The following is a 72089-nucleotide window of genomic DNA, read 5'->3' as shown; positions in this document are numbered from 1 at the left end:
AAGAAAGATCAGTCTTCAAAAAGGGGAAGGTGGGCTGGGATCTTCAGTTCAACCATCCATTACTAGTTATTTATCTTCTGTAATTGGGGCCATTGAATCTGAATTGGAGCAAGTGGAAGAAAGGATTGGGGTTGTTCAAAAATCTGCTCAGCAGCCTCCTTTGGAGCCCCCTATTCATAGAATTACTAATTCAAAGGTTGGGTCATCTTTGTTGGCTCCGACTACCAGTATTACTCACACTGTCCACTGTGATACGCCTTCTCATGACCTAACCAAAACTTCTGTTTTAAGTGTTAATTCATCCTTGAAATACGCCCAGGCAGATTCTCCCCCACCGAAGAAGAGAAGAGCGTGTAAAAGGTCTAAGGATATTAAAAAGATTTCGGGTCCTAAAAAGAGAACCCACTTTCCGTCAGCATCAAGTATCAGCGAACCAGTTAATTTGGTCTCAACCAATGATTCCCTCACGAATAAGGATGTTGCTAGCGATATCACCCGTACTACAGACACTATGCTTAATTCTTTCTGTGAAACTTTAGAGGAGAAGCTTATGACTATGATAACCAAAAGACTTAACAGTTTTTGTAATAATGTAATTACCACTCTTTCTCAAACACTTAACTTAGGACTATTGTTAACGCGTCCCTTTATGTTAATTTATTACACATTAGGACTCGTTTTAGGCCAACGAATCTTTTGACCCAGTTGAGAGACACCGTAGGACGAGATAGCTGCTCAATATATCAATCAATATATCAATAATGTCATGAATATTTATCACAACAATACATTTCACTTTAGTCAAAGTCATTAATCAATTCAACGACGCTACCATGACCTTTCAGCCATGAATACCCACACCAGTTTAATAGAATTTTATGAATTTTATTCCCTATTGGTTACAATCTACTAGCAAATGAGTTAATCTCAAAACCAAGAAGCATAATAGCATAGTCACGATGTGGCAACTGTGATAAGATTTCATTAATGCAAGAATCACAAACATCAGAACATAGCATGGCGTAAACATAGATCAAGAATAGCAGAGTCAAATACGCGTCAGTTCAACACAGCATAATGTCAGTCGTTTGTCTATTTGCGTCAGTTTTGGTGAACCCCTGACCTAACCACTGATTAGCATTCGCATGTTGGGCTTCATGCAAAAGATTTAGAACACCAATTTGGAAAACATCTAGCTATGGTCTCTGTCAAAACAAGCAGTTGGTACCTAGAAAGGAAAAGCAAACAGACAAATTACAAATGCATTGTCATAATTACCCTCCAAAGATTTGGTCAACGCACAGGATCAGTCTTCGTCTTCAGGACATCAGTCAAAACGCCATCAGTCAGGACTCAACTAAAGGGCATAAGGGGCACTTCCCTCATAAGGAGGAAAAGTGTAAATGGGCAGTCTATGGGTGAGGATTGGTTTTTAATAAGTCTCAGATCATCAATCAGAGTGACAAAGTTTCTGGATAAAATCAATAGCATTCCCTAACTCGCTCTGATGACCTCTCTGTGACATGGGTTTTTATCCCTTTTTCATAGAACATTCCCCCAAAATTCTATTGGACACTTGCTATACCCCACTATCTTTAACCTAATAAATTTGGCATTAGGTAATCCCAAATCTTCACCCCATATTATTTTACAAGCTTTTGATTGGTCTTCGTAATTGACGTCTTCAGAGGTGGCACATCCGGCGTTACTTCATCTCTTGGTAATTCTTTGTACATCTTTTGGTCAGCAGTTCTTTGTCGTCCCCGGTTTGAATGACCTTTTACATTACATTAATCTACACTTGTTTCAGTATAATTATAACATTTATTCCAGGGAACAGAAGATGCGCCTGGGAACGGATTTAACATGGTTCCATTCATCTTCCAAACTTGAAGAAAAAGAACATTGCAGGGTCATGGCCCCTTGTGAGTCAGCACACTGAAAAACAGAAAAATGCATTTAATATGAGAGCCGAGCAGCTAAGCTGCAGCTCACGCTAACTTAAGGCCTATGAGAATTTCCAATACAGATTCAGTAATGCGAATGTTAATATATAAGCTTAATTGCACATAACATAAACGCTTTATTCATTATTATTAGTTTGCGTATACATTGGTGGCCACTCACCGTGGTCATTATTCAAGTGCACGTTTAATCAAGATCGCAATTAATATAGTTTCTATGCGGCATCATTACACATTAATATATAAACGTTTCATGTTAATATAGATTATATAAGCTACGCTCTCTCACTATCAAGTCATGAAGCAGAAAAAAAGGATAATTTAACACCTAGGTCACCATCTAAAAAATCCTGTGTATACCTTTGACCAATTCTCTGGTCATTCTTGGACAAGATAATACTGCGAATGATATGCTTCAAGGGAAGTCTAAGGAAGTTTATTCCAATGGACCCAATCTCCCCCATGTAATAAATCTATAAATCATGCAGAATCTTTACATTTACCTCCTGATTGTATTCTGTATGTTCTGGTGTTAACAAATGTGCCTCCTTTGTATAGTAACAAAAAAGAAGATACACAAGCCCTAATTCGGAAGTCCACTCATTGGCTGAAATCCAAATTTGAATCCAAGTATCATCCCAACAATGAGATCCTTATGGCACGTAGAGTGAAGTGGGTTGGCTATTTAAGGAAAGCGGATGAGGGTGACTGTGTTGTAATCAATTTTGCAAACCCCTATTCAGTTGACTTTTTGTTAGCTAACTCAGATTATTGTAATAGGTCAGAAAACGGGATCCATATACACTCTTTGTGCCATTTCTATGATCATTCTCTTCTACCACCAAGTTCCACAGCTGATCATAGTAATTATAGTCTGGTCTCAGTTAGGCCACACCTTCAGACTAATGTACCTACTAGTAATCGTTTCTTGGTTCTTAATTCCCTTGATGAAAATGATTGACTCACGGATACTGAAAGTTTGGGTCCTAAACATTTGGTGAGAATATCGATTAATAATGACCAAGACAATCTTGTACAGGAAGTGAGTGAGATTCCATTTGATACTTCCCCTTCTAACAATTTCGATAATCCAATACTATGTTTAGGAACCAAACCCATAACATTGATCAGTTGGAACATTACGGGGCTTCGGTACAAAAAAAATAATATGTATTGGACGTGTTTTATATCATCCTTTGATATAATTTCTTTACAGGAGACTTGGTCAAAAGACACGTTTTCTTTGGACGGGTACACATCCTTTTATCAACCGGCACTAACCTCCCCAATGGGAAGGGCAAAAAGGGGTCTTTTAGTCTTTGTCTCTTTACAATTACCATTATTGGAGGTGTCTCTAATTTGGGCCTCACCCTATTTTATGATCGTCCTATTATCTATTAGGGAAAGTAAAGGTATTGTGATTTTACATTTTTACAATAATGTCCCTCAAGGTCTCCTCAAGGGAATCCTAGAGGATGCAGTAGATTTTATTGATTCATCTACTAAATTGCAGGATGAAGATCTAGTGGTTCTATGGGTTGGAGATTTTAATATTCCTCTTTGTTGTCGGGAGCCCTCAGAATTGTGTGCCATCCCAACTGAGGGTAGAGAATCGTTAATGTACTTTATTCATTCAACTGATGGAGAAGCTCTGAATTTTTTTCTATTTAAGTTTGATCTGATTCATGCAATGGAGAATGTGGAATTAGATACTTTAAAAACCCCTACTTTTATAGGGAACTCGAAGGGGAGTGTTATCGATTTTATCTTTATTGGTTCTTCAGACCACCACCTAATTTCTGATTTTAAGATTATTCCCCACTGTGCTAGTGACCACAATCCTTTATGTATCAAATTAGTGTTACATATTAATCTGGCCAATAGGGATAAGGGATTGAGAAGAAAAACTACTTTTCATATAAATTCTGGCCTACGTCTGAAATGGGATAAAATAGATCCAACCACAATTAGCCAAGAAATGATCATATCTAGGTTAGATTCTATTAATATTTGTTTGTCCCAGCAGCTAGATCATGGCCACATAATCCAAGAATTTGAATCTTTAAGTAATGATATTTCGAATGCCTTGGTGGCGGATAGGCCATCTCAGGGGCCGGTCGCCCATAGATGGTTTGATTCTGCATGTTCATTTGCCCATAAAAAATTAAAAGACGCCCTTAAAATGGTTCCTTCCTCTTGTAATTTAATCAAATTTGCTAGGGCTAAGTACAAGGCCACTCTGGAAAAAAGGAAAACAGGAATCAGGTCTAAGGCATGGGAAGACCTATTGGCTGCCACTCCTCTAAAGGATACCTTAACATTTTGGAAGGTGGTAAATCATTCATACTTCTTGGATAGTAACAGCAAGGATGATGATTGTCTTATTGCAGAGGATGTATGGTTAAGCCATTTTACGAAGGTTTTTTGCCCAGATTATGATACTATGACTAAGGAGGAAACTTATATTAAACAGGAAAATATAGGTTACGATTCATATGTCCTAGCTAGCTCATTTGATCTTTACGAGGTTCTTGGAGCCATTAATCGCGCTAAACAAGGGCAGGCTCCAGGCCTTGACGGAGTTCCTGTTGACATTTTTAAATCGATGCCCAATTTTGGGGGCCCCTAGTCACAAATGTGTTAAGAAGTGTTGTTAAAAGTAATTTACCTTCCTCATGGAAATTGGCAACTATTATCCCTATATTTAAAAAGGGGAATAGACAGGATCCTTCCTGCTACAGACCAATATCTCTTATTGACTCAACAGCCAAGATTTTGGGTAGTGTGATTTTATCACGACTGGAGCATTGGGTGACAGAGGCACAGATTTTATCTCCAATTCAATTTGGTTTTAGACCCGGCCTAGGCACAGTCGAGCAAGTATTAAACCTGCACCTTATTCTTAGCAATTACGTAACTGCCAAAAAGGAGTCCATTCATATGGCTTTTATTGATTTAACTAGCGCCTTTGACTTCGTTAATAGGGAAAAGCTATGGCAAATCATGGGAACTTTGGGGTGTGATGCGACCCTACTAGAGCTTATAAAGCGCCTACACATGGATCTAAAGGTGTCAGTTCAGTTTGGACCTTCCGGCCAGCGGACCTCCCCCATTCCTTCAACTAGGGTAGTAAGACAGGGCTGTATTTTAGCCCCTTTTCTATTTTTGATATATATAAATGGGCTCCATGAATTTTTGATAAAATATGGGAAGGATGTACGTAGGATGGGTCAGAGACTGCTCCCAGTTTTATTATATGCAGATGATGCCATTCTAATCGCCCGCACTGCAAATGGCCTACAACGCCTGTTGGATTTGTTCTTAACTTTTATGTTGGATCTTGACCTAAAAGTTAATTATTCTAAGACATTCGTTATGACATGTGGCCCTAGAAATACCAAGTCCAAACAATTTACTATGGGGGGTAATATCATAAATAAGGTTAAGAATTTTTGCTATTTAGGTATGCATGTGAGTTCTTCTATGTTATGGAATACTCATTTTAATTTTAAGACCCAGCAATTGGCTAGGAATATCAAAGCAATTTTCCGTTTTACCCGTAAATTGGGCCATAGACCACTGTCACAGATTGTAACGCTCTATAACACCAAGTGTGTTTCAGCAGCCCTCTATGGGGCAGGTGTTTGGGGCTACACTAAAGCACCCACTCTCCAACGTGTTGAGAATAAATTTATGCGCAGGCTTTTGATGGTACCTAAATGCATAGCAAATATCACCAGTCACGAGGAGTAGGCCAATGCTTTTTAGAGGACAGGGTTTCCATCGCCCCTCTCTTGCTGTGGATTAGATGTTGGACGAATCCAGCGGTAAGTCTTGTGCGTGAGTGTATTACCGATTGTCTACAGTTGGCCAATTCAAATAGGATCCCTTGGCTTTCGTATTTGCATAAATCTTTTGAAAAGTTGGGGCTTAGATATATGTTTGAAGATCCACAACTGTTAACCAGGAATGCCAAGACTCTGTTGAAACTGCGTCACTCTCAGCACATATTAGATTCAAGACTTCATAGTTCTTTGAAACTGAAAACTTTTGACTCTTATGTCCAGATTGTTACGGTTTCTCATATGGAACCCTATTTGACTTGGTTTTCATGTCCAAAAATATATTCTCTTTTAACTTTATTTAGATTGAACCTTATTCACTTTAAGGTGGCCTTCCCTAATCAGTGCTCCTGGCAAAAAAATCTTCCTCCTTGCCCTTGTGAGGCTAGATCAAAGCAGAGTACTTCTCATTTTTTCCTTTTCTGTTCTCTTTATGCTTTCCCTAGACACGCTTTTATTTTACAACTTTTACGTGAATTAAGGCCTATTAATTATAAGGAAGCTCAGACATATCTTCAGAAATTGTCAGAAATTCAAACTTGTTATTATGTACTACATTTTATTAGATCTTCTATTGCTATAAGGAATCGGTACTAACATCTTATAAATTATTTGGCTTAACCTTCATATTTTATATATATTTTTTTTTAACTTTTTATAAATCTTATAGCTTTGTGATCTTATATGGAACGTGTTTTTTTTTTGTTTTTTTTCTTTAATAATAATATTTTAGGCTATTTAAAATTTTGGTACTGCATCCTATTGTTTTATGAATCTGGTAATTGTTTTGATGAGAACTATTATAAAATTGTATACTTTTAAATGGTTTCAAATTATACCTAGTAAATCCTTCCCTATCTGTGAAAAGGGTAATTTGGCGCAGATGATTTTGGCTGGTTAAGGTAACTTATTAATGCTATTGTACTTGGACTGTTTTATATTATCTTTGTTGCTTTTTTTTAACATATGTGATCTTGGTTGTACTTTTATGGCATCTGCCGAATAAAGATCTTTTGACTTGACTCACTGGAGTTGTTTTGCCAGGCAGACCAGATGGACCAGCTGGCTTGGGGTGATCCTGACTTACAGCATTGAAGTCCTCACTGAAGGCTTGCTCCTGGGCTGGAGTGTAGGTGTCTTGGCTGGCAGACGGTGGTGCACTGGGCCGGGTGTTTGGACCTGTGAAGGTTACAGAGGATATGTAATTAAAATATAGTTTGTGCTTTTCATGTGTCTTTGTCTACAAAAGGGCCAACCTAAAAACTAGAAAGAGATTGATAGACTGAGTGAAAGACTGATTAGGCCTTTGTGTTATTTTCATTATTTTACCTATGCAACCTGATTTACACCGATGACACTCCAGTGCTGACCCTGTCGGGATGTCATGAAATGCCCAAGTGCTATTTCAGATTTGTAGGGTACATGAGAAACACATTGAATGCAACACAGTGGTAAATAGATTGCAGTACTAGACTATTCCAAGGCCTAGCAGAATGCAATACATTAAGTGCAAAATAGTTCATAATGCACATGAAGCTGGAATTGGTCATCATATGGACAGTGAAATTTAACGTGTGTGTGGCTACTAATTCTATTCAGCATGCAACAACACATTTTGAATATCTTGGATTCAAAATGCAATGAGTAATGAGTAATTTAAGCATTTTCGTCAATTCAATGTAGCTATGAACAGGTTTCAACATGGTTGAGATACTATCCATAATCCATAGCATGGCATGGTGAATGTCAAATGCACTCATTTTTAAATGTGTGTACACATGGCAGTAAAGGAAGGTGGAACAAAATTACATTGCACTTGCACTTTTGTTTTTTCAGATCATGGTAGCTGTAGTCATCTGTTGACCCCATTGGCAATACTTGTTTGAAAAGTAGCACATATCACTTTCAGTGACTATAGCGGAGATAAACACATGTTTGCAACTTGAACACGCATATGGATATGATGTATCTAGGAGAAAATACCATTAGAAACACCATACTTTCCTGTGAAAATGGATGTAGTTTTGGACCAGTTTTTTAAGCAGAACATACATTCATAGACAGTAATGGGCAGAGCCCAAATCAAGGGATGATCCATGGGTAGCTTTACACAATCTGACTATACATACTGCATTGTGTTAGGAGAGCTCCAACCATGCTGCTAGTAATTTGCATGACACAACAGATTTTGTTTAGTCAAAATTAGCTATATTTGTTTTGCTAAGGTTGTTGCAGCAGTGTAAATGTCTGACTTAAGGGCGGGACTCCAATAGTGATTGGGAGACATACATAGGTTTGACTTACCACTCTGCACTCCACCAGGGATGCCAGTCAAGCCTTCGGGATAAAGGATTTGCAAGACCTTCTCCTCCTAGGGAAAGAGTTGTAATTAGAGGCTGGGAGAACCACCACCAGTTCTCCGGGCTTCCAGGAGATGTTTTGAGGCCAGTGAACGAACATTCCCCCGCAGGTCATTCCATCTCTTCTTAATCTCCTCCTGTGTGCACAGGCTTTAGCTACAGCATTCACTCTTTCAACTATTCTGATCCACATTTGCCTTTTCAGGGAAATTGTAGTATTTTGGACTTGTGCTCCAAACAATTGTGTCTCTACTCTAATGATTTCATCCACCATGACAGAAAACACTCTCTCTGAACAAAAGAGATTTTGCTTCCCTGCCATAGTGAATTATTGGAAAAAACTAAGCTAGTGTCCACAAAGATGAAAAAGAATCAACTAAATATGTCCAAAAAATACAGAGGGAGAGTAACACAGAAAAAAACCTGTCTTGTGTGTGGCAATTCCTGCATTCAAATGCTTTCTTCAGTGTGATGGCTAAGGATCATCGTCCGAACTGGAGTGTGTTTTATAGTGTGTTTTGCATGTGTTCACAATTGTCCAATTTACAACAGGTGTGGGCTACTAGCATCAAACCAATGGCCACAGCCATGGCACTATACTGACCAGGTCCCGTGACTGACTCCCGCTGTCATGGGCCAGTCGCTGACACACTGCTAGCACAACTGTGTGATCCGAGTAGGCTTGGCAGGATGCTGCCGTCAAGACAGCTCAGAGTGCTAATCGTCGATAATAGAGTCTGCCACATTGGCTGTGGGATGCAGGTGGCGCAACAGAGTACACTCCATCATGATGGTCTTTGGCTTAGCCACAATACATCTAAATACAGCGGGGGAGACCACCGACTTGACTGTCTTTTTCGGGCCTTCCGCCAACGTGACTTGGCGGTAATACCATCAAGATCTAAATCGGCCCCTATATTCACTATAGAAGGATTAGCTGTTCCATAGGAAAGACCTGGGATACAATGTAAGTTTAATAATACCAGCCACATCAAGGAAACAGCTGGAAATGTATTTTCTGAACTTTTTGAAATACTTATTACAAGTCCGATTTTGATCAAGTCCGATTTGTGATAAATATTTTGGAAAGGCAATTTTTATAAAGCAGTGCCATCTGGTGACATTTGCAAGTGGTGAAGCTTAAACGTGCAGGATGAGTGCCCTATGGTGAGCAAGCCGACCATCATAAAGGTCATTTGGGGGTAAAAATATTTTTTAAATGTGAAAAACATGTTTAAAAAAAGTAGGCAAATGGTGCTTGTTCAAGCAAATCTGAGAAAACAACAAGGTTAATGAAGCAATTGCAAAAGTGTAGTTATAACATCAATAAAGAGATTTCATATGATAATGACGTAGGTAGTAGCTTATTCAGTATAACCAGAGAACTTCACCTTACAACCCCCAAACAAACAACGCAACAATGCACCTGTAAGCACTGCATTTGCACCCGTCGCGTATTTCAGTGTCTGCAAGGCATGGGCACTGCAGGGGCCCCCAGGGGCCCCGCGGCACCCCCTACCGCCATCCTGTTCATGGTGGGTTTCCCGCCATGAACAGGATGGCGGTAGGGGGTGTCTGAATCCCCATGGCGGCGGAGCGCCCCAGGTCTAGTGTAGTGTGTAAAGGGTCACTAGGAGTGTAAGAAACCACTAAGGGTGTCCAAGATGCCCCACCCCAAGACCCTGAATAGTAGGAGTAAAGTGACCCTACTTTCCCAGAAACACACTATAGGCGTGATAGGAGATTCTACAAAGACCACAACTGATTGCAAAGCACTGAAGATGGATTCCTGGACCTGAGGACCTGCAAAGGAAGAGGACCGAGTCCAAGAGTCACGAAAGTTTCCAGGGGGGGCAGGAGCCCACTAAACCCCAGGTGAAGGTGCAAAATGGCTGCCTCTGGGTGGAAGAAGCTGAAGATTCTGCAACAACGGAAGATGCTAGGAACTTCTCCTTTGCACAGAAGACGTCCCACTGCGTTCTGGAGGATGCAGAGTTGTTTCCACACAGAAAGACCGCAAACAAGCCTTGCTAGCTGCAAAGGTTTTGTTTAAAGAAAATGGGTGCAGCCTGGGCCCAGGAAGGACCAGGAGGTCGTCCCTTGGAGGAGGAGACAGAGTGGGAGGTCAGCAATACGGAGAGCCCATGGAGAAGCAGGCAGCACCCGCAGAAGTACTTGAACATGGGTTCAAGAAAGCTGAGCACGGTGGTCATCTCAACACTACAAAGGAGGGTCCCACGAAGCTGGTGGTCAACTCAGCGAGTTGAGAAATGCTGGAAGGAGTGCTGGGAACCTGGGCTGTGCTGTGCACAAAGGATTCCTTGCAAAAGTGCACATAAGCCCAGGCAGCTGCAGTTCACGCAGTACACAGGATTACTGTCTGGCGTGGGGAGGCAAGGACTTACCTCCACCAAATTTGGACAGATGGACCACTGGACTGTTGGGGTTACTTGGATCTAGCTCCTGTGTTCCAGGAACCATGCTCGTCACGATGAGAGGGGACCCAGATGACCGGTGAAGCAGACGTTTGGTGCCTGCGTTAGCAGGGGGAAGATTCCGTCGACCCACGGGAGAGTTCTTCTTGGCTTCCAGTGCAGGGTGAAGGCAGACAGCCTCCAGAGCATGCACCACCAGGAAACAGTCGAGAAAGCCAGCAGGAATAGGCGCTACAATGTCGCTGGTAGTCTTCTTGCTACTTTGTTGCAGTTTTGCAGGCGTCCTAGAGCAGTCAGCGGTCGAATTTTGACAGAAGTCGAACAGGGAGATGCAGAGTAACTCTGGTGAGCTCTTGCATTCGTTATCTGACGAGAAGCCCACAGGAGAGACCCTAAATAGCCCTCAGAGGAGGATTGGCCACCTAGTCAGGTAAGCACCTATCAGGAGGGGTCTCTGACGTCACCTGCTGGCACTGGCCACTCAGAGGCCTCGATTGTGCCCTCACACCCCTGCATTCTGGGACACACTTGAGGAGCTCTGGGCACCACCCATGGGGTGGTGATGGACAGGGGAGTGGTCACTCCCCTTTCCTTTGTCCAGTTTCACAACAGAGCAGGGGTTGGGGGATCCCTGAACCGTTGTAGACTGGCTTATGCAAGGAGGGCACCATCTGTGCCCTTCAAAGCATTTCCAGAGGCTGGGGGAGGCTACTCCTCCCCAGCCCTTAACACCTATTTCCAAACGGAGAGGGTGTGACACCCTCTCTCAGAGGAAATTCTTTGTTCTGCCTTCCTGGGACTGGACTGCCCAAACCCCAGGAGGGCAGAAGCTTGTCTGTGGGATGGCAGCAGCGGTAGCTGCAGTGAAAACCCCAGAGAGCTGGTTTGGCAGTACCCAGGGTCAATGCTGGAGCCCCGGGGATGCATGGGATTGGCACCCCAATACCAGATTTGGCATGAGGGGACAATTCCATGATCTTAGACATGTTACATGGCCATATTCGGAGTTACCATTGTGAAGCTACATATAGGTAATGACCTATATGTAGCGCACAAGTGTAATGGTGTCCCTGCACTCACAAAGTCCGGGGAAATTGCCCTGAACTATGTGGGGGCACCTTGGCTAGTGCCAGGGTGCCCCCACGCTTAGTAACTTTGCACCTAACCTTCACTAAGTGAGGGTTAGACATATAGGTGACTTATAAGTTACTTAAGTGCAGTGTAAAATGGCTGTGAAATAGCGTGGGTGTTATTTCACTCAGGCTACAGTGGCAGTCCTGTGTAAGAATTGTCTGAGCTCCCTATGGGTGGCAAAAGGAATGCTGCAGCCCATAGGGATCTCCTGGAACCCCAATACCCTGGGTACCCAGGTACCATATACTAGGGAATTATAACAGTGTTCCAGTGTGCCAAGCAGAATTGGTAAAAATGGTCACTAGCCTGCAGTGACAATTTTAAAGGCAGAGGGAGCATAAGCACTGAGGTTCTGATTAGCAGAGCCTCAGTGACACAGTTTGGCACCACACAGGGAACACATTCAGGCCACAACTATGGGCACTGGGGTCCTGGCTAGCAGGATCCCAGTGAGACAGGCAAAAACAAACTGACACACAAGTGAAAAATGGGGGTAACATGCCTGGCAAGATGGTACTTTCCCACAATAGGCATGAAGGTATGTATATATGGATGGATAACTGGTGTTGTGGATGGATGGGTGGGTGGGTGGGTGGATAAATGTGTTTGAGGAGGATGGATGGATGAATGGGCAAATGTGCTGATGGATGAATGAATGGATGTGTGGGTTATGGGTGGATGCGTAGTTAGTTGAGGTTGTGGGATGAATAGTTGGATGAAGGAAGGAAGGGGTGGATGAATTGGATAGAATAAAGAAACCTCCACTGACATAACTATGCAGCACACACTGCAGAATGACACAATTCATGGTCCTGCTCACGGTACACAAAATAACGTCAGATACAAACCGAAAATAAGAGTGTTAACACACAAGCGGAGGTGCACCTAAGAATCCTGCCCTGAATTCATATCAACCACAGTGGAAAATCATTTTGATGGGGATTTATACAGAGACAGACTAATATGATCAGCACAAAGTATTCATGCCAAATAAAAAGGTATTACACATTCCCCGGCAGGAAGGAATGCAAATCTACTGTGTTGTCTTGTCATTACCACCCACATATTGACACTAATTGTTTTTGAGTTATGCTAAGTCTTTGACAAACAAGTTTATGCGACTTGTTCAGTCAGAACGATCATTAGCGTGCGCAGTTCATCCATATTTTGTTTTATAAAAGCTCATCTTTTATCATGTGAATTGAGCAACCATTTTATGTCTCATATACATGTTCGGCCTGCAACAACGATAGAGAACACACTTCACTTTTTTGGAGTGAACTGTAGCCTTCAAGAGTCTCACTTAAAAACACACCCTTCAGTCAGAGGGCACACGTCACACTTCTCCTCACCAGCACAGTATATTGGGTATAGACCGTCACTGCTGCTTGAAGAAATGAAAGCAAGGTGACTTTCTGTAACCCGCTGTGTTAAGGCATAGGGCCTATGACAATGAGGATACCCCACCGGGCTTGCCTTAGTTGAGTGTCCGTGGCCTCTATATATGGCTGTCCCTTCCAGGCACTATAAACAGTAACGATACTGTAAAACCATCTGCTTCATTCAAGGGAGTTGTTTGGATTACAGCACGTTGGTTTGTGTGTCCCCTTCTTGTGGCTAATTGTAGTTGTGCTGCAAATACCGGGCACCAGCGTTTAGCTGTCTGCAAGTGAATAATTCCTCAGCCTCCTCAGAATTTGCTATAGCAAGTCCGATAGGACATAAACCTACAGCAGGCCTGAAGCAAATACTTTGCATTAACATTCATGCCTCTTTCAGCCTGAAGACTCACAGGGCCACATGTACAATGCTTTTTGCACCTCGCAAACAGCGAATCTGGCTGTTTGCGACTTGCAAAAAGCACTTCCCGATGCACAAACCCAGTTTTGCGATTCGGTAACATTGTAACTGAATCGCAAAAAGGGTTTGCAACTCTCAATTTCGAAGGGGTGTTCCTTTCCTAATTGCGACTCGCAGTACGATGTAGGATTGTTTTGTGACCGCGAACACGGTTGCAAAGAAATCGCAGCTACATTCGCAAACGGGAAGGGGTCCCCTGGGGACCCCTTCCCCTTTGTGAATGTCACTGAAATTTTTTTTTCAGAGCAAGCAGTGGTCCTACAGACCACTGCCTGCTCTGAAACAATGAAACAAAAACGTTTCATTTTTTATTTTTCTAATGCATCTCGTTTTCCTTTAAGGAAAACTGGCTGCATTACACAAAAAAAACCTGCTTTATTGAAAAGCAGTCACAGACATGGTGGTCTGCTGTATCCAGCAGGCCACCATCCCTGTGAGGGCCGCCATTCCCAAGGGGGTCGCAAATTGTGACCTACCTCATGAATATTCACGAGGTGGGCATTTGCGACCCCCTTGCGAGTCGCAATTAGTGTCAAGGACACTACCCTAAATTCGGATTTGCGACTCGCAAATTACGAGTCACTCTGACTCGCAATTTGTGAGTCGCAAATCAGAACTTTGCTACATGTGACCCACTGGGAGTTATATACGCACCAGAAAGGTACTTTTTAAACAAAAATGAGCAGGCAACAGGCACACTTACCATCAGGTCCATCACCAGAACACTTGTGACTTTGCCTCCATGGGAGTTCACTGTTTACCGAAGGTCCTCCAGTCCGCCCAATCCTCCCCGTGAATCCTGAGCCAAGCCTTGTACTGCTCCCATCATGAGAGCAGTGCAGGGATTGGCTGGGTTAGGGGATGCCAATGCTCCTACGAAGACTAGGGGGCTGTAGTTGTAATCCACCCCGGGCTCCTATCATTGCAGGTAGACAAGAGTTCAAGTGAGCCTGTCGGGCAGTCAGAGCGAGGCACCTGTCCAACCTGACATGTGCACTTCATCCCAAGGAGGCCCAGCTGTGTGAGTGTCACACTCACCCATTCAAGCTCCACCCCCACCCATGACCAACTCCGCCCACCCTCATCTGACTACTGCAAAATGGCAAACTTTCCCCAGTCCATGCTGCGCACTGCTGCGGATAATAAAAAACATTTAAAATGGGGCCCAATGAAGGAACCTGCCACTGTTAGAAAGCCACCTTTGCCCTGCCAATCTCCCTGGAAGATAAATCTGCATTTTGCTCTTTCACCTACGTGTGTTATTAGTATTTCAGTGTGTGTGAATAAGGAGTGAACTTGCTCCCAGGACAGGGACAAAAAATCTTTGGTGTGGGTAGGTTTTGTTGTGCCTTTGACAGAATGGCCTTTGGCTGGGCCCAAGGACTTGACTAACTTCAAAGAGGCCTGTCCTGTCACAAGAAGATATAACACCCAGTCCTGCAACCTTCTTTTGTTTACCAGACAGACCACCCCCATCACAGTAGGCCTCTTTTTGACATCACAGTGTCAGATCCTGCTGAGGTGTCAAGACTTGCTTGACGAGTCTGCTGTGGTTTTTCATATGGTATTTGGACCACACATCAAAGGAGGGAAATAATATGCCAAAACATTTTGTGTGCATCCACTGTCTGGTTGCTGTGAGCTCGGCTTTGTTCTGCTATGTGTATGTCTCTGTGTTTATTGGGGGCACAGGGGCTGCCTAAAACTGAATTTTATTGTTGGCTGTGGGAGAACACTCTAATTACCATAATACACTCCCCACACACAAACACATCACCCTTGAAGCCCAAGGTTAGTGTGGCCAAAGACTTTGGCCTTCTTGAAAGTGCCCAAAGTGGGTAGTGTTAGCCCTGGGGATCTTAACTGCATTGGTAAGGCCATCCATAGTGGTCATTCCTATCCACTAGCTTGTGCCAGGCAAAAATGTGCCCTCTCCAGTCAACCACGGCAGAACACTCTTGGACCTGTGGAAGATCAGAACAGGGCTGAACCTGCTGTCTAAGGCCTAAGAAGAGTCCAGAAGACTGGACCTGCTCTCCAGTTCTACCCGGAACAAAAAAGTGGACTCCAAGGGTCATAAAGCTGACTTCCATTTAAAACTACAGGGACATAACAAGGCACTTTTTCCTGCAACCGCTCAGATGACCAGTGGCAACTGGACAGGACCCTCCTGTTGACCTCTGCCTGCCACACTATGCGTTTCTAAGGGGCATATTTATACTCTGTTTGTGCCGAAATAGAGTCATTTTTTTAATGCAAATTCAGCACAAACTCAACTCCATATTTACATTTTGACGCTAGACCCATCTAGCGTCAAAATCTTGGAGTTAAAGTCATTTTTTGGATGCATGAAACCTCTTTGCACCAATGAGATGCAAGGCACGCGTTCCTGTCCAAAAAATGACTCAAAGCCCCTAGGGCCTTATTTATCCTCATGTGCAAAAATGGTGCACGGTGGGAGGCGGGCCTAAATAATGGTGCTAAGCCTGATAATCGCCATTATTTAACACCTGGGTCAGACCAGGCATTAGGGGAACTGTGGACCCATTTATATGGTCAAACACAATGGAAAGAGCCCACAGGTGCCCACCCCAAGCCCCAGGAACACCCCCACCCACACCAGAGGGACACCAGAGGATGGGGGGAACCCCATCCCAGGTAAGTCGGTTAAGTACAGGTAAGGATTTAAAAAAACATTTTTAAGTGCCATTGGGAGCCCTGACATGCCCCCCCCCACATGGCACTGCATGCAATGGCCATGTCCAGGGGACACTTGTCCTTTGTGCTGGCCATTGGGGTGGTGGGCATGACTTCTGTCTAATATAAGACAGGTGCCATGTGGTATTGATGGTCTTGCGTCGGGAAATTGTACTAGGCTGGTTAATGGCATTTTTTTTGCCTCTAACCATCCTAGCGTCATTTTTTGAGCCAATAAAACCCTCCCCCCGTACCACCACCCCCAAGCGGCTAACATCATTTTCCCAGACGCTTGCCCACCCTTAGCGTCGGCTTGCGGGATTCCATAAATTTGGCGTCCGGCTTGTGCTCTGAAATGACGCAAGTTGGCGCTATACTATAAGCTGCGCAGTTTTGCGTAAAAAATATAAATATGGGCCTACGTGCCTCCCCTGAGGTCATGGGGGGCTTTAGAAATGTACTCCTGTGGTGGAGTGGGACTTGAAGGACTAAAGTCAGAAGGTAAAATCTTTGATCAGGACAAACCTGGTTAGTGTATCCAACCCACACTCCCTCTGGATCAGTGTCAATTGAAACTTTGTGCTTCCATGTGTAATTTCTACTTAGCACTTTAAAAAATCAAATCTTTTGTTCATCCTGTTGGTTTTTTGAAATTGTATTTAATAAATGTTACTCTAGTTTCTCACTTGTTTTGAGATTTTTATTGTTTTGAATTGCAGCTTTATTACTATTTTTAGTCCTGCAAAAATACCTTACACTTTGCCTCTATGAGAAGCCTGACTGCTCTGTGCCACAGCTACAAGGGTTTCTAGCTCAAGATTATTTAGTGGCTTTTTCATGGTTCACCCTGAAAAGGATTGTGGTTATTACCTGAGGTTGATAGCTATCCTCCATAAACTAATAACCTAATTTCTTACATTAATAAAAATTAAAGCATTCGTTTTTATAGGCAGATTAGCCTTTGTTACCTAATATAATCTCCTATTATAACTTTATTTTGAATATAAATGTAAGACAATTCAGTTCTCCTCTCTGTTTACCTTTTAACCTTTTCTAACCAATCATTGTAGTAGAATATTTCATATACCGCATAGTTACGAGGTACATTAGCCAGAAATACACTATAGCAAAACAATTACATACTCTATTTTTGTTCATCAAATTTAGATTCACCACCAAGCCTAAAAAATTATTAATGTACGGTTCTACTTTGTTGTAAATAATACAGGGAACAATTAAATTTAAAAAAACCCAGAGAGCACAATAATTCATACCACCACAAGTAGAAACGTAAGGCCCTGATTTATTATTTCCCGGAGGGGTTACTCCATCACAAATGTGCCAGATGTCCTGTCCCACATATTAAAAGTACATTTATCCAGTGGCACTTGCAATACGGCAGACGGGATATGTAGCATGTTTTTTATGCCGTAACCCATCCTTCAAACTTAAAATCGGGGCCTAAGCCTGCTCTATACCAGTCTGATATTATTTTCATTGAGCACTGGATTAAAAATGTATGGCTGCATTACGACTTTGGGGGTCTTTTCACAAGACTGGCGCAATGGTGGCCCCCAAAAGACCGCCATGTTGGCTGTAATCTGACCACCGTACCAAGAGTTACACTGTGAAGATCACCAAAAAACAGCCACAAATCCGACACTGCCGGGATACTGGAGAGCGGGAAACAGGTGGTTCCACCACCAGCACTGGCAGCCCAGCAACAGTCCACCCACCAGATTATGACCCGAAAATCACCACAGCGGTTCTTTCATTGCAGAAAACAATTGGCGGCCCGAACCATCGTGTTCAAGAACTCACCTCAGACAAAACACAAAACCACATTGGACAGTTCGAATACCCCACACCTGACACGCATACACACACCAGACACACCCACTCATAGCACTATATAACACACCCCACACAACCCACAATCGTCTGTGACAAAAACCACATAAACAGACAGCGCGTACCCACAAACTCATTATTTAGCACATATACACCATAGGCACGTATGCACTCAGCAGATACCACACAACAGCATGATCAACACTATACATATATCACAACTGCACACTAACACTACAACCAGCCACCACATATACCCAAACACCCACACCCCACCAAGCACCCTACACTGCACCCTGACACACACAACACCCACTCCCACCCACAACACTACCACCATGTCCCGTCAAAAACACCCACCCTTCACTGACGATGAGTTGAGGGTCATGGTCGATTAAATCATCAGGTTAGAGCCACAACTGTTTGGAGCACAGGTACAGCAAACATCCATTGCCAGGAAAATTGAGCTATGGCAGAGAATAGTCGACAGGGTCAAATCAGTGAGCAACCATCCTCATACAAGGGAGGACATCAGGAAGAGGTGGAATGACCTACAGGGGAAGGTGCGTTCCATGACATCCAGGCACCAAATTGCCGTGCGAAGACTGGCGGTGAGCCCCCATCTCCTCCCCCAGCGTTCACATCGTGGGAGGAGCAGGTCTTGGACATCCTGCATCCAGAGGGCCTGACTGGAAAACCTGGAGGACTGGACTCTGATAAGTAACTAACACTCCTCTGGCATGAAATCATACTGTCCAGCATGCCTCCTTACCACCCAAACACTCCCCAATACACCCTATCTTCCACTACACCTCTCACCTAATCACCTGATGCCTCTCTGTTGCATGCCACACCACTACCCATCCCCAATGCCCACGAAGTCACTGCCAAGTGATGCAATAGCACTGCCAATCACAATCACTATGACTCCCACAATGCACCTGCCCATCTCCATCAAAACCTGAAATGTGCACCTCACATCACACCTCTTGTATGACTATTGCACCAGCTACACCAACTGGATACCTCAAATGAGGACCACTACATGGCAATGACAGAAATGCTATGGCACTACACAATGCCAAACAGTGTCAAACACAGACACAGCATTATCACCAAACCTAAGGCCCACTAAACCAGATCAACAACCCAGAAATGGACTGTACATGGGCTTGTAGTGTAAGAAGGGATACACCATGCACAGACAGGACATACATACCCCCCTCCCACTTGGACACCATGCTGCAATGTACAGCCATGCCCAATCACAACTAGCAAGCCTGAATTACCACATGGAAACAGAGGACACCTGTCATGTGAACCATCACACAGGAACAGAACCCATCCACCGACCCAAAGTTACCATACCTGACTGACAACAATCTCCATGGAGCATGGTACATATGTTACAATCCAACATCCAAAAACTGTGGAAGCAGTGCTGCACCTGTCATTGTCATTGCTGGGAATCAAGGCAAGCCACTGTATGCATCTGACAAAGACACAACCATTCACAACTCCACCATTTAACCCTCTCTCACTTTATCCACGGGTATTGCCACCATGGAGACGATACCAGAGACTGCCAGCCCTCCTCAGGATGAAGGCTCCAGTGAGGACAACGCCACATGATGTCTGGAAAGTGATGACCTACCTGGCCCATCTTGGACCCCTGGTCATTCTATCACTACCTGCGTCCCCCTGCCCACATTAAAAAAAACTCCCACCCCCTTCCTGTGGCACCAACATCACAGCCAAACCTTCATCCCCAAACCTGTGTCCCAAGGACTGTTCAATCAATAGTGTGCCCCACAGTACAGGGGCCTGAGTTGACCCCTCACATACAAGACAATGCAGGTCCTGCTGACACTTGGAGGGGGCATACTGTGCCAGAGTCACCGGCATATGGGGGCAGGAGGTGTGGGAGGGAACCTGTGGGCCAGAGAACGGGGCAGCCAAGGCAGTCACCTGACCAGGAAGCCAACTCCCAAGTCCTGGGAGCATACCATCAATCCTAGAATAGTATGGGCCAGATCATCGACATGTTGGGGGAAACCAAAGGCTGCAGAGGGAATACCAGCAGGAGGTCATGCAGCAGTGGCAGGCCCGCAATGCCACCATGGCCTCCACTGCAGAGGTGCTCCAGGACATTAACACCACCCTGAGTGCTTCCTCCACCCATCAGGAGGCCCCTTCCACTAGCCACATCAACATCTGCGTCAGCTAGTGGAATGGAGGCCCTGCCAGGGGAACCACAGCCAACAGGCACCCCTCCCTCTGTAGGTGAAGAACCCCACCCAAAAACATGGACGTCCATCCAGACATCTGGCTGCAGCAGATGCCAAAAGAAAAACCCACTGCCAGGAAGTGACCCTCTCCTGATGTTTTCACCCTTGTGGGCCACTGAGACACCCTGTTGACTGTTCAATTACATTACTCCATTTTCCCATGACCTTTGGACAATGGACCTATGCTACCTACTGCTGTGCCACCTACTCTGATGATTTCAAGCATCATGACCCCACTCATCCCCTCCTTGACAATGAATGTACATTAAACACTGTAGATCACAGCAAATGCATGTGTGACTTTATGGACATATGCAAACATTTGGGCAGCAATATGTTATGTGGGTATGGCCGCTTAACCAACAGGCAGTGTAATGAACAGCAAAGGGAGGCATCCTCTGCAGGAGACACAGAACAACAGACAAGACCCAGGGCAGATGTAAGGGAGTCACTAGCCCAGCCACATACCAGAGCATATCCACTTATCCAGCCTGCAAAAAGTCCATGACAGAGACTTCTATCAGGATAGTAGGCATGATTGCACACAAAGCATATATGCAGTTCATAGTTTTCATGCCTAGTGTGGATTGCCAACTAAACAGCGCACAACAGATGTCGCTTCTACATCACCTGTCTCAGGTATTACGTCACATAACACTGTAGCTAGCATCTGTATTAGGCTAATCTTCACTCTGTAAACAGTTACCAAAGGCTACTGAACATGAATGCCTGAAGCAATATGTAGGTGAGGCAAAGATTCATAGTACACAGTTACTTGCTGGAATGACATGAGAACAAGAGAATGCTGGGCATATGGGACAATACAAGCCTGTCCATGGGAGATGTGATACTTGCAACCTGCATAGAGTACACATGTTAGAGAATAGACACTGTAACTCTGCACCTTACATGCAATCATTCACCTCCCACAACACACACATAGGGATAGGAACACATTACACCACCACTGATGATTCACTTGCAAGTACACACACAATATACCTGTATGTTACTGGAAGCACTGATTGATGAGCTCTGTTCTGTAGTCAGCTGCACCTTCCTCATCTGCCTCCTAATCACTTTCAATGTCTGCACCTCCAGCTACTGGCCCAGCTGCCTCCTCATCATCAGCTAGTAATGGTATCTGAAATCTCAGGGCTAGATTGTGAAACATGCAGCAGGCAACTATGATCTGGCATGCCTTTTGGTGAGGGTAGAGGAGGGCACCTCCAGAGAGGTTCAGGCACCTGAATCTTGCCTTCAGTAGGCCAAACGTCCTTTCAATGACATGCCTCGTCCTGCTGTGCGCCTCATTGAAAAGGAGTTCCCCTTCCCTATCTCTTTGTAGACATGCCATCATGTGTGGGACATTGCTGTTCCTCAGAATGAAGGAGTCATGCACAGATCCTGGAACCTTGGCTGTCACTTGGGAGATGTGCTGGTCTGCCACACACACCACCTGAGCATTGATGGAGTGGTAGTTTTTCCTGTTTCTATACACCTGTTCATTGGCACTAGGAGGGACCAAAGCTATATGGGTGCCATCTATGGCCCGCATCACATGAGGGATGTGTCCCATCTCACTGAAGTCTGCCTTCCGATAGGCCAAATCAGCACGTTGGGGGAACCTGATGTAGTTGTCCTGGTGTTTCAAGAAAGCATACAGTACATCCTTTAAAACAAGACTGAACTGCTGCCAAGCCCACTGTATTTTGAAAGGAGCCTGTGCCAAGAAAGTTTTGCACTCACAGGACTTGGACTGTGGGAGGGATGGCATAAGGATTACGTTTGGCAGGCAAGAGTTCTGGCTCCAACTGAGTACAAAAGTCCATGATGTTGTGACGATTCAGACGATAGGTCTGGATGATATGCCTCTCCTCCAGGGTTGCAAGGTCGACTAGCTGATGGTACACTGGTGCATGTCTCAATTTCCTCCTGAAAGGCCACCTAGGATAGCGTGGAGAGAATGTACAATGTGAGACAATGTGAGAAGTACTCCACATGTCGGTTGAAAATGTCCTCATCACACACACCCAACACTTTAGACATGCCTTGCACTGCTGAGATACACGATATTGGGCATGCTGTTCGGCATGGGCACCATCCTTGCTGCACATTGCTGATCAATAGTTTGTGACACACATCACTTGTGTAATTTTACACATCTGGTACACTGAGCTGTCCTGCACTGAGCATGTATGTAGTCATGCTATATACCTATATGGTTACACCGCCTATGAGACTCCGAGCATCTGGACATGCACGTCATGTGAAAACCAGCCATTTGACATCACTGTGTCATGCATGTCACATGTATCAGTCTAACCATGATGGTACACCATAGGCCTGCTCTGCATTCTGATTTTAAAAAAAACGTGTATGGCTCACTTATTTTGGTGCAGCAAGGCATGATGTGTGCATAAAATGGCAGCCGCCTGTCCTACTGCACAGGGCAGTTGGAAGTGACCTAAGTCAGCCGGCGTATGTCGTCATGGCAGTAGGTGTTCGCAACCTCTGTGCATCTTCTCATTAGTTAATATTGCTGCCAATGGAGGGCTTGGGCCAGTGGCAATTACTGCCGCCAGTGACGGTCCTGTACGTAGTAGCCATGACCTCCATTTTCTGCAGCCCTGCTCACTTGACTCCTGACACTCCTGCAAGCAAGACCTCCATGACGTGAGCTGCTGTGTACTGTCTCTGGGAGCCATTATGGTACATCCTGCAGGTGATAGGGCCCCAGCCTTCAACCAAGAGGAGCTGGAGAAGCTGGTGAAAGGGGTCCTACCCTGGTATGGACAGCTGTATGGGGCACCAGAGGAGCACGTGAGCCCAATGCCATAGTCATGTGTGATAGGAGTGTATTTGAGGATGAATGGCGCAAGTGTTGCGGTCTGGGAGTACATGCATGTAATGGTGCATGGACTTAAGGCGTGCAAACAGTGACAATGGGTATGTGTGGGCACTTGCTGAGTCTGCTGTTTATAGTCCACTGCTGTTGGTATGGTGCTATCTACGTGACTTTCTCCTTCTGTCCGTGTCACCCGTGTAGGTAAACTCCCATCAAAAAATGGGATCTGGCGTGCCATTGCCAAGCAAGTCCGGACCCTGTAGGTCCATGCCCAGGGGAGCACCCACTGTCGCAAGCGGTGGGAGGACCTGAGACCCTGGGCCCGGAAGACCGCGGAGGCCCAGCTGGGGATGTCCTCCCAACAAGGAGGGGTGCTCGTCAGACCCTGACCCCTCAATGGCACACATTTTGGCAGTGGCCTGCTCTGAGGTGGATGGGCATTTGAGGGCAGCATTGGAGCCACAAGGGAGTGAGTACTGACTGTATCCTTGAACTTGGCTGGCCTTAAATGGGACCAGGTTCCTCACTGCAGGCTATTTGACATGTAGTTCATGCTACAAGTTCATCATCAATTGGCAATGGTTATTTGGCAACCTGGCAGAGTATCTTTAGTAGATGTGTTGCTATGCTGTACTATCAGTGGATGTACATCTCACATTTCCATTCCTCTCCATGTCTGTAATGTGGACATGCACTGAGAACGTAGGCATCCTAAGCATTGTGTATGACCAGCTCCATCCACCGGCATTAGTAGCTCTGAGGTGTCAGGCCACTCCCATCTGTGTTGCAAACCTGTAAAAGCTACTGTGTGACTCTCCTTTCATCACTGGGACTATGTACATCTTGTACTGTATGTGGTATTGACAGGTTGTGGGGCTGCCAATACAGTTCTGCCACAGTGATGGCCCTCCAGGGACAGGAGTATAGGTCTGATAGCTGACTGGCATATATGTGTGCTCTGCTGACTGGAGGGTATGTGTAGGTAGCCAAACTGGGATGCTGCAATATGTAGAATATATGTGTCTTGATTGAACAGATCATGCATTCCTAGGAGCTATTCTTGGGGGGATGTGGCCTTCAAACCTATGGGATAGTACTAGAGGTGGTAAGTGCCCGGGACGATCCATAATTTGTCACCATGGTGACTACATGGCACGCATTACAAAGCCCTAGCAATTTCTATGCTGCAGTGCTGAGTAACTGCCTACATCATGTCAAGATGGAAATTTGGGGGCACAACTGATGGCCTGTAGCTATTACAGCTTGACTTGCGCAATAGGTAGTGGCAGATAATGAGTGGTTTGGGTTTGCATGATACATGGTGTGTTGATGTGATTCACAATTTGGTTTCAGTCGCCACAGGCTGCCTCATGTGGTAGTCAGATGTGTAAGTGGTGTACAGCCAGTGATGTTTGTCCATGTGTGCCTAATGAATGCTAAACTGGTGTGGAATGGTGTGTGTGAGGCTGGAGTTGTCATGGTGTGTAGTTCAACTGATGTACCTGCATGTGTGGTGGCATTGGAAGTGGTCCATGATGGTACATGTGTGTTCCAGTGGTACATCTGTAGTGATACTGCACTCAGTGGATGTGTTATATGTGGGCATGGCCCATTGTTGGTGCACTTAGCAGTGTTCTATGTAGTGTTGGATGTCAGCTGCACTGGCTCTGTGATAGGGTCTGACTGATCACATAGCTATACCACAGAGTCACATGGTACACATTAGATGTGAACTGTTTGGCTGTCCGACTTCTATTGGCTAACTCAAAGTTGTTCTCCAATATGGCGTCACTGTACTGAGTGGCCAGCCATGTAATATGACAGGTAGGTGCAAGTGTGGTCTGTGAGTGGAGTTGTCTTCACTGTGATTGACATGTCACAGAGGACATGGACTTTTCAGGTGTTGTTACTGTAGAGGCCTGATGTGTTGTGTTCAGTCAGCTACACATCCTGTGGGTGAAAGGGTTATGCAGAGCTAAGATGTGTATTTGGGCATACTATTGATAGTGCATCCAAGCCATGCTGTGCCAGCTAAAAGGGTTTTGGGTGGCATCATGGGGTTGACTCTAATAGTGCTGTCCTACTTAGATATTGATGTAGGTATGAGAGATGGCACACAAGTGTGGGTAGAAGTGACATGTAAAGACATGATATGGATGAAATGTAATGGCAATTGCCATTGCCTAGCTATGATATGTATTGTCACAAATGAACATGTTTTGCAGTGTCTATGGGAGGTATATGTTGACCCTTTCCCCCCTTGTCTGTCCCTCTCCCCCTCTCTGTGTGTGCATCAGCATCATCTGGCAAAGGAGAAGGGGCACAGGTGAGCAGGGAAGCAGCAACCCATGGGACCCAGGAAGCTGGCACCAGCGAGAGTGAGGGACCCAGTGTGATGGAGAGCAAGCAGAGTGCCACGGGGGAGACCGGATCTGCCACCTCTTCTTCAAAATCTTCCTCCGGTGGACACTTCCTGGCAGTGGCAGACCCGTCTGGGACCACCTCAGCACCATCTTTGTCTTCCACCGCCCTTACTACCACCCCCTCCCAGTTGCTCCCCACCCAGTTGCCGGAACCTGCTCACCCAGGAGGGTGGGCATCTCCTTCACCGCAGGCACCTTTGCCCCTTCCTCAGTCAGCCCTGCTGCCCTCAGTGAGGAGGTTATTGACCTTCTGAGGTCCATCTCTGTGGGTCAGTCGACCATTGTGAATGCCATCCCGAGACTGGCATTCAAGTCCAAGAGAGTAATGCATTCCTCAAGGGCATTCACGGTACCATGGCTGGCCTACAGAGATCCTTTCAGGCTCTGGCCTCCACTCTGTTGGCAGTCAGTGTCCCTTTGTCTTCTGTCACCACTCCAAATACCTCTACCCAATCTGAAACCCCTCTCCCCATACCCATCCAAAGCACACGTACACACAAGCATGGATCCACCTCAACAGACCAAGGTAGCTCAGACAAACCCAAGCACCACAAGACCCACCACCGGCATGCACACAAGCAACACCCACCTGCAGACACAACAACATCCACTCCCTGCACTGACTCCCTCGCCATCCCCTCCTTCACAGACACTACACCAGACACACCTGCAGCCACCTGACCAACATTCACGGATCCAGCCCCCAGTCCTATCCTACCCACAGTCAGCATAATATCAGACCCCCAGACACCCACCCCAGTCACCACATCCGCAGCCACCACAACCACTGACACCCCCACATGCAGCACATGTACCATACCTGCAGACACCACCCAAACAGACAGTCCCCATCCACCACAGCATCTCCATGCACCTCCTCCTCCTCTCCTGCCAAGACACCTAAATGCCCGCACTCACCCACCTAACAGGCACCCAGCACCCACAAGCATTCCACGCATGCACCTGCACCCAAGACATCCACCAAGACACATCTCACAACCACTCCCTCTACCTCCATTCCCAAACCCTTTTGCCATGACCTCCCCTCTGTGTCAATGAAACATTTTCTTGTGGAGTTTTCCCTGTTTCCTACCCCTCTCCCACAAACAGACAGTCCCCATCCACCACAGCATCTCCATGCACCTCCTCCTCCTCTCCTGCCAAGACACCTAAATGCCCGCACTCACCCACCTAACAGGCACCCAGCACCCACAAGCATTCCACGCATGCACCTGCACCCAAGACATCCACCAAGACACATCTCACAACCACTCCGTCTACCTCCATTCCCAAACCCTTTTGCCATGACCTCCCCTCTGTGTCAATGAAACATTTTCTTGTGGAGTTTTCCCTGTTTCCTACCCCTCTCCCACCCAGTGAGACCCTCGAGTACTCTGTGTCCCTCCCCAAGTCCAGCCCTTCCATCTCCAAGTCCTCCCATGCCCCCTTTGGTACTGGTCATGCTTCTCCCCCTGCCAAGAAGTCTGCCCCTCCCATGCCTAAGTCCAAGGATCCCTCTCCCAAGCCCAGTTCTAAGCCCAAGTACCCCTGTCTAAAGCCCAAAACAAAGCCCAAGGATCTCCCTCCCAAGCCCAAACCCTACCTCCAACCCCTCCATCCCTGAGGTGCCTGTCTGCCCCCTTGATGCCCTACCCTGTGGGAGTCAATTTGCAGTCAGGAGTCAAGTTGGGGCACAGTGAAGTGCCATCAGTGCGTTTGGCACTTAGAACTTTGGACTGGCCAATGGCCACATTGATGTACACAGTTCAAAATTGTTTATTATAATTATCGTTGTGAATGCATCTGGACCATCCTGGTGTTGGGTTCAATGGTAATATACTTGTCTTGCATTTCTTTTACATGGCTGCTTGGTGTTTGTGGGCTTTGTTTTGTGTGTTTGTGACGTGTGTGTAAGGGTTGTGCTAGCTGTTGTGCCTGGCTTGCATGTTGTGCGTGTGGCTCTGCCATTTGTCCTGCTGTCATTGCTGTGTATTGTGTGTAGCAAGTTTGTGTTTGTTACATGCATGTATATATGTGAATTATGTATTGTTTGTGTAGAGATGTGTAATGGTGGTGTTGTGTGCCCTTGTGGGGTTGTTGTGTATGCAGACATGTGTGTGGTGGTGGCTATTTCATAAGTGTGGTGTGTGGTGTGTGCATAGTGTGACATATGCTTCATTGTATGGGAGTGTGATTGTGTTGATTGTGTTCTGTTGTTACATGTTGTTGTAAGTATGTGTTGTCATGTGGATTGCTTGGCCTAGCATTTGTGTAGTTGTGGTTGTGGTGTCATTGTGTCACTCGGTGGTGTTGTGAATGTTTGTGTTGGACAGTGCCGGTGCCTTGGGGGTGAGGGTTGGTGTGTGTATGGCACATGTGTGTTGGCCATGGTATGTGTAGTATGTGTGTGTGTGTGTGTGTATGTGTGTGTGTGTGTGTGTGTAGTATGGGTATGCAGATGTGTGCATGTGTTCGTATGGGTGTGTGGCCATCGGAAGCCGGCCTGGCTGAGTATGATGTGTGTGCATGGGTACTGAAGCCTTTCCCTCCAGTGTCCAGTAGATGTGTGTATCTATGGTTGTTTTCTTCATCACCGTCGCTGGTTCCGGAGCTGTTGTGCGAGCAGGAGCAGTAGGAAGAGTTGCAGTTCTGGTGCCATGGCAGCTCCGAGCAGGTAAGTGTTCCTGAATGTGAGTGTTTTTATTTTATAGCATTGGTTTCCACAAGGGTTTTAGTGGTGGTACGACCGTGGCACAAACTTTGGTGGTGTGTAGCCTCGTAATGTGTCCGGCAGAAACATGGTCCCCGCTGGTCTGAAGGTGCCTATTGCCATCCGCGTCGGCCTGACTGCACTGGCGGTACTGGCAGTAGTTTGGTTGTGTTCTGTTGGGAGCACTGCCTTGATCATAATTTGGCGGTCTTCACCGCTGGGCCGTTGGCAGTACGACTGCTGCCAGTTCTTGGAAAGCCTAACTCGTAATGACCCCCTTAGTGTGTTCTTTCGTTAACAAAGGGCAATTAGTAAGCTAATGGCAAATAGTAGCTAACAATGACAATGCACCATGTAACATGAGCACAGGTGTGCAGCTTTGGCCATCTTAAACCAACTCCCGTATGTAACAACAGTGTAGATTTGTCACAATATCTAGATTACGTGCCCTACTGTGATCACATTCCTTTGCTGTAGCAACCAAGACATGCTAATGTTGCACCTGTAAGTGTTGTGTTATGTTAATGCTACTATGGCCCTCATCAGTCAGGTGGAGCGAAATCACGGCATGTTTTTATGCTTTAATCTCACTACGTTCAATTACAAGGTTTCTGTATGCATTTTTTTGGGTTCAATTTTACTATGCGGTAAAATTGTATGGAAAAAAATTGTACTGGAAAAAATCACATGCAATTTTACAGTGCGGTAAAAGTGCATGCAGAGAAGGAAAACATATTACAAGCTGCAGAGGAAACCTTTCACATGTGAGAAATTAGCACATAAATATACTACCTGACAAGAGCAGCTGATAAATTCTTCAAAAGTAAACACAAACATAAACATTAACCTTTACAAATTAAATGTTCTATTGTTACATTTTACGAACGTTTATTTAAAAATGTTTACTTTTTTAAAAATACAATTGGATTTTTATGTAAGCCGCTAGCACAGACCACTAAGGAAGTACACAGAGGTGACTGTATCTTGGCACAGCCTTTAAAAAGTTCTATACTAAACATAGTAAAACTATGTTATTTTAACTGTGCCGCGAAGGAAGCACACATAGCTCAATATGTTGCATTAGGCTCAGCTTCTTATTCATTAGCCACTCATGCAGGTGCAGAAGGAAACAGTGATACGATATCAAAAGCCCATTGCAAAACTAAGGTGTAAGAAAGGGCATTTAATCCTAATAGGATATTTGCAACCTTTAAATATGAGGGACATCTATCTTAACAAAATTTATAAGCTGAACATGTGAACCATTATGCACCTTATTAATCAGATTGGTGAGGCACTGAAACCTAACCCAAAGGTGTCTAAAGAAGATGATATGTGCATTATTAGCAACAGTGCATCAGCAAATCACTTACCCACTTGTCACCAATATAATAAATACTACAAAGTCTACATAATATTTTTGAAAGACCTGTGCCTCTGCCACACAAACATAAAGATAATGATGGTCGGGTTTATTAGAATGTTTACTATCAGGTCCAACAAGTATGCTCTTGAAGTGAGACTTTGGGCCAGATGTAAAAACTTTGTAGTACTCACAAACCCGATAATTCACTAAATTTGTGGGTTTGAAACTGATAAAATGTTTTGCACTATGTACTAATCCCAGGTTCACCAACTTCTAAAATGGGTTTAGAAACAGATTATGAATTGCAATTGAAGGGTACGTGTTGTGGGCATCCCTCCTAGATTGCAATCCCTATACTTATAGTGGCCTCAAACCATTGACAAGCGACTGACCCCCAAGTTGGAATAGTAACTGAGTCGCACAATTGGAGGGTCCAAAAGTGGTCTAGGGGAACACTGCCAAATTTCACTTATACCTATAAAAAAAGAAAACTTTAAAAAAAACAGCCCCCTTCCCTTTAAGGAGATCAGGCTGCTTTTAAAACCTTTTCTGTATCTGAAAACAATTAGAGACGTGGTAACAGCCGACCCTGGCAGGCTACCAAGCAAGTGATTTTGGTCTGTCATAGTGAGTCACAAATTGTGACCTGCCTAATTCATTCTCACTCTGTAAGTCGATCTGCAACTCTCTACAATTTGGTATTTTGCATTCTGACCTATTAATACAAAGATCATTTCCCAAGACAAGATACCGGTCACAAAAAAGATTCACAATTTGATTTGTAACCACTTTTTGCTACCAGTATCTTAGTACATTTAGCCCTAAATTGTAAACATTTACTTCTGGGAGACAATATTTTCCTCCCAATAGAAAAGAAAAAATGATTTTCAGACATAGTTCTCTTTATTTCAAATGTAGTGCAAACAAAACAGTCACCCCATCTTATTGAAAAACTTATGCTTTTATTAAACTACATTTTCTAATAGTAATCTGGAAAAGTAGTAATGTTTTTAAAATGTTTAGGAAAATACTAACACAAACCAAAACATATATTAAGTAAATACATCTCTAGAGGAAACTAGGTCACAGTACACTTTTTATGGTAGAGGGAGCCAATATAGCCTTAGAGCCCGCTGTAGCGGGTTATACTGACCATTAACAGCCCCTGCTGCAGCGTTAAAGGGAGAGGGACTTTACTGATCGGTATAGCCCAGCTACGAAGGGCTATAAGACCATTAGAACATTCTACTACTAGACGCCAAAATGTTCTAAAAAATTAAATAAAGGCCTCAGAGAGCCCGAGGGTACAACTAGCTGTTGCTGTGAACAAGGAACATTGGAATGTTGAAGCTCCGGGCTTTTACCCACCATTAGAAGCCCGGAGCACTCCATTGCCTTCAATGGAGCTCCCAACATTATAATGTTCTAATGGTTCAGATAGCTGAGCTGTACGTGCAGACCTTCGTCTAAGTCATACTAGTGACACTTGTTGGGATGTTGTTGAACTTATGCAAGGGGCAGGAAAATAACTACTTGAACTACTTGAAAGTGTGCCCATTTGTGCCCTAGGTGCTTGTCTCATGACCCCTATGCATGTGTTGGCACATCACTTGTATCTTGTAAGAATAACTTTCCCTCACCAAACATGCTGGTCAGCCTTGACATCTCGGGAAAATCAAAGTGTAGATCTTCTATTTGCCCTTTCATCAGCCAGATCATTCTGGTGCTACCATTATGCAGACCTCATATCACGTTACACTTCAATTTAATGACGCACAGAAGATCTTTGTTCTTGCCCTCACCAGATGCTCTATGTATTCATAGACAAATTATAGATATGTACAGAGTGTCTGAATATCACCTATGCAGTATTGTGACTGTGACTGAATGGCGACATCAAATCAAATCATTAACATTTATAAAGCGCGCTACTCACCCGTGCGGGCTCAAGGCGCTAGGGGAAAAAAGGGGGGGTTATCGCTGCTCGAACAGCCAGGTCTTTAGGAGTCTCCGGAAAGCGGAGTGGTCCTGGGTGGTCCTGAGGCTGGTGGGGAGGGAGTTCCAGGTCTTGGCCGCCAGGAAGGAGAAAGATCTCCCACCTGCCGTGGAGCGGCGGATGCGAGGGACAGCAGCGAGTGCGAGGCCAGAGGAGCGGAGTAGGCGGGTGGGGACGTAGAAGCTGAGGCGTCTGTTGAGGTTTTCCGGTCCCTTGTCGTGGAGGGCTTTGTGTGCGTGGGTGAGAAGTCAGAAGGTGATCCTTTTGCTGACTGGGAGCCAGTGCAGGTGTCTCAGGTGTGCGGAGATGTGGCTGCTGCGGGGTATGTCGAGGATGAGGTGGCCGAGGCGTTTTGAATGCGTTGCAGGCGATTTTGGAGTTTGGCTGTGGTCCCAGCGTAGAGGGTGTTGCCGTAGTCCAGGCGGCTCGTGACGAGGGCGTGGGTCACGGTTTTTCTGGTGTCGGCGGGGATCCAGCGGAAGATCTTGCGGAGCATGCGGAGGGTGAGGAAGCAGGCGGAGGACACAGCGTTGACTTGCTTAGTCATGGTGAGAAGAGGGTCCAAGATGAAGCCGAGGTTGCGGGCGTGGTCTGTGGGGGTCGGTGCGGTGCCGAGGGCTGTGGGCCACCAGGAGTCGTCCCAGGCGGACGGGGTGTTGCCGAGGATGAGGACTTCCGTTTTTTCAGAGTTCAGCTTTAGGCGGCTGAGCCTCATCCAATCTGCGACGTCCTTCATACCCTCTTGTAGGTTGGTCTTGGCGCTGGCGGGGTCCTTGGTGAGGGAGAGTATAAGTTGCGTGTCGTCGGCGTAGGAGGTGATGATGATGTCTTGCTTGCGTACGATGTTGGCGAGGGGGCTCATGTAGACATTGAAGAGTGTCGGGCTGAGTGATGAGCCTTGGGGTACGCCGCAGATGATCTCAGTGGGTTCTGAGCGAAACGGAGGGAGGTAAACTCTTTGGGAACGGTTTGAGAGGAAGGAGGCGATCCAGTCCAGGGCCTGGCCTTGGATTCCGGTGGAGCGGAGGCGGGTGATTAGGGTGCGGTGACAGACGGTGTCAAAGGCAGCCGAGAGGTCGAGCAGAATGAGGGCGACTGTTTCACCATTGTCCATCAGGGTTCTGATGTCGTCAGTGACTGAGATGAGGGTGGTTTCAGTGCTGTGGTTGGTTCGGAATCCGGTTTGTGAGGGGTCAAGCAGGTTGTTGTCTTCCAGGAAGGTGGTCAGCTGTTTGTTGACGGTCTTCTCTATTACTTTGGCTGGGAAAGGCAGAAGAGAGATGGGGCGGAAGTTTTTCAGGTCGCTCGGGTCAGCCGTAGGTTTCATTAGTAGGGCGTTGACTTCGGCATGTTTCCAGCATTCGGGGAAGGTAGCAGAAGAAAAAGAAGAGTTGATGACGGTCTGAGGTGCGGGGCGATGATGTCGTCGGCTTTGTTAAAGATGAAGTGCGGGCAGGGGTCCGAAGGGGCGCCGGAGTGGATAGAGTTCATGATGGATTTGGTTTCTTCCGTGTTGATGTGGGACCAGTTGTTGAGGGTGATGGCCGTGGATGCCGGTTCAGTGGTGTTTGGTTGGGTCTGGTGTCCGAAGCTGTTGTGGAGGTCGCTAATCTTGCGATGGAAGAAAGTGGCGAGGGATTCGCACAGATCCTGTGAGGGTGTAACGGCGTTGGCATTGGCGCTGGGGTTGGAGAACTCCTTGACGATGCTGAAGAGTTCTCTGCTGTTGTGTCTGTTTTTGTCCAGTCTGTCGGTGAAAAAGTTCCTTTTGGCGGCGCGGATAAGGTGGTGGTGTTCGCGGGTAGCGTTCTTGAGGGCGGTCATGTTGTCAGCGGTGCGGTCCTTGCGCCAGGCTTTCTCAAGGGCGCGACAAGTTTTCTTTGATTCTTTGAGGGTGTCAGAGAACCAGAGAGGTTTTTTGGTGTTGGTCTGTCGATGCGTGCGTTTGAGGGGAGCAAGGATGACATGACTTGATTCCATTACTGCCACTGTTTTAGAAATTCTTGTAGAGTCTGAATCATAGTGCTGGTGTTGGTTGGCTCAGAGGGGATTTTCTCTACTGCCACTGGATGTTCAGCATCCTCTGGTAAAGTGCTCCACTAAATGTCAGCCTCATTGTCCGCTGGTGTCACATGCATTGCTTGGATGTATGATGGAACAACACATGCGTATATCACGCATGCCTCTACAACGCGGTCTCTACAACGACCGTGTCTTTACCTTGCATGCCTTTACCACGCATGCATTTACAACGAAATTCGTAGAAAAAAGCATGTTTGGTAAAGAAACTTGCGTGGTAAATTCTCCCCCGCCCTCACCCTACACCTAACACCATACTCCACCCTCTCAAGCCCATAAAACAGACCCTTCCACCCCCTGCCGTGAGGCCTAACCCCCACCCTAAACTGTCCTAAAACCTACCCCACCCTGTACTAATAACTACCCGACCCCCCCAAACTAAACCCTAAAATCTACCATGTCCTATCCTAAAAACTACCCAACCCCCCCACTCCCACCCTAAACCCTAAAAGCTACCCTGCTCTGTCCTAAAATTTACCCCAATCCCCGCCCTAAACCCTAAAGCTTACCCTGTCCTACAAATTACCCCACCCATTCCCAAAAATTACCCTGACTCCCCTGCCCCCACCCTGAACCCCAAAACCTACCCTGCCCTGTCCTAAAAACTATCCTGACCCCCGCCTTTGCCCTAAACCCTAAAAGCTACCCTGCCCCGCCCTAAAACCTACCCCACTGTGTCCTAAAAACTACCCTGACCCCCTGCCCTAAACCCTAAAACCTACCCTGTCCTAAAACCTACCCCGCCCTGTCCTAAAAACTACCCTGATCCCCGGCCCTAAACCCTAAAGCTTACCCTGTCCTAAAAATTACCCCATCCTGTCCTAAAAATTACCCCGACTCCCCTGCCCCCACCCTGAACCCTAAAACCTACCCTGCCCTGTCCTAAAAACTACCCCGACCTCCCGGCTTTGCCCCAACCCTAAAAGCTACCAAGTCCTAAAACCTACCTCGCCCTGTCCTAAAAACTACTCCGGCCCCCGCTCTAAACCCTAAAACCTACACTGCCCTGTCCTAAAAACTACCCCACCCTAAAAGCTACCCTGCTGTGCCCTAAAACCTGCCACGCTCTGTCCTAAATACTACCCTGAAGCCTACCCCGCCATAAACCCCTAAAACCTCCCCTGTCTTAAAAACTACTCAACCCTGTCCTAAAAACTATCCTGACCCCCGCCTTAAACCCTAAAACCTACACTGTCCTAAAAACAAACCAACCCCACCCTAAACCCTAAAGGCTACCCTGCCCTGTCCTAAAACATACCCCGCCCTGTCCTAAATACTACCCGCCCCGTCCTATACCCCGTCCTAGAAACGACTCTGACCCCCCGCCCCAACCCTGAGCCCTAAAACATATTCCGCCTGGTCCTAAAAACTATTCTGACCCCCATCCTGAACCCTAAAACCTACCCTATCTTAAAAACTACTCAACCCTGTCCTAAAAACTATCCTGACCCCTGCCTTATTTTAAAAACTACTCAACCCTGTCCTAAAACCTACCCCGCCCTGTCCTAAATACTACCCCGCCCTATCCTATACCATAAAACCTACCCTGTCCTAAAAACGACTTCTCCCTGTCCTGAAAACTACCCCGACCCCCGCCTTGAAACCTAAAACCTACCCCGCCCTGTCCTTAAACCTACCCCAACCCCCCACGCTAAACTCTAAAAGCAACCCTACCCTGTCCTAAAACCTACCTCACCATGTCCTAAAAACTACCCCACCCAGAAACCTAAAAGCCACCCTGCCCTTTCCTAAAACCTACCTAGCCCTGCCCTAAAAACGACCCCACCCCCGCTTTCAACCTCAAAACTTACTCTGTCCTTAAAACTACCGCACCCTGTCATAAAAACTACCCTGACACCCTCCCCCCGGCTCTAAACCCTAAAATCTACCCTGTCCTAAAACCTACCCCACCCTATCCAAAAAACTAAAGGGAGCCCCTGCCCTAAAGCTTACCCTGCCCTGTCCTAAAACTACTCCTCTATGTCCTGAACCCAAAAAGCTACCCTGCCCTGTCCTAAAGCCTACCCTGCCCTCTCCTAAAACCTACACTGTCCTAAAAACTACACTGCATCCCGCCCCACCCTAAACCCTAAAAGCTACCCTGCCCTGTCCTAAAAACTACCCCAACCCGTTCCCTAAACCCTAGAACTTACCCTGTCCTCAAAACTAACCCAACCTATCCTAGAAACGACTCTGACCCCCCGCCCCAACCCTGAGCCCTAAAACCTATTCCACCTTGTCCTAAAAACTATTCTGACCCCCATCCTGGACCCTAAAACCTACCCTGTTCCAAAACCTACCCCACCCTGTCCTCAGAACATCCCTGCCCTAAACCCTAAAACCTACCCTGCCCTGTCTTAAAACGACCCCTCCCCACCCTAAAAGCTACCCTGCCCTAAAACCTACCCTGCCCTGTATTAAAAACAACCCGCCCTAAACCCTAAAAGCTACCCTGCCGTGTCCTAAAACCTGCCACGCCCTGTCCTAAAAACTACCCTGAACCCCACCCTGCCCTAAACTCCTAAAACCTACTCTGTCTTAAAAACTACCCAACCCTGTCCTAAAAACCACCCTGACCACCGCCCTAAACCCTAAAACTTACCTTGTCCTAAAAACTACCCCGACCCCACCCTAAACCGTAAAAGCTACCCTTTCCTGCCCTAAAACCTACCCCACCCTGTCCTAAATACTACCCCACCCATCCTATGCCATAAAACCTACCCTGTCCTAAAAACTACTTCCCCTGTCCTGAAAACTACCCCAATCCCCATCCTTGAAACCTAAAACCTACCCCACCCTGTCCTAAAGAACTACCCAAACCCCCCATGCTAAACTCTAAAAGCGACCCTGTCCTAAAACCTACCCTCCCTTGTCCTAAAAACTACCCCACCCTGAACCCTAAAAGCTACCCTGCCCTTTCCTAAAACCTACCCAGCCCTGTCCTAAAAACTACCAAGACCCCCCGCTATCAACCTCATAACTTACTCTGTCCTAAAAACTACCCCACCCTGTCATAAAAACTGCCCTGACCTCCCCGGCGCTAAACCCTAAAATCTAACCTGTCCTAAAACCTACCCCACCCTATCCTAAAAACTACTGTGAGCCCCTGCCCTAAAGCTTAACCTGCCCTGTCCTAAAACTACCCCTCCATGCCCTAAACCCAGAAAGCTACCCTGCACTGTCCTAAAGCCTACCCTGCCCTCTCCTAAAACCTACCCTGCCTCCCGCCCCACCCTAAACCCTAAAAGCTACCCTGCCCTGTCCTAAAAACTACCCTAACCCCCTCCCTAAACCCTAGAACTTACCCTGTCCTCAAAACTAACCCAACCTATCCTAGAAACGACTCCGACCCCCCACCCCAACCCTGAGCCCTAAAACCTATTCCACCTTGTCCTAAAAACTATTCTGACCCCCATCCTGGACCCTAAAACCTACCCTGTTCCAAAACCTACCCCACCCTGTCCTAAAAACATCCCTGCCCTAAACCCTAAAACCTACCCTGCCCTGTCTTAAAACTACCCCTCCCCACCCTAAAAGCTACCCTGCCCTAAAACCTACTCTGCCCTGTATTAAAAACTACCCCGCCCTAAACCCTAAAAGCTACCCTGCCGTGTCCTAAAACCTGCCACGCCCTGTCCTAAAAACTACCCTGAACCCCACCCTGCCCTAAACCCCTAAAACCTACCCTGTCTTAAAAACTACCCAACCCTGTCCTAAAAACTACCCTGACCACCGCCCTAAACCCTAAAACTTACCTTGTCCCAAAAACTACCCCGATCCCACCCTAAACTTTAAAAGCTACCCTTTCCTGTCCTAAAACCTATCCCACCCTGTCCTGAATACTACCCCACCCGTCCTATGCCATAAAACCTACCCTGTCCTAATAACTACTTCCCCTGTCCTGAAAACTACCCCGATCCCCCTCCTTGAAACCTAAAACCTACCCCACCCTGTCCTAAAGAACTACCCAAACCCCCCAGGCTAAACTCTAAAAGCGACCCTGTCCTAGAACCTACCCTCCCTTGTCCTAAAAACTACCCCACCCTGAACCCTAAAAGCTACCCTGCCCTTTCCTAAAACCTACCCAGCCCTGTCCTAAAAACTACCCAGACCCCCCGCTATCAACCTCAAAACTTACTCTGTCCTAAAAACTACCCCACCCTGTCATAAAAACTGCCCTGACCTCCCCGGCGCTAAACCCTAAAATCTAACCTGTCCTAAAACCTACCCCACCCTATCCTAAAAACTACTGTGAGCCCCTGCCCTAAAGCTTACCCTGCCCTGTCCTAAAACTACCCCTCCATGCCCTAAACCCAGAAAGCTACCCTGCCCTGTCCTAAAGCCTACCCTGCCCTCTCCTAAAACCTGCCCTGCCCTAAAAACTACCCTGCCTCCCGCCCCACCCTAAACGCCACCCTGCCCTGTCCTAAAACCTACTCTGCCCTGTCCTAAAAACTACCCCAACCCCCTTCCTAAACCCCAAAACTTACCCTGTCCTCAAAACTAACCCAACCTATCCTAACAACGACTCTGACCCCCCGCCCCAACCCTGAGCCCTAAAACCTACCCTGCCCTGTCCTAAAACTACCCCTCCCTACCCTAAAACCTGCCCTGCCCTAAAACTTACCCTACCCTGTCCTAAAAACTACTCTGCCCCCACCCCAAACCCTAAAACCTATCCTGTCCTAAAAACTACCCAACCCTGTCCTAAAAACTACTCCAATCCCCCACCCTGAACCCTACCCCACCCTGTCCTGAAAACTCCCCCGACCCCTGCCTTCGCCCTAAACACTAAAAGCTACCCTGCCCTGTCCTATAACCTACCCGGCCCTTTCCTAAAAACGATCCGCCCCCACCCCAAACCCTAAAACCTGCCCTGTCCTAAAAACTACCCCACACTAAACCCTAAAAGCTGCCCTGTCCTAAAAAACGACCCCGTCCTGTCTTACAAAGTATCCCAACTCCCCACCCCACCCTGAACCCTTAAAGGTACCCTGTCCTAAAAACGACCCCAACCCTAAAACCTTCCCCACCCTATCCTAAAAACTGCCCCTACCCTCTGACCCTGTCCTAAAAACTACCCCTCCCCGGACACACTTACCTCTCTCTCCCCTGGTCGCTGCTCCTTCCTGTTCCGCCCAGGCGGCTCTCTCTTCTGCTACCACGCACATGCGTGGTGAAGGCATGTGTGCTAAACTCATGCGTAGTAAGTGCATTTGCATTGTAATGGCAGCATGGTCAATGCATAACGTTGCATTGACCGTGTTGCTAGTGATGTTTCCCACTGTGCCTCCTCTTCCACTTCTTGTATTTCACCATTGCTATGTGGAATTAGAGTGATAGTACTGGGTTTGTCATGGACATGGTAGAAGTTGTTGAGACCTAAATAAAACCTCAGATACATGCACAGTGGGAATTAGCTCACCATCGCTGCCAGTGACAGCAGTAACGTTGGTGGATGCTGTGGAGGTGGTCATAGATACACCGGCAGGCTGGGTACGTGGAATATTAGGTACAGTTGTAGATTCAGTTGTGATGACTACCAGGGGCAGCTCATCCACGGGGGTGCAGGGACTTTGACCCCCCTAATGCGAGCCACTATCTCCCAGACTCATTATTTTTTCCAATTAAAATACTTTCACCCGTACTTCCATGCCCTATACTTCCTTATGGGAAGGGGCTACAGAGCTCTCTCTACAGCAATCAGTGGGTGGGTGGGGTGACCAGCTGAATCTGTGTTTAGCTGAACCAAGCATGTCAGATTGGCTGGTGTTTGCTGTGTCCAGTCTGACATGAGCAGTTCAGGATTCCACAACCGACTAGGGAGAGCAGACACAGCCTCATCATTCTTCTATTGAGCATGGAGTTTGCATGCCCCAGCCAAACCTAACACTGTCCTTATGCTGTTTAGTATTAAAAGCAGCATGAAAGCAGTGCTTGAATTGGCTGGGATGCTTGGTGCTCATTTTCCCTGAGCCCAGCAAGTACATGTTTACATCCAGGCAGTGCGAGGCGGGAAGATTTAACCTCAAGCTCATAACAGTTGGCGCATGAAAACAAATTAGTACATTCAAAATGCCGCAGGAAAAAAATACTGTAGAGTAGATCAGGCGCATCCTATTTTTAGTTATGTAAGCAAAAGTATTTACCGTTTTGCCCCACCACTTGCAAAGCCATCATCCACCACTGGTGACTCCTATGCGTGGATTTGGTTCCACAATTACATTGGTCACAGCAGTTAGAGGTGCGGGCAGCATTTTGTGTTTGACCCACTGGTCTCCGAAGCTTTTTAGGAAGAGGGGCCTTTTGGATGTCTAACTGGTAGTGGGGCATAGCTGTTTGAAGGCTGATCCCCGTCCTCCTGTGTTGTGCTCTTGCAATGCTAATGGAGGACGATTGATTAGTTTTTAATTCCTATCATTTAAATTACATTTAAGATCAATTATTTGATTGTCTTATAATACAATTCCCCAATGAATATGTGTAAAATTCCCATAATAAATTGAGGCTGAAACATCATGCCCTTTGATATTTGTGTAATGCTAACCTATTCCTTATTCCAGGAAATAGATAAGTGTTGTGCATACCTATGTGACGCTTACCTGGCTTCTCCTCTTCTCCATCCTCAGTTCCACCCCCAGCCCACTCAATGCTGGCCAGATTGATGATTGACGGGATTGGCTCCTCCCATGGTGTGAGCTTCAGTTCTGGAAGTGGACCCCCCTCTGGATTCAAGTCTCCTCCATCTGTGTTTCCAAAAAAAAATCCTGAACACAACCCTTCAAATCCTGGAAAGGTTTCTTCCATTCTGCTAATGTCCTTGGGTGTGCAGAGAGTGCATTGACCCTTGCTGTTCTTTGTTTCCATGCCTTGGATCTGGTATAGGCTCTGGTTCTCTGCTGCAAATGTCCCATTCGCCGGGCCTCTGCCAACATCTGCATTTACTGCTTCCTGAAGGTATATTTTCTGTCATTCAGCAGCCGTGGTATTGATTAGAAATTTAAGTAGAAGACGCTTTGTATTCATGGACTAAAAATCTACGAGATTCCTACCAAGCTGCCTTTGAATTGCAAAATGAAGATGGTGCAGCAAGTGACTCCTCAATAACACAAGACAAGCAATGACGGTTTCTCCCTTGCTCTTCTAGTCATTTTGACATGTTTAAACTGTTTGAGTAAGATCTGTTGTGATAAATGTGCTTATTGTAAATTAGTTTCCCTCGGACTCGGTGCATACTCTTAATCGAGTGATTTTTAGAGTCCCAAGGATGATTTTTCCAGCCGGTCATGGTAAAATCGTGTGTTCCGAACTTACCGGCAGACTCTTAAAGAGAGCTGTAGTATTGTAGAAATCCAGACACCTGCCACCATGTAGGAATAAGTTCTGTGGCTGGGGTGGCAAAAAAGAAGCAAAATGTCCAAGAGAACACATTGTACAGACCATCTTGCATCCATCCATCACAACATCCCTCACAACACACATGTTCATACTGTGATCTATCACTGTGCTCTCAACAGCATTCAACAGTAGGCATTGAACAAAAAGCCTCACATGCATCCCACTCTGCACTGAAAATGCCATGCGGTTTGCTACCTTGATACCAAACTCGCCATCAAGAAGCTCTACAAACAAATAAATACGCACACATTCAATAACACCCAAGCACACATTGTTCTTCACTCGCTCGTCATTTACTTTACAAGACCCTCTGCTGGGCAATGTCTTGAGATTCAATCAATCAATCAATCAGTGTTTATAAAGCGCAGCTACTCACCCGTTAGGGTCTCAAGGCATGGGGGTGTAGCATGTACAGGTGAGGTGGATTAAAAAAGCCATGTCTTCAGCTCCTTCGTGAAGCTGGGGAGGGAGGTGGTTTGTCTGAAGTGGATGGGAAGGGTGTTCCAGGCGGTGGCTGCAAGTTTGAAGGAGCATCCTCCTGTTCTCGTTTTCCTGATGCAGCATACTTCTGCGAGAGAGAGCTGGGCTGAGCGTAGGGCCCTGCGGGATAAGTGGAAGTTGAGTCGCTGGTTCAGGTAGGCTGGTCCGGTGTTGTGGAGGGCTTTGTGTGCGTGGGTGAGAATCCTGAAAGTGATTCTTTTCTCTATAGGGAGCCAGTGCAGTGTGCGTAGGTGTTGCAAGATGTGGCAGTGTCGGGGTTGGTCTAGGATCAGTCTGGCAGTGGCGTACTGGAAGTTTTTGCAATTTGTGGGTGAGTTTTTTGTTGATTCCGGCATAGAGTGCATTGCCGTAGTCCAGTTTGTTGGTGATTAGGGTGTGTGTGACGGTCTTTCTATGTTTGAGGAGGATCCATTTGAAGGTCTTGTGTAGGAGGTGGAGTGTGCGGAAGCAGGTGGAGGATTGAGAGGATGACTAAACATTTTCTGAAAATGTGGCAGTTTCAATAGGCATCATCGTGGCAGAACCCCCTTCTCAAGGCACCAGGATACTCTCCTGGGTAACATGCAGGCCACACCCATACACGCAACATAATATAACGTAAGATAAGGTAACGTGATATGACATGACATGATCTGCCCAAACATAATGTAACATAACACAAAATATCATATCATAACATAACATAAAAGAATATAATAGAACATTTTCCCAAAGGATTTACGATAAATTAAACCACATCAAAGTGAGAGATATCTAGATTAAAATCTGGCTGGTGTCCCTTCTGTGAAAGAAATGTTGAATTTTGGACTGACCAAAGGGAACCAACCTGGTCTATTTTGAAGACTTGTGTCATTGTAAGTCATGTAATAGTACAATTGAACCATTTCAAGCTGTTTCCTGCCTGAGAATAAATGTGACTTAGGTTAGAAAATATATTTAATGGCTTACTTGCTGAAAGTACATGAAAGCAGACGTATTCAGGAAGCATGCAACTTGAACTGGTTCCCTAAAGTGTGACGTAAAGTCCACCTTTTGGCCAACAGCATAGTCCGGGCCTGTTGAGCAGATTCTGGGTCGAAGATCAAATCGAAGATCAAATTGAGCTTTCTAGAGCTGAGTGTGTTGTTTATCACTGCAGTGTGTGTGGGGTTTTCTTTGGATGTATTTATTGATGAGACAGTGGGGTTGGTGGTTACGTATACATACACACGTCTATGAGTTTGGTGGTCACATTTAGAATGTGAGTTTATAGGCTAGCATGTATTCGATCCACAGTCTTACAGAAACTCTGAACAGCACGAAAATATCTGTACTTGGTAAGTGGGCTGGTTTTACGCAAAAGGAAACTCAGTGAAGTAGTGAAACACTTGGTACAATACATAGGAATACCTAGAGCCTCTATAGTATAGAGTGGCAATCTTCCTGTAAAGGAGGCACCCTCCTGTAATTAATACAGCGTCCAGGTGAGCCACGGCCTGTGGTTGTGCCATATATGGCCAAGTTCAGCTGTCAGGCATTAACTTTTGGCAGGCTACACACTTTTGTTTTCTATGTTAAAGGCTGCAACATAGCTTTTGTTAAGGCCTGTGTGTTTCTTTTACAGGAGACAAAGAATATTGAGATTCATGAATTTTGTATAATTTTCATGAATTCATGTGCTTTTTGCATAATTTTTGCATGCGGCAGACTGGTTTGAGACGAAAATGTCATGCAGACAACTGTCTAATGCATTAAGGATTTATCTTACATAATTTTTGTATCGAAGTGAGCACAGTTTTCATGCATCCGACTGCCCAATGTATTAGGCAGGTATCTCATGTGACTTGTGTACCCTAGAGCATACCTCGAATACAATCGTCATGCAAAAATCTGCCTCATCCATTAAGCATGCATCTCATGTGAGTTTTGTACCCTGGGGCATACCTTGAATACAATTTCCATGCAAACAACTGGTCTATACATTGAGTATGTTTGTCATGTGACTTTTGTATGAATGGGCATACCTCACATACAATTTCCATGCTGACAACCGCCAAAGCATAACTTTTGTAATACGCATACATTTTGTGAAGCTTCCATGAGCTGCATGCAGAAAAAATGATATATTTTTTGCCCCATCAATCAATCAATCACTCAATCAGGCCATTTATAAAGCACAGCAGAGACAGCTTCTCCATATGGGTGGAGGAGCGTTGCCCTGCCTATCTTGCAGATGGAGCAAAAATGAAAAATAAAATGATAATCAACTCAGTTTATTATCACTTTAGTTTTCCTTTGCCAGCCCGGGCAGTGAGGGCAGAGTGGGGCCATCCCTGCTGACTGGCAGCTTGGGAGGAGTGGTGACAGCAGCTTGAAGTACAAATGTCACTGTGGCTCGCTGTCTTGTGATGGCCGGCCTGACATGCGCACTTTAAACTTCTTCAACCCAAACTGTCTTAGACAGCCGGGTGGAGAGAAAGTACAGACACCCTGTGCCTGAAATAGCGCACAGAAAGTCCACTTATTCCAATCCTGGTGCTTCTTCTATACTGATTAACAGCATGAGAGCAGTGTCTGGATAAGTTAGGGGGTTTGCTCTAGGTCCAGCAAGAACACCAGGACCATAGGATGTGAAGGCAGTAGGTAAGTAAATATCTTTTATTTTACTTATTTAAATATCAACTAAATCGCTAACATGCATTACATTAACATCAACTTAACAATGTTAATGCAATGCATCTTAGCGATTTAGTGACTGTTTATAGAATGTGAGCCTCTTTAACCCAATGATAGGCACTGTGAGAAACTTGCACTGCCTTCATCCTCATCTCCAGAAATCTCAGTTGTGGCTCGTTTAAACACTGTTCATAACAAGCCACAATTGAGAGCTTTGGCACTGAGCCTAATGGCACTCCCGGTGTCTCCCAATGCCAGTTTGCTCACCCCACCACTGAATATTGTCGCCAGCCTCCACTAACTGCAGCTACTCTGGAGCAAACACTTCACCCCAGCTGCAAAGAAATGCCATGCTCAGAAGGTCAGATAGTCAGGACTTTAAAGATTTTCTGAACAGGCTTTCAGACCTAATGTGATAAGTGATGATTCCAAGCTTGGGTCATGAGATAAGAGGATGACGTACCTCCCCACTTCATACATCTGGTCCTTAGGACGTGATAAACAGACGGACTGAGGGTTCTAGCCTGCTGATAGTGCCTGAGTCTATCACATAGGTAATGAAGACTTGTACCATAAAAAGCTTTGTGATCGAGGACCAACATCTTATACAGGATCCTCTCTTTGACCGGAAGGCGATGTGGCGGCTTCAAGTGGGGAGAAACTGATGGCTGTTTGGGGATCTTTGAGAGTAGTCTGTCTCCTGCATTTTGGACAACCTATAACCTATTTACCAGGAAAGAGAGCAAACCTAAGTACAGGGAATGAGCTTAATCAGTGTGAGAGGTGATCAGAGCATAGATCACTTTAATTTAGGTACAAAAGGGTTCCTTTTTAGAGGAAAGGCTTCCCAAGGTGTCCTAGAAAGACTGTTGCTTTCACAATATGAGGCCTACCTAAGTTGTCATCTCAGTGTTAGATTACTTTTTCAGCTGTAAGTGGGAAGCACAATGTTGGCTTAACTTTAGGGGAAATTAAATGTTTGCTGAAAAGGTCTTTGCAACGTAGTCATCCATGTTCCTTATGAAAAACTGAAACGTGAACCATATAAGGCTCAGCCACAGGTTGTGGCTCACCTGGACACTGTGATAAATATTAGAGGGTGCCTCCTTTTCAGGAAGGTTGTCATTGGGTACGATAGAGGCTGTAGGTATTTCCATGTATTGTGCCAAACTTTCGACTACCTCACTGAGTTTACATTTCGGTACGCATAGCCCACTTGCCAGGTGAAGATATTTTTGTGCTTGATCAGAGTTGCTGCAAGACTGAGGATCCAGCTCATGATAGTCCTGTTTGTACCATAAATACATCACCGAGAACAGTCACATCATCGCTGAAGTTGTTGGACTTTCTACTGTAGGAGCCCGTAATGCCTTAAGCATGAAAAGTAATTGCTCACTAGCTGTGGTCGCCAGTCCCTTTAACTAAAATGGATCAGAAACTTTGTTCAGGTATAGATGGTTGAGGGCCAAAGCCATTGATTCTCGGTGCTATGCTTTAAACACGTTTGGGCCTGGGCTACACTTTGGCACAATGTTCCTCCTTGCTAGGATAAGTACAATGCAAGACTCCACATACCACAGCAGAATGCAAAAGAAAAAAAAAATTGCCGCTGAATGGACTTTGTGTCTGGCTGTGGATTCATGTGGCTCAGAAACCAGCGTATTGCCTGCTTCAACCTTATGTCCCATAATTTTTTTTTTTTTTTGGTACATCCCTGAATGTCCTGGCTTTTTGCCTTCTGATTCCATACTTCTAGGCAGCCAACATGACGTAAGATGACTTCACGTATTCAAGCATAAAATCAAACAACATCCCATAACGTGACATGACATAACCACGCTCCCCCCATTCTCCTTCCTCTCGTCATCTTGCTCCATCCATTTTTCCATGCTTCCTCACAAACTTACTCACTAACTTTCTTCTCAGCTCACTGCCCACTTCTCGACCTTCAGCAGCGTTGTTTTGTGTCGCCTCCTTTCTCCTGTGCTCCCGTTCTTTCCCACATGCAGCCATGATTGCCTATGCTCTCCCTTGCTTACATCCCATTCCCCAGCTTCCTTCTGAGCTCCCCTGTCCCCCCATCGAGACCATTCCACAACTCCCCGGCTTCCTTCAAAATTCCCACAAGTGCCCTATACTCCCTTCCTTCCAAATCGGTTTCCTTTCCTGTCTAGTGCTTGCCCCTTAGCATTTTGTGTTTCTCCTCCATTGGCGATGTGGCAGAAAAGCCAATTATCTGGCGAGCTTCGAGAATCCAGCTCCTATGCTCCCTCACAGGCAAACCCTCTGTCAGTGCTAACCACTAACACAAGCACGTAGGTTGGCCAGAGGAAGCTGGATACTTGCAGCACTGTAGCAGCCATTAGTGAAGCAGATGCTGTGGCACCGGGACCCAGAGGTGTGAGAAACCCACTACACCCCAGTCATGGCTCTTAACTACTACCCAGCCAAGGGACAAGGAGCCCATTTTCCTTGCTTGCATTAAGGTGCTGACCACCCTTCTATGGCACTATAGGATTAGAAAAAGGTGAGACAATTGTAGAGAAAGATTTCCAAAAAAGAATAGAGATTGAATAGAAATGGAGTGCAGCAGAGAAACAAACATGTGCCGAAGGAGGGATGCGAGTGAAGTAACATCATTTCAAGATATTGACAAGATTCACATATGGGCACTTGCTGGGTGACATGAAAAGAACCCCTCTCTGATCACCACTCAGGACATCAAAACACTCCCCACATCAGTCACGATATAAACACCACTCCTGTCACCCAAGCAGAGCCAAATAAGGCCTTCATCGTCAGTGGCTTCTTAATTCTGTTGAAGCCAGTAACAGTTACTGACCACGTCGGAATTATGAGATCTGCAATAACACTATAAATCTGTTTTGTTTAATCTAGAGATTTCGGCTGAAACTTTAGGCCAAAATAAAGAACTACCAGGGCAATGAGACCTGGAATTACTGATTCTCTAGGCAATGTCTTATTTCTCGGGGGAACCTCTGGTCTGCGCTTGCAATCCTCATTAACCCCACCTTCAGACTGCCTGGTGCCACTTTTATTAATAACTCTGAGTGTAAACTTAACGTGGCCAAATGTGGTCCTGCAGAAAAAGGTTTTTTAAACGTCCTCCAGGGTTTTTTGTCCTGGAGTCCGTCCTACTTTAGCTCTGCAAACTGTGCCAAGCACACCCATTCAACACTTGATTCTCATAGTAGCGAGGGCAAACAATCAAAGATTTACTAGGTAGGTAGTGTAGATAACAAGAGGCTATAACTCAATAGTCATCCAACAGACTCAATAATGTATTGTCCAACCCAGTGCTTATCTTAGTAAATGCTACACATATCAATAGGGATACAGCTGAAGAGCTGGAAATTCCTCTATGTTTCTCAGTGAAGCACAACAGCTCCTGTCAGTGTCTTCTTCCCATTCCAGGAGTCCTCTTAATTTTTGTGATCGCATGTGTGAAGTACTTGCATGAGTGTTGATTAGGTAAAGGTGCAGTTTACTCTTGATTACCCAACTAAGTAATGTGTTTATCAGTTCAACAGCTTTGCCGCAAAGAAGTTAGATGGAGAAAAGTCTAATGTTTTCAATGTTAATACATCTCTGTGCATTCAGTGACTCAGCATCCTGATGGCTTGTCCCCCCTTTAGCTCTTAGTAAGGATGCAGCTCTGGCAGTGTGGTGGTGGCTTCACTTTGTACACAGGCCACTGGGCAGGGATCAGCATGGTTAGCCTGAACATAGAGCATTCATCTTCGGCAGCTGCACCCTCCTAGGATGAACATAGAGGGTACTTGACTTTGGCAATTGCAGCCTCTGGAGTGGAAATTAAGCTGGTGATCATTTTCAGCAGCTACAGCTGACAGACTGGATAGGGGCTTCCACATTGGTGGGATGATTGCTCCTCTTGTGTAGCAGCACCAACATTGGGCGAAGGCAGCATCATACTTTCGAGCAATAGCAAGGGTGCCAGGCAACATGATGTTGCTTTCAATTGAATGTATTGATGCAGTTCACTAGAGGAAACCATCCTAGAACACCATAGACACATCACAACCCAGATCGGCTCCTGGCTTCACTCTTATCAGTAATCAGTTTCTCCTGCCTCATGCTGCAAACACACTGGGATTCTTCTCCTGCAAGGTCAAGTGCTCTCCTCCCCTCTCTGAAGAGACAGACAGGCTTCTAGGCTGCAGGAAGACCCTCAACTTCCTCAACAAGTTGTAGACTTAAGATAGTCTCTCCCCAACTTTTTGAGACAGGATGCCCTGGTCTCACACCAGTTCTTCAAGCACTCTGTATAGCCCCCTTGCTTGGTCAATAAGAATTTTAAACTTGAATAATGCGGAGTGGTTTGGTTCCCAATTTGTTTACTCGTTTTCCAGAGAAGGAATGTAAATCCACTGTCTAAGGCTTTTTAACTGGTTGTGAGAAAGCAGCCTCTTTCTAGCATGGTTACCCCCACTTTGGGTCTGTTTGAGAGTGTGTGTCAGTGTGTTTTTACTGTGTCACTGGGATCCTGCTTGCCAGGACCCCAGTGCTCATAGTTTGTGGCTAACATATGGGTTGTCAGTAGTGTTTGACTTTGTCACTGAGGCTCTGCTAACCAGAACCTCAGTACTTATGCTCTCTCTGCTTTTAAATTTGTCACTGTAGGCTAGTGACTTCATTTACCATTTTCAATTGGCACACTGGACCCCCTTATAAGTCCCTAGTATATAGTACCTAGGTACTCAGGGCATTGGGGTTCCAGGAGATCCATATGGGCTGCAGCATTTCTTTTGCCATCCATAGGGACATCAGACAAAGCCTTACACAGGACTGACACTGCAGCCTGCGTGAAATAGTGCACACACTATTTCACAGCCATTTTCACTGCACTGAAGTAACTTATAAGTCACCTATATGTAACCTTCACTTGCTGAAGGTTAGGTGCAAAGTTACTAGTGTAAGGGCACCCCTGCACTAGCAAAGGTGCCCCCACATAGTTCAGGGCCATTTCCCCGGACTTTGTGAGTGCGGGGACGCCATTACACACCTGCACTACATATAGGTCAATACCTATTTGTAGCTTCACAATGGTAACGCCGAATATGGCCATGTAACATGTCTAAGATCATGGAATTGTCCCCCCATTCCAAATCTGGTATTGGGGAGCCAATTCCATGCATCCGGGGGGCTGCACCATGGACCCCCAGTACTGCCAAGCCAGCTCTCTGAGGTTTGCACTGCAGCTACGGCTGCTGCCACCTCACAGACAGGGTTCTGCCCTCCTGGGGTCTGGGCAGCCCAGTCCCAGGAAGGCAGAACAAAGCATTTCCTCTGAGAGCAGGGTGCTACACCCTCTTCCTTTGGAAATAGGTGTTACAGGCTGGGAAGGGGAAACCTCCCCAGCCTCTGGAAATGCTTTGAATGGCACAGATGGTGCCCTCCTTGCATAAACCAGTCAACACCGGTTCAGGGACCCCTTCTCCCCTGCTCTGGTGGGAAAATGGACAAAGGAAAGGGGAGTGACCACTCCCCTGTCCATCACCACCCCAGGGGTGGTGCCCAGAGCTCCTCCAGTGTGTCCCCGACTTCAGCCATCTTGCTTTGCAGGGTGTGGGGGCACTCTGAGGGCTCTGAGTGGCCAGTGCCAGCAGGTGACGTCAGAGACCCCTCCTGATAGGTCCATACCTGATAAGGTAGCCAATCACCCTCTCAAGGCTATTTAGGGTCTCTCCTGTGGGTTCTCTTCAGATTCTGCTTGTAAGTTTCCTCCAGGAATCCTCTGCAACAATTTCAGACTCTTCTGACCTTGGATCAACCGCAGCCTGCTCCAAGAAACGCTGTAACTGCAACAAAGTGTCCACAAGAGACACTTTTCTTCAGCAACCTCAGCTCCAAGTCAGCAACTGCAACAGTTTCTATGGTGTGCACGCTCTGGGGACTCCCTGTCTTCATCCTGCACCAGAAGGACCGATGAAATCTCCCGTGGAGTGACGGAGTCACTCCCCTGCTCCAAGCAGGCACCTTCCAAGATGACGACCGGTACCCTGGGACTCCTCTCACAGCGACGAGCGTGCTCCTAAGGACAGAGAGGGTGGACATCAACATACACTGTCCTGAGGTCCTGCTGACGCAATTTGGAGGAGGTAAGACCTTGCCTTCCCGAGAGCAACGGTACCCATGTGTACTGCGTCTTCTTCGTCTCCTGAGGCCTCTGTGCACTCTTTGCAAAATTCCTTTGTGCACAGCCTGGCCCAGGGCCCCAGCACTCCCTCCTGCGATGTACAACTTGCTGAGTTGTTCTCCGGCGGCGTGGGACCTTCTTTTGTTGTGCTGCATCAATCACGTTTTGCACCTCCTTTGAACCCAGATCTTGTGACTCCTGGGGGTGCTGCCTGGTATCCTAAGGGCTCTCTGAAGTGCTGAGAGCACCCTCTTCCTCCTCACACAGAGGTGAGGCCCCCAGATCCCTCCTGGGTCCATCCAGTGCCATTTTGACGCAAAACACACTTTTGTCGTAGCCAAGGCTTGTTGGCGATTTCCAAAACAAAATCTTGTCTGCAACGATCTTCATGCCGTGGGACATCTTTTGCATCATGCAGGAACGCGCTGGCATCTTCCTAGGGTTCATTTCTGCAGTCCTCGACTAACTGGGGACTCTTCTTTTTTACCCTCTTCTGGGTTGGCAGGGACTCCTGTCCTTCCTGGAACTTCTTTTGACTTCTGGACTTGGTTCCCTTTCTTTGCAGGTCTTCAGGTCCAATAATCCAGCAGTTGTTCTTTGTAGACTTGGTTGGCTGCTGCAAAATCCCAGACACGAGGTGTAGTATGTCCTAAGGAAACTTGCAGTACTTTACTCCTGCTTTTCTGGGCTCTGGGGTGTGGTAATTTACTTACCTTTACTGTATTCTTACTCTCCCAGCAATGCCACACACACTACACTTGTCTAGGGGGAAATTTGAGATTCACATTCCACTTTCTTAATATATGGTTTGTTTTGGCCCTAGACCTATTTTCTCCCTTTGCATTCCATAAGATTTCCTACTGTTTGCATTGTTCTATGATTATTTACATGTCTAATTTTGGTATCTAGTGTATATATTGTGTATAATACTTACATCCAGAAGGAGTATTGCCTCTAAAATATTTTTGGTACTGTGTCACCTAAATAAATACCTTTATTTTTGGTAACGCTGAGTATTGTCTTTACTTGTGTATAAGTACTGTGTAACTATAAGTGGTATTGCATGAGCTTTGCATGTCTCCTAGTTCAGCCGAAGCTGCTTTGCTATAGCTACCTCTATCAGCCTGAGCTGCTAGAACACTACTCATTTTCACTAATAAGGGATAACCGGACCTGGTATAAAGTATAAGTAGCCAAGGTACCCACCACAAACCAGGCCAGCCTCCCACACTGCTCTGCTGTAGTTTACTTTCAAATATCATTTTCTGACTGTAGTGCACACATGGTCTTTGTTAAATGTGATGTGTCTCATAGCCGGTAGCAATACTGCTGGCTCCAAGCAGGGGAATCCTAAACAATAGCACAAAAAATTATGAGTTGTCTGTACTTGGCTGTCACCAGCCTTCCTCAATCAGTAATCAGGAAAGAAGAAGTACAGGCCCTGCCTAGAAACTTCTTCATCTTGAACAAAATGCAACTACAAAATGGCAGTGCTCAGAAAGAACTAATCAGCAACTCTTTGCCAACATGGACCTAACTGTATTTCTAAGGAATCTTTGTCTCCATCTTCCCTCACTTCAGTGTCTGGGCCCCACCCTCCATCCACAGAAATGCATTCAATATATTTGCACTGTCTGGGGAAGATGTATCCACCTTCAATCTTGTGCCATGGTAAAGAAAAATCATCTGGAATAGAACCCACTGGTCCCAGCAGTCAGACTCTGACCACACCTGAGGTCTTAGTACCACACATGTGCCACACACCCACCTCATATGCATCTACTTAGAGCATGCATGGATGTTAGTGCAAGGGTCTGGGGCTCACATTCTCCTATGAACAGAAAAAAGATATTTTCAAGACTAATGATTTACAAAACTCTATACGTTGTCATCACCACTTTATCTGACTTACCCAGAACATAGTCTGTTATCCCATGTCAGATATGAGGACACGCTTGGTGCACCCCTCAAGGTCACAACAGTCTCTGGACCTCATGTTACTATAGACAGACATCAGCCTTTACACACACACTAGACTAGAGTGACAGCAGGGCCAAACAAAAACTCAGGGTACCAGTTTCACGTGTAGTCAGGCACTCAGCTTAGGGGGCACACACAAGTATACCCTGCAGGGGAAATTCCCATCCTAACAAGTAACTGAGTAGAGTTCTATCCATCTACCAAAGTGCTTCCTCATCTCATTGAGGCTATTAAGTGCTATGCAATGCACATACAAAACAATGCAGCACAATACAACACAGACTCACACTTTCCTAGCACATAAAAATGGTTTAGGTTCCCATCCTAATCAGGATGCTTGGTAAGCTTCCTCTCCATTGACTATAGCTAAAGCTTTTGAGGCTCATCTATATAGGTAAGTACACATATTTGATGTTACCTCTTTTCACATACAGAAACCCATGTTTGAAGAGTCCTCCATAAAAGCAAGAACCTGTGTAGTGGTGACCCCTGTACAAGCCGGGTAAGCAATGTTACAGTCCTACCATACTGATAGGATCCTATGCTTAAGATGGTCTCTACATACAAAGAGGAATTCATATCATGTGGGCCTAGTAACATACATAAGCTCATATTTCTAGACAGGGCCAGAAAGGCCACAGCGGGCATTGGGAATGGGGCGTTTTCCTGGTGGGCTGGAAGGGTTGGGGATGGTTCCCCCACCCCCCAAGGGCTGGTCTGACAAAATTGCCATGGCTGCTTTGTGTTCTCCCAGTCCCGCCCTGTTTCTGGGGTCCCTGCAATACAATTGAGTCCATGTTCAGTCGCAGCTCCCTTCCCTAATGAGGGGGGGGGGGGGGTGCAGGGGGAAGAGTGGAGCGCGGGAGCGGGTCTTAAAATTAATTTCTCGCGATGCTCCTCTCCTTTGTCTCCTCCCACAGGCACAGGCTCCCAGCCTCCTCTACAGCCAATCTTGACGCAACTGTTTTGCTGGGCTGGAGAGAGACTACAGAGTATGTGTGTTTGGCCGGCCCAGGACGGCCGACCAAAAAACATGTGCTCTGAGGGGAGTGCACAGTGCACTCCCCTCAGTGCTGGTCACCCCCGTGGTCCCGCCCCTTCCACCACAAAGGGATAATAAACTTAGTTTATTATCCCTTGGTGGTGAAAGGTTTTCAGCTTCTGCTGCTGGCGGGGGTGACGCTCCTCTGCCCTAATGGAGGAGCTGCCCCGTCCATGTTTAATGGCACCCATGTACAAGCAGAACCCATTTATATTGAGGTATTTCTGTATAGACATGAACGCATGCCTGATGTGCCTCCAATATGATGAGTGAAATCCATACTTGATGGGTCCCATTAAATATGGAGAGCCCATGTTTTAAGGAGACCTCTTCGTACTGACAAAACGGATATATTTAATGGGGAGAGGCACTACATAAGTCAGATCTTCCCTTTTCAGTGGGGGCACTCTCATAAGAGCCCATCCACGCTGACAGGAACAGGATTTTCCTTCCATTTTGCTATATGCTTGTCAGAGATCACATTAGCCCCAGTTCACACCCAATGATAGCTTTCCGTCGTCTCTCTTCGGGTCCTTGCATTGGTGAACTCTTTCTGCCAGACACTGGGGCCTATATTCATACTTTTTGCCGCAAATCAGCGCTAGGGCAGATTTGCGTCAAAAAGTTTACCGCCGGCTAATGCCATTCCAGCGTGCCAGCCGGGCGCCTTATTTATAGAATGACGTTAGCCAGCGCTGTGGCCTGGGTAGCGTCAAAATAAATGACGGTAACCGGGCAGCAGAGGCGAAGGGAAGACTGGGGGTAGTGCACCAAAGAATGATGCAAGTCAGGTTAGAGTAAAAAATATTGGCTCTAACTTGACTTGCGCCATTTTTTGACGCACAACCCCCATGGAAATGACTCCTGTCTTAGCAAAGACAGGAGTCATGCCCCCCTGCCCATTGGCCATGCCCAGGGGACTTCTGTCCCCTGGGCATGGCTATTGGGCACAGTGGCATGTAGGGGGGCCCAAATTATCCCCCCGCATGCCACTTAAAAAAAAGATATATATACTTATCTGCACTTACCTGCACTAACCATGGATGGGTCCCTCTATCCATGGGTGTCCTGCCGGGGTGGGCGAGGGTGGCAGGGGGTGTCCCTGGGTGCAGAGGAGGGCACCTGTGGACTGTTTCAATGGTCTCCCACCATGGAAATGAGCCCACAGGTCCCTTAACGCCTGCCCTGACCCAGGTGTTAAAAAACGGCACAAATCCGGCTTGGCGCCATGTTTTAAGGCCCGCCTCCTCCTGTGCGTCATTTTGACGCCAGAGGATAAATAAGGCGCACATACCTTAGAGTCATTTTCTGCACAGGAACGCCTACCTTGCATGCCATTAGCGCAAGGTAGGTTTTCACGTACAAAAAAATGACTCAAACTCCATATCTTTGGCGCTAGACGGGTCTAGTGCCAAAGTATAAATATGGAGTTAAGTATGCGCCGAATTTGTGTAAAACAAAATTACACAAATCCGGCGCAAACAGAGTATAAATATGGGCCTCAGTGACTCGAACACCTTGTGCACATGGAGTGCTTGAGTCACACTGACAAATTTCTCCAACTTGTGCTAGGTCTTAGTACCCCATCCAGTCTTCTTTTCATACTTAGACATGTCATTTTGATTTCCTCATTGTGACTACAAGTCCCAGGATGCAAAGTGAAACCCTGTATTGTATGACCTACTGGCTCCTCGTGGACCTGCGAAACCTGAGAGCTCTGCATCTCTAACTAGCAAATCTCAGCGTCCTATCTCATAATGAGAATTTAATACTCCCCCCGCCCTCCGTGCATCTCAATTTTATAATCTTGCCCTGCGTGACCTCGTCCTGAATTAGCTCTCTCACCTCGAGTCCTCCTCCACGTGGGAACAGTGGGGGCGCCGGAAGTCACCTTGCCCGAACGAGCGTATGTCCTTCCTTTCCTCACTTCTCAGCAGCTGGAGCGAGATGGGATGTTTGTCTTTGGCTCAAAGGCTCTTCATCTGCCAGCTCGATGAGCCTGGCCAAGAACAACTGCTACGGAACTGGCACCGGGCCCTGGCACTCGGTGCAGTAAGGGGGCAGGCGGGCATCTGTCACAGGAACCGTTCTGATAATGCTGGGCGCGCAAGGGACGCAGTATATCAGTCCCAGAGACTGACCCTTTCATCACTGGGACTCGGTTTCTCGATAGGCCGACTCCCCTTCAAGGCTGATGGTGGTTGGCAGACTAGACATCCAAAAGGCCAGCGGCACCGGGGCAGAATCAGGGACACACATATTAGGATGTATCGGAAAGACATGTAGGTCTCGGCATATCATTACCATGTCACACAATGCTTGATGTGTGACTGATTGCTCCTTATGCTTACATAATTTTTAGAGTCAATAGCTTGTTGAGGAGTCTCAATGTTTGTTCCTGTATCAGTGAGCATCTGCCTGAAATGCCAATATTAAACTTTTTCGACTGCTCTCACAAGCTGAATCCGAGGGCAGTTGGATGACGGAGCTTGAGAGCTTCAAAGTACGAAAACGGGATTAACAGTTTTCTGGGGCTTGTGGCAACTGACAAGGGCAGTCTGTTGTCATTTTAATTTCAACCTTGTGCACACATAATTTTAAAAAATGGATACCAGCATTAAGCTTACACTGTACTCCATTGCAAACGTGACCCAGTGCACTGCCCGCCAATGTTTTGGTCCAGTCATCTCATTTAGAGACAAAATGACCATGTGTATTACGTTGACAGAGCCCCCTTTAGCTCTGTTGATGGGATACTTGCTCCGAAGTCCTGACAGAGAAGGTGCAGGTGCCATTAGAAGAACATCACAACACCCGCCCTATTTAGGGTGGACGGTGAAATGTATTTTTTTTTTTAATCCGTCACCGCCAGGAAAAACCTGGCTGTGAGGGGTAAGAATAAATCAATATTCACCCCAACTCCGAGTATAGCTGGTCAGTGGTCATTAGTTTTTGTTTCTCAGAAACAAATTATGTTAGTCTGTTTGTGTTTCAGAAAAACATGGAAAAGGTTTGGTGGATGGCTAGGCTGGCGGTCATCTCTAAATTTGGCCGATGGTAGTTTGTCAAGGTGAAAGAGGTAATGTCCTCAGCTACCATTGCATAAAAAATATATATTAATGTACAGTTAATGGTAACTAATTAAAACTGAAAAAACATTGAAATTTGTCGTTAGGGCCACAATCCGTAACTTGCATAACAGTCGTGCAAACCATAACTCACACAACAAATGCAGAGCTCATGACCTCACCCTTAGTGAAACAGCTGCAATTACAAATGTAAATCATCTTACAGGTTAGATCACCTATCACATCACCCTTATCACGTTGCCAGAGACAACTGTGTATTTAGTATCATTCATTGGCTTGAGTATGTGTTGTTTATTTACATTTTCCTTTTGAGTACTTTTTATTTATTAATATGCATATTGTGATGTTATAAGGATGACCTTTCTGTTTTTTCCAAACTCATAGTTTGAAAAAAAGTCAAAGTGGCCTGTTGGTCTCATTTCACAAACGTTTATTTTAGACACATACACCATTTCTGTGAGGTCCACAAATGCATAGTTTAAGGATACATTTGTCCAGTACATGAACACAGATGCTGTCCTGCTAAGGATGAGTAACCATTAACACTCTTCATGGTTACTTTTACCTCTACGTAAATGCTTAATTTAAGTGGCCACAAGTAATTAATCAGTTATTTATTTTATGTATGTGCTAGTTATATACCTTTAACATAGCCATAAGCCAGCCGGGGCTGCACAGGTTCAGAGGCAAACTCACAGTCAACTTGTATTTCGCAGAGCAGCAGTTTTTCAAGACTCTTATTGAACTGTTATTTCATCATAATATAGTGTTCTTTAAAGTGGCGTTTCTTCACCTCTTTTCTAAAAAGGAACATAGTTAGGGCAGTCCAGATCGGCACAAGCATGCTGTTCCGTGTTTTGGATATATGGGTGGAGAAGGCCTGTTGCCGTGCTTGTTTTTGTACTTGTTCGTCTCCGGGTCAATGGTCCTGCCTGCAGAACTGTCAGGAGCCACCAGAGATGGTCAGCTTTTCAGCCAGATGGGCAGTTGTGCTGGTCTTGTTGACTTTGTAGATGATGTTGCTGATTATGAAGATGGTGGGAGCCAACACGAGGAGCAAGGGGAATTCCACCGGGCTGGAAGTGATGTGTTTATGTTTCTTCAGGCCTTTCATGGGGTATGCTGCTGCATGTAGGATGCCCTTAAGGGAGGCAATAATGATTTCACATATGCAATGGACTCTGCAGATCACCCAATACATAAGAAAAAGGAGAGTAAAGGCAAGTTAGAAAAGTTATTCAGGCACAAGAGATTGGCACAATAGGTAGATCTTCAGTTTTCTGGTAAATTATCTGTTAGTCTCATGGCAAAAAAGCCAAGGGAAGAGGATTAGCATTGAGGGTGCAGAAACCTGGCCCCAGCTCTTAATATCACAGTGGGAAATCTGTGATAGTGTTAGGAAGCTGAACTTAAACATCTTAAGTAGCTGTAAGAAGTGAATAATTTAGAAAAGCAAGCCAGGGACGTTCCATATAAAGCTGTGTGTACCATGCAGAGAACTTTCGTTTAAGCCATTTCTGGGTTATTAGTCAATGGAGTGATTTCAAAGCCAGTGTGATGTAATCAGAACCTCTCAATACGAAGTTGAGTCAGTTGGCAAAGGTTTGTGCTCATTGTAATTTATAGTTCTTTGTATGCGAGGGCCAGCAGCGTGATGAGGGGAAATTCCTTTTCAGTTTGTAGAAGAGGGAGTAGCCAATGAAAATGGTGAATGTGGAAAAAATGTTTATATTCCCTAGTTAACTTGAGTGGTGGAAGATAGTTTAGTGCCTAAGATGACGCGTGACTGAATTTCAGGCAGTGAGACAAGGAGGTTTAGAGTGAAGTAATATTGAAAGAGTCTCGGACAAATGAGAAAAATCTTTCTTTTTTTGCTCTTCATGCAATTGGTAAAACATGCACAGCCTTTCTATGATCTGGTTCTTTAGATTTCCTATTGCTTAAAGGGGTTAATACGAATCCATATTGTGTCAGATGTTGAGGAATGATGCAATGGGGGCACATCGGTCGTGAAGAGGGCTGGTAAGAGTGAAGATCACTTGAAAAGTTTTTGAAAAGGAAATAGCAGATTTTTCACAAACCCTACAGAAGAGAAGGAGGTGTTGTCTTATTTACATTCCCCTTATAAAAACACAGTCAAGCCACAAGATACTTGAGAAAACCAGTAAGCCACCTTCTCTCTTGCATCATTTGAGAAGACGGGGTTAAGCCATCAAAAGAGATTTAAGAGGTCGCCTCACCCACAATTTATTGTGGCATGCTTCTCCGGGACCTCCTATGCTGGGGTAAGAACCATGCCTCCCCAGCGGATTCAACCAGAGCCCCGGTAATTGGAAGTTCTTCTATATCTTCTTCTTCTATATCTTTACTCAAGACAATGCAATGAAATTCACAAGTTATGGTTATCAAGAAACAGAATAAATGCAAATGCTTATACCACAATGTTATTCTCTTAATAGCTCTTTTTTTTGTGTCTATACCACTGACATTGTTTTATGAGCATAGCGTGCAGCACTAGTTATGGCATGTGCTGTGTTTGTTGGTAACCATAAATAGTGAATTTCTCTGGTTTTAATTGTTTGAGCAAGAACTATAACTCTTTTAAATTAGTTGTTTTAATGGATTGATGCACTTAGGTCCAGGTTTGCAAGGCCCTTGCACTTCCTTGTGCTGAACTAACGTCAGTTTTTTACCCTAATGTGGCCCAAGGAGGCAATTTTCGCTGCACCATATTTATAGTGGTGCAATTTGTGCATTGCGCCAATTTGCATCCCTTTGCGCCTCATTATGCCTGCGTCAGGCAAAATGTATGCAAGGGGGGTGTTAGGAAGGCCGCAAAAATGGAGCAGTGAAATCTACAAGATTTAACTGTGCCATTTTTGATGCCTGCTCAAAGCAGGCGTTAAAGTGACTCACCCATTTTAAACCATGGGCCTCCTTGCATTTTGCTGCTCTAAAGTCAGCATTTTTGATGCCAGTGCAGCAAATCACCACAAGAGCATCAAAAATGTTGGCGCTATTGGCCTAACGTGCGCCATGGTGTGTCATATTGTAAATACAGCGCACCCATGGTGTCATGAGGAGGGGCAGAGGCAACGGAAGAAAACTGGCGCATCAGCACTGATGCGCCAGTTTCTTGTAAATATGCTCCTTAATTTCCAATACTTGCACTGGTTTGTAAGTATCACCAGGAAATTCAAAGCCATCTCAAACAGCACATCAGCTTGTCTTGCAGACAAGCACACCATCTCTGGTGATTCTCGGCACAGCCGCAGCCAAGACACCATCAGATTGTAGTCTAAGATATGTAAAAAAGAAAAAATAAAGCATAAAGTTTTTTTCATCTTCGCACCCACAATCTGGTAAAACATCGACACCGTCTGCTGCCTTCAACACCGTCTGCCACGCATCCTACGCACACGCCTCCACAACGCAGGGATCCGGGACAAATCGCTGGAGTGGACCACCTACTTCCCCTCGGGCAGAACCCAGAGCGTCTGCCTCCCCCCTTTCCGCTCCGAAGCCTCCAAGATCATCTGCGGTGTTCCCCAAGGTTCGTCCCTCAGCCCTACACTTTTCAACATCTACATGGCCCGCTCGCCCGCGTCGCCCGGCTGCACAACCTCAACATCATCTCCTACGCCGACAACACCCAACTGATCCTCTCCCTCGCCAAGGACCCCCTCACCGCCAAATCCAACCTCCACGAAGGAATGAAGGCCGTCACCAAATGGATGAGGAACAGCAAACTGAAGTTGAACTCAGATAAGACGGACGTCCTAATCTTCGTGCCAACCCCTTAGCCTGGGACGACTCCTGGTGGCCGACCGCTCTGGGAGCAGCCCCAACACCCACCAACCACGCAGGCAACCTGGGCATCATCCTCGACTCAACAATCTCCATGACCAAGCAAGTCAGCTCCATCTCCTCATCCTGCTTCAACACCCTCTGCATGCTCCGCAAGATCCACAGATGGATCCCCAGAGATACAAGAAGAACAGTCACCCAAGCCCTCTTCAGCAGCAAACTTGACTACGGAAACACCCTCTACGCAGGAGCCCCAGCCAAACTCCTCAAACGACTGCAACGCATACAAAATGCCTCCGCACGCCTGATCCTCGATGCCCACCGCCACAGCCACATCACTCCCCTTCTGAGAGACCTACACTGGCTCCTGTCAACAAAAGGATAACCTTCAAGCTCCTCACCCACACACACAAGGCGCTCCACAACACCGGTTCAGACTACCTCAACAGACGACTCACCTTCTACACCCCATCCCGCCAACTCCGCTCAGCCAACCTCGCCCTCGCCACCGTCCCCCGCATCCGAAGAGCAACTACCGGAGGCAGATCCTTCTCCCACCTCACCACCAAGTCCTGGAACACCCTTCCCTCGCCCCTACGACAGACCGAAGACCTGCTGAATATCAGGAAGCGGCTCAAAACCTGGCTATTTGAGCAGTAGCAGCACCCTCCCCCTCTCAGCGCCTTGAGACCCTCACGGGTGGTAGTGCGCTCTACAAACACACTGATTGATTGATTGATTGATTGTATTCAGCAATGCTTCTCCGACTTAGAAATGAGTTGAAGATACCTCTTTAAAGAACATTACATCACAATGCATTAATTGTACACATCCCAGCTACCTCTCCTATCTCCTATCTTACTTAATGCTTGTCTTCGATCATGTACAGCCTCTGCTGCCTTTTGGCTAGGTTGGGCTATAGATATGCCATATACATACATACCAGAACCTTGAAATGCAGATACTGGACCGCTTTAAACATGTTATTCGTTATTTATTTTTGTATTGCGTGTTTGGGGGTAGTTTACTTGTAAAAGCTTGAAAAAACAATTTTCTTTAAATTGCAGCCATCCTGAGCACTTAGTGGAATTATATATTTTTGTATATAAAACATACACACAACACAAAAGTGTTTCCCGATTTGACCACAATGGAGTCATTTCACTGTCCTCTTCTGATCATACTACTTGAAACCTGAAAAGTGTATCAAAGTAGAAGGGACACATCCGTTTTACTGTACCTCTGTGCTGAGGCCTACAGAATCCTCTGTATAAATCCAGGTAGTTCCTAATGACTGGATCTTCCCAGTGTGGCTGTGGTTGCTGGTGGTGGACACAGGCACTCATTTTTATGGGCAGGATTTATTTTCCATCATTAAACTTTGAACCAAAGCAAGAGAGAAAGGCTCATATGGAAGAACAAAATAAGAAAATAAGAAAACAATAACAAAGGGAGAAAGCACGGATTAAAACGAACCTGCAACAAATGACATAAAGGGACAGGAAGTGCAGGACTGTGGAAGAAAGAGGCATGGCGGAGACAGGGCTATGGAGCCTTAGAAGTCAGCGACCATGGCATTCTGCAGCACCGACAGCGCTTCTAAAAAAAACCTAAGGCCCAACTGCTCAGGCTTTCTTACAAATTAAAACGTGGATGGGGTCATGAGTCTTCAACCTATTAAATCCTGCAGTGGCCACCACAGTCTTCCTCGCCCACTCCTTAAACGTTCTTCCAGCTATGTTGTCCTTTCTGTGTGTCAATGCCTGCGCAGGGGCAGAATATAGCTACGTTGCACTTTGATAAGAAGGAAATGTAAGCCATTGTATTATCCCTCACACAGGTGAAATATTGAAAAGTATTCTATTTGGCCTCACAAGAGACTACCTTTCAGGTCTGGAGTTAGTGGAGACTCTTTGATTTTACTAATACTATGTACATAATATACGTAAAGGACTTTCTTCCATTCCTGATCATCTATTGGTTTGTTGCTGTGTCATTCACATTTTCTTCTGCCCACTATAGCATACAGGACGGAGGAGGGGGCCGGCAACTGTTTTCAATAGCTAAATTTATTATGAGTGACGGCATTCTCAGCTTTCATAAGGAGAATGTTTTACACACAAAATCGTTCCCTTCTACGATAGGGATTACAATAGCAATCTATGTTTTGTAGCATAAAAATATTGTTGCTTTTTCGTGTTTATGTTGGCAAAGGCCTAGCTGCTCCCTCAGCTATACAGTTTTACCAAGGCCTTATATGACAAAACAAAAGAAGCATCGTCAAAGCCAAAAAAAGGCTAGCAAAAACTTCAAAACTACTGGCGTTGCCAATGCTTGTTTTGCTTTGTTCAACAGCCACAGTGCTGTTCTTCATTTTCAATTGTGCGTATATCTGCCATCTGCGATTTCAGTAGTCTGGCATCTCTGGGGTTACAGCTCCCCTTCAGATAGTTTCAGAAACTCAAAAACAAATGCTTGTTGTCGGTGGAGCGGGAGTGTGCCAAAACCTAAAATTATCCCTGCTCTAAAAGCCTGTCCACTTTTCATTACGGTTAATGACACGTCAGGGCGGCTGAGATCTCTGCTCACCATCACGCCGGTTCACCTTCAATAATGTGCGATTTATGACCGGCGGCGCGGAGCCCAGGGAGACGTCCGCGTGCATTTAGTGCAATCTTTTAAAAAACCATAACAGCTTCTGCTATCTTTTAATGCACCAATATTTCTCGGAGATTATGCCCAGTTGCCGCTCCGCCTGTTATCACTCACACCGGTGTTTTATGTGACGGCTTTGAGACGGGTCACACTAAGCTCTGGAGGGCCCGAGAGTGGCTTCCTCGGGTACAGGGGGTCCGGAAGTGAGGGGTGTTTGTGGACGGAGTCGACCATATGGGGTGAGCTGGCCGGCGACGATTTGCAGATGGAAAAATGAATTAATAGTTGGGTTGAGTTATGGGCAGATGAGGAGCAGAAACACTTACCTAGACAACAGCGAATGTGTAGGTGTGAGAAGGACAGTGAGGTATGTAGTTGGGGACAGTAAAATGAGGTGTGGGAGGGGAAAAGTGAGTACATTGAGTGTTTCAGGTGGGTAGAGGAAGTATGCGTGCATGAATGTAGAGCAGTGGTTCCCAACCTTTTGACTTCTGTGGACCCCCACTTTATCATTACTGGAACCCAGGGACCCCCACTGACTCTTTATTGGAATCCGGGGAACCCCCACTGAGTCATTACTGAAAGCTAGGGGCCTAATCTGTTAATATTATTTAATTTTTTAAGCAGCCACTGACCTTCGCAGACCCCCAGGGGCCCTGGAGCACAGGTTGGGAACCACTCATGTAGAGCGTTTAAACAATGGCTCAATTACTTACCAGTAATCTTTATTACTCTCAGTCATACTTGAACTCATCCCAGTCATATGAGGTGGCGCCCAGCTCTCCAAGATAGGAATAAACACATGGAGTATGTCTGAAATTCAACCTCGCCCATCACTGCCAGAAAGCTATTAGAAGAGGCTGGATCCCTATCACCCTCCTGCCAATATGTTGAAAGCCAAATAGATGTGGGTTGGCGATCGGGGTGTAATGACTGATAAGAGTAAAATTAGCACTAAGAGTAATGAAGAGCACTGGTAAGTAATCAAGCCATTACCTCTACGTTCATTGTGTTCATACCAGTCGTTATTACTTAGGAGGAACACCAAAGCATTGATATGGACTTTGACAAAACATCTATAAAATTAAGAGATCACTAAATACAACTCCAGAGTGCTTTATTATAACAAACATAAGTGACTTTGTGATACAACAGAACTTAAAACCCCAACACCAATGCTTTTTTCAACGTACCATCTGTTCAGTCTGTAATGGTAAACAACAGTGGTCACAGGGGCCATGTGGTTGCCTCACACATCTCGGTGATAGCAACTCTTTGAACCTGAGCTGATAATCAACCTAGTGCTTGTGAATCTCACTTTCATTTGTCTCTGAAAGAGGAGAACCCACCAATGAGTATGCTAAAACAATTGTTGATCGTATCAAACTACAGCTCAAAGCAAAGGAGCATGAAGGAGCAATGGAGCATGAAGGATGGAGCAATGGAGCATGAAGGATGGAGCATGAATGATGGAGCAGTGGAGCAAGAAGGAGCAATGCCGGCTACCACAGAAGGCCTGGAGCTGGCTGGGACTGCAGGGACCTTGAGGTTCCCCCTGCGGCCCTCAATGATGCACACTGGGTGCCCTGGGTAGGGTTACGGCACCCAGTTCCTATTGACCGGGCCCCGGGGCCATATGTGGCCATGGAGGCTGGAGACCGTGCATGGCTTGCCAACCCCTGCTGAGCACAGCCAGAGGCCATGGAAAGGTATGTATAGAGGGAAGAATGCAACCCAAAGGCTGTGCATGGTTTGAGGTTGGTTGCTTATAAGGGGTAGGACACAGAGCCAGGCTGCAGACCATGCCCCTGTGGCCAGCATCATCTGCGCATGGCCAAAGGCAGGGTTGGATGCTTACAGGAGGTCGGCCACAGGCCCTGCAGCCACCCCCGCTGCACATGGCTAATGGCCCTGCATGACTCAGGGTTTGGTGCTTATGGGGGCGTTGACCACAGGACCGGGCTGCATGCTAGGCCGTATGGCCAACACCAACCGCGCACAGCAAAAGGCCCTATATGGATCAGGATTTGGTGCTTATAGGGAGTTGGCAATGCACGGCGGTGTTTGAATGAACGTAAAAGAATGAAAATTACTGAACGTTATAAAAAAATTAGAAATTCACTGAAAAAAATAAAGGTTACAGGGGCTTTAAAATGAGAAAATACTTTTTAAAAAACATATAAATTCACATGAAAAATCAAAGGTTACAGGTAAGTTAGAGTAAGATTCACTAAAATTTGCTCCCGAACGTAACTATAACTCGCGCCCTCACCATGTACTTCTAATTACCCCACAAATTACAGCACTAATAACATCTTTGATAACATCATTGCTAATATCAATTCAATATTTGCAGTAAATATTTTAATGAAAAAACTGCGCATAGCGGGGGCCCAAGTTATAGTAACTTAGGGCACGAATCATAGTTACTTGAGAACGCTCTAAATATAACAGGTGAAATTCTGTGGTTTTGTACATTTAAAATGTGAGCCTAACTATAACGTCCCTGTAACCTTTGTTTTTTTTCAGTGAATTTCTATGTTTTTTTAAAGTCTATTTCCTAACTATAACGTACTTGTAACTTTTGTTTTTTCTAGTGAAAATATATAACAATTATACACAATAAAGTGCAAATATTTTGTCTTTTTTTTAGTGTAACAGTCATTTCACACTTTTTTTTAACATGATAACACAATAAATGTTCATAACATCAAAGCCTAATTGTTTGAAATAATGAGATTTCTGCATTTGCACTTTGACTATTATACATGTATTTATGATAGTTGGTGTTAGTAGATTTCATTTGTTAGTGAATATGTGAAGAGTCTGTCTTCTAACATAGAGTTTGAGATTCTGTTCTTTTTTTCTGTCCTTGGTGTAGGGAAGTGATGGTTAAGGAAAGTTGCGCATGAATGTCAAAAATGGCTTGGAAGAAGACTGTGCAGATCGAAACGCGTTGCCAATGAAGCGTTTTAGGAACTCAGTGGAGGAGGGCGATTCATTGGCGTTCATATATAACAGCATGGCGCCTTATTTGTATATTAGCGGGCTCCCCTTTTCCCGCTTATCGTACAGGCCTGCATGGTAGAACAGACCGGCTTTGGGGAGTTTGAGTTTGAAATATGTATACATTTATATATATATATATATATATATATATATATATATATATATATATATATATATATATATATATATACACACACAAAACAGAAGAGAGAACTCTGGGTAGTTCCCAAGTTACCTAAACTTCTCGACTACCCATAGCTCTCTCTTCTGTTTTGCATAATTTATGCATTCTCCCTGAAAGGTTTTTTAGGGTCGAGCCTGCGTTGCATGCGCTCGCGCATGTGTATCGCAGCGAGAGGCTTTAGTGTTTAAAAAAGGGCTCGGAGACCTGTCGACGTCACGTCAGTGTTTTTCATTGGTTCGTGGGCTTGCCTAATAAAATCTGCTTGCTTTCATTAGTCGAAGGCATGCATACGTCATGCCTTTTCCGGTGGCTAGCCCTCCTCGAGCGCATCGACCAAATACAGAAAACATGCGAGGCTCGCTGTTTTCTGTCCGGCTCGTGGACTACTTTTTCTCTAATTTACTCGCGCGATTTCGCTTGGCAGAAGTCGAGCGCTTTACATAGTTAATTGCACTTTTTCGGGTTACCTGCATAAATGCACTTTTGCCGATAGGTGAAAAGTCGGGTTAGGAGTTTACAATGCTATCAGCTCTAACATGAGCGAACGCGAGACCCGTTGCATTGCAAATGCTTGTTTTAACTTATACTGGGTGCCCCCTTGAGTCTGGACAAAGTTAAACCCCTCTGAAGAGAGGTAAAGACATCCAAACACGTGTCAGGGGTTGCTTTTGTTCATTCCAGGTTGGCTTGAATGGTATTTTACCAGCCCAAAGCTCTAATAATGTACCTGGTGTGGTGAAAGGCTTTTGTCATTTTACAGCTCGGCATGGATGGCACTGTGCTTAAGACCATTGCTAGAAAAACAGACATTTGAGGTGAGCAACTTTTGAGTTTTTCTGGTGTTTCTGGATGCTCCTTACTGGAGCTGCTCTCTACCTAAACTTGGGAACTACCCAGAGTTCTCCCTGAAATGGTTTATATAGATCTATATATATATATATATATATTAATCACCAATGTCCACTTGTAATTGCCGAACTCTTAACGGGTGCCTCCATTGGAGGCACCCGTTAAGAGTTCGGCAATTACAAGTGGACATTGGTGATTAATAGAGTTTACAAATGCCAGAACCACCGTTTGCCTGAAGGAACAGCATACCTGCTGACACGAGGTCACACATTACTGGAATGTGAAGGCTCTGATTACGAAATTGGCGCTTTGAGGTATGCACAGACTATTATAGGGCAATGTACGGTAAACAAGGGATTTTCCATCTTGCTGTATGTCATTTTTTAAAAGTAAAGGAAATTCGAACTAAACTGAGCAAATTGGAGAGCACTATTTACTGGGCCCTTTATGAACTTGACAGAAAGTGACAACCCACACTCACTGAAGAAATGACTTCTACTAAAGGAAATTAAAAAACAAGGGTGTCACTGGTTGAATAATATGGAGCCTAAACATAGAATGATGGCGGGACCTGGATGGCAGAGCTAAGGTGAACTGATAGTCCGTCATCTGTCTTTCCATTTGAAATATCGACCGATCTATTTAAAGACTGCTCAGCTGTTTGATTCTTTTTTGCGCATTCACATTGAGAAAGGCAAGTGTTGCTGAAACGCGTCTGTGGTGCAATAAATTGGATTCAAAGCACCCGTGAGTGCCCCATGTTTTCTTTTGTTTGTAAATATATATATATATATATATATATATTTATATATATATGTATATATATATATATATATATATATATATATATATATATATCACATCAAACAATAAATATATTAACAATTCAATTCAATAACATTAAATAGATTACCAAACAAATAAAAATAAAAAAAGAATAAAGACATTTATGAACAATATCATACACATGTAAAAAAACAAATAAAAATATAAGCAAATACAATAAAATTAAAATTATAAACAAATTTTAATAAGACATATACTTAATCAATCGTAGGACATGTTTTGGAGACTAGGAATAGTAGATATACTATTCCCACTCTAGTTTGTGCAACAATAGAAAAGGTGTAGGATTTGGAGGAGTTAAATATATTATCCCCACTCCATACAGCCTAGCTGTAGGGATAATGTTGGACTTCTGAGGGGTTACATTTACTATTCCCACGCCAGTTAAAGCAGCAGTAGATAAACTACTTCACTTCAAACACATTAGATATTTGAATAACCGTATTAATTTTGAAAAAAAATAGAAAGCTCTAAATATAAACATTTTTACTTTACAAAAAAGGTATGAATTAAAAAAATAAACAATTCACCATTTTACAAAATGCATAAACAATGTAATAATCAATTTTCAATTAAAAATAATGGTTGCTTAATGATTACTTAATTAACTTGCCACTTTATACCCCTACAAACCTAGCAACCCACACCTAATATATAACAAAAATAAATATGTATAACACAATTTACATAATTGATAATCAATAACATCATTAATTAACAATTGCTAATTGTTAATGAAATATTACTTAACTTCCCACCGTACAACCCTACCAACCCAGCGCTGTGCACTTAAAATCTAACACAAATATATAATTACTACACAATTTACATGATTATTAATCAATTAATTATTTAATTGTATTCATAATTATTATACTGTAATTATTACTTAATTAACATTACTCCATATACCCTTACAAACCTTGCAAGCCGCAACTAAAATATAACTAAAATAAATCTGTATTACACAATGTATATAATGAATAATCAATTAAATAATTAATATAAATTTATAATTAATTGTTAAATGATTATTACTTAATTTACTTGCCACCTTATATCTTCACAAACCCAGTAGCCTGCACCTGAAATATAACTATAATATATGATTAGCACCCATTTTACATAGTTAATAATCAATTAATTGATTATTAGTAAATTAAAATAGCAAGTATAGTAATTATTGTTACTTAATTACCTTCTCACCCTATAGCCCTAAAAGTGTAGCAAACAGCACCTAAAATATAACTAAAATATTTGATTATTACCTAATTTACATAACAAATATCAATTAAAACATCATTAATAAATTAATAATGTATTGTTAATTATTTATAACCTAATTAATGTGCCGCCCTATCCCCCTACAAACGTAGCAACCCACACCTAAAATGTAACTAAAATATATGATTATTACACAATTTTACATCATTAATATTTTATTAACTGTTAATTAATTATTACGTAATTTACTTCCTCCCACCCTCTACTAACCCAACAACCTGGTACAACACTATAAATTACTATTAGCAATTAAATTAAAAATTCTAACTCACTTACAATTACAAACTATGTTTACAAAAATGAACTAAAACATATTAAAATAATTTTAAAGATGATATTCTTCACAACTATATTATTGAAAACGATCTTAACGGCATTCTTAGCAATAAAATTACTTACCCTTAACAAACAATATTCTTGACAATGATATTTCTGCGTCACAAGAGTTTTGTATCACAATGTTTTGTTCCCAGTATTTCTGTCTTCCAATATCCACAGCTCGAAGTTTTGTCTAAATACCCTAACATACTTAGTAGGCCTCACTTGCACTCCAGTGGAGCCCCAATCATTATTATGGGCGAGGGCAAAGCGCTCTGTCCATTCTGTAATCTCTCTTTGGGCTTCAAACCACACCCATGTCACGTCGGTCACTTACATTGATTCGTGGGATTGCCTTTTAAAATCCGCTTGCTTTCATTTGTGAAAGTCATGCAGACGTCATGCCTTTTCCGGTGTTTAGCCCACCTACACAGCGCCGGTAAACTACTAAAAACATACGAGGCTCAATGTTTTCAGCCTGGGGTCCAGACTACTTTATCTGTTTATTTTCCACGCATTGCGATTGTGCTGCATTTAGCACAGTGCGATCACGCTGCGTTTTGTTTCTTTACAACACTAATAGCTCTAACTCGAGCAAATGCGGGACCCGTTGCATTGAAAATGCTTGTTTATAATGGAAGAAACATTTCTGCCTTCCGGAGTGGTTCTTTGGGTGAGAAGACTAACTTTAAGCATTAGTCTGAGACCAATGCAGATTAGGCTATGCTTCACTATTCTATAATTTGAAAGAGATTGGGTACGGAAGGCTAGAACCTAGCTTCTGATTGGTTAAACTTGTATTGGGAAACAGAAACAAGCTATTATTATTAAACACTATATAAGCAATTTTAATCAATGTAATTACACACTAAGGCCTTATTACGAGTAGCCTGGTAAATTGCAAGCCGCGCACAAACACATTTGAGCAGGAATCACAATTAAAAGTGTTTAAAAATCTTCACTGCATCCAGTATTTGCCAAGTTCAATAAAAACATACCGCTTATTAAATTTTAACTAGTCAAACCTACCGGAATTTCAGAAAGAAATAATGTCTAGTAAATAATGGGACATGCATATTTTGATACAGTATCTGTTTATTAAGACTCATTTTGAAGATAGAACTTTAATAGGCAATAATTGTCGGATGATTTCCAAACCTGGTAATTCCAAATCTGGTGACAGGTGAATAGTGGAATTTCCTCCCCACTTACCCCTCCAGGAAGAATTCCACTACTTGAAATTAGGACAATAGGATAGGGGAGTCTGTTGGCAGGGACCAAACACAATAACCCACACATCCATCATCAGATCGGGGACCAGATCTATCAAGGGGGAATATGGCTGCACCAGTGCTTTGCTCCTTGCTGTCCACATGAAAGCATGAGCCACGGTTTAATTGGATGAGATAATTGCACCAAACACTGGGCCACTCATAATGAGAACCTAGAAAGAAATAACAAGCATTGTCTTAGAACACATTAGATCTACCTTATTTCACGTGAAATCACAGCTTGAGAAAGTCAACAACAGTCTCTGCTGCCTTTTGGCTAGGTTCGCGCTATAAAAATACAACATACATGCGTACCAACATACCTACTTTCATAGTTGGCTTTTTGAAGTGACAAGCTGCATCTTTGCTCCCCTTATGAACATCTCCATCAGACACAAGGTACCTTCTCTGCTCTTTTTGACCTCCTTATACCTGTGGCCAGCCCAAGAACAGCTCGTGCAAAAGCAATTACTGATTTCAATGAAGTCAGGAATTTACAGCCAGTCTGGGGTGGAGATTAATAAAAAAGACAAGTCCCTTGGTAAAAAAAAAAAAAGTGCACACATACACTGAATGTTTGAGAATCAATGCATGTGTCCCGGTGTCAGTGTTGACTCAAAGGTGGAAGAATTTATAGAGATTGGCGTGGAATCCGATTCCATCTCAAGAACAGCTACTGGTACAGGAATCTGCCTGCTTCCTATTAGGCGTCAGCCTTGACCAGAAGTGTGAGTCCCAGTGACATGCCTTCATCTTTGATGGGTGGCGTGTGGCTTAGGACCCTGCAAAGTTGGTTTCTTATTCAGTTTCTCAATCGAAAGTTCGGCATCATTGGCACAGTGTGAATTATAGGGCCTGTTTTTCCATTTTGTGACTTGCCCTCGACGTTTACTGCAATTTTCAACCAAGGTAGGCATTCCAAAGCTCCCAGGAATAACCCTAACCCGAGGAAGCACACAGAAGAGTGTATATATATATATATATACTCTGACTGAGGCACAACATAGCAATTACAATCATATATAAACAGTACTAGTGATCATGAAATAAAGTTTCACAGATATTTTTCAGCAGGAGAGTGTGTGCTTGGTACATCAATGGGGTACTCATTTACATAATCAGTTCAAGGACCTTGTCAAAAACTCGAACGGGTTAGCATAGTAGTGCACG

The sequence above is a fragment of the Pleurodeles waltl genome, chromosome 11 (genome assembly GCF_031143425.1).
Source record: "Pleurodeles waltl isolate 20211129_DDA chromosome 11, aPleWal1.hap1.20221129, whole genome shotgun sequence".
Lineage (NCBI taxonomy): Eukaryota > Metazoa > Chordata > Amphibia > Caudata > Salamandridae > Pleurodeles > Pleurodeles waltl.
The sequence above is the reverse complement of the archived record's forward strand: the minus strand, read 5'-3'. Positions refer to the sequence as shown.